The sequence below is a fragment of the Pipra filicauda genome, unplaced genomic scaffold (assembly GCF_003945595.2).
Source record: "Pipra filicauda isolate LSUMZ 115617 unplaced genomic scaffold, ASM394559v2 scaffold146_size1912638_pilon, whole genome shotgun sequence".
Classification (NCBI taxonomy): domain Eukaryota; kingdom Metazoa; phylum Chordata; class Aves; order Passeriformes; family Pipridae; genus Pipra; species Pipra filicauda.
In genome coordinates this window covers 13,482-81,612 of record NW_024103951.1, presented here as the reverse complement: position 1 = coordinate 81,612, position 68,131 = coordinate 13,482, and the positions used below count along the sequence as shown (strand labels likewise).

At 52.7% G+C, this 68,131-nt stretch overlaps 4 protein-coding genes across 10 annotated transcripts in view; 1 reads left to right on the top strand and 3 right to left on the bottom strand.

Moving 5' to 3' along the window:
- Positions 1 to 1,589, bottom strand: part of AMOTL2 (angiomotin like 2) — a 9,090-nt gene extending 7,501 nt beyond the window's left edge. For both annotated transcript variants that reach the window (XM_027729367.2, XM_027729368.2), the window contains exons 1-2: positions 1,552 to 1,589; positions 1 to 513 (exon numbers count right to left, since the gene is read on the bottom strand). The exon at positions 1 to 513 is cut by the window's left edge and continues 275 nt beyond it. In XM_027729367.2, the coding sequence (XP_027585168.2) occupies positions 1 to 513 (513 nt within the window). In that variant the 5' untranslated portion in view covers positions 1,552 to 1,589. The remainder of the gene's footprint in view (positions 514 to 1,551) is intronic.
- Positions 1,590 to 12,054: 10,465 nt separating this feature from the next.
- Positions 12,055 to 23,477, top strand: LOC113992247 (sentrin-specific protease 2-like). Its single transcript, XM_027729366.2, has 17 exons — positions 12,055 to 12,198; positions 13,732 to 13,787; positions 14,437 to 14,570; positions 14,793 to 14,865; positions 15,510 to 15,588; positions 16,177 to 16,318; positions 16,443 to 16,546; positions 16,991 to 17,085; positions 17,725 to 17,782; positions 19,423 to 19,486; positions 19,844 to 19,987; positions 20,140 to 20,271; positions 20,602 to 20,805; positions 20,914 to 20,993; positions 22,371 to 22,455; positions 22,674 to 22,769; positions 23,260 to 23,477. Exons 1-17 carry the CDS (start codon positions 12,089 to 12,091, stop codon positions 23,320 to 23,322), a joined length of 1,719 nt encoding a protein of 572 aa, XP_027585167.2. The 5' UTR covers positions 12,055 to 12,088; the 3' UTR covers positions 23,323 to 23,477.
- Positions 23,478 to 24,428: 951 nt separating this feature from the next.
- IGF2BP2 (insulin like growth factor 2 mRNA binding protein 2) lies at positions 24,429 to 48,788 on the bottom strand. 3 transcript variants are annotated; one of them, XM_027729357.2, is made up of 17 exons: positions 48,512 to 48,788; positions 47,980 to 48,040; positions 38,595 to 38,643; positions 38,213 to 38,264; positions 37,654 to 37,717; positions 35,406 to 35,678; positions 31,485 to 31,619; positions 31,215 to 31,337; positions 30,519 to 30,654; positions 30,201 to 30,329; positions 29,375 to 29,398; positions 28,217 to 28,285; positions 27,813 to 27,929; positions 27,488 to 27,562; positions 27,141 to 27,272; positions 26,762 to 26,875; positions 24,429 to 25,804 (listed from the first exon to the last, which is right to left on the bottom strand). In XM_027729357.2, the coding sequence occupies exons 1-17, from the start codon at positions 48,699 to 48,701 to the stop codon at positions 25,706 to 25,708; spliced, it is 1,842 nt and encodes a 613-aa protein (XP_027585158.1). In that variant the 5' UTR covers positions 48,702 to 48,788; the 3' UTR covers positions 24,429 to 25,705. The 3 variants fall into 3 exon arrangements, with proteins under 3 accessions (XP_027585158.1, XP_027585159.1, XP_027585160.1); XM_027729358.2 differs by having other exon boundaries at positions 29,375 to 29,395; XM_027729359.2 differs by lacking the exon at positions 48,512 to 48,788 and adding an exon at positions 48,252 to 48,288.
- A 5,744-nt stretch (positions 48,789 to 54,532) lies between these two features.
- The window catches only part of TRA2B (transformer 2 beta homolog), a 15,954-nt gene continuing 2,355 nt past the window's right edge, over positions 54,533 to 68,131 (bottom strand). Inside the window, exons 2-10 of one of the 4 annotated variants that reach the window (XM_027729321.2) lie at positions 64,341 to 64,618; positions 63,943 to 64,076; positions 60,560 to 60,722; positions 60,104 to 60,292; positions 59,163 to 59,278; positions 58,350 to 58,433; positions 55,954 to 56,016; positions 55,440 to 55,513; positions 54,533 to 54,936 (exon numbers count right to left, since the gene is read on the bottom strand). In XM_027729321.2, the coding sequence (XP_027585122.1) occupies positions 54,926 to 54,936; positions 55,440 to 55,513; positions 55,954 to 56,016; positions 58,350 to 58,433; positions 59,163 to 59,278; positions 60,104 to 60,292; positions 60,560 to 60,592 (570 nt within the window). In that variant the 5' untranslated portion in view covers positions 60,593 to 60,722; positions 63,943 to 64,076; positions 64,341 to 64,618 and the 3' untranslated portion in view covers positions 54,533 to 54,925. Of the gene's footprint in view, positions 54,937 to 55,439; positions 55,514 to 55,953; positions 56,017 to 58,349; positions 58,434 to 59,162; positions 59,279 to 60,103; positions 60,293 to 60,559; positions 60,723 to 63,942; positions 64,132 to 64,340; positions 65,156 to 68,131 lie in introns of those variants that run through there. The other 3 variants (XM_027729322.2, XM_039378760.1, XM_027729320.2) reach the window with 3 other exon arrangements.

Sequence of the window (68,131 nt, the reverse complement as noted above, 5' to 3'; positions counted from 1 at the left end):
CTTCAGGTCCTTCAGCCCCTCATCGGGGCGCCGGGCCCCGCTCTCGGCCCCGCGCGGGGGGTTTTCCCCCCGAATCCCGGCGCCGGCCGCTCCCCGCTGCGAGGCGTAGAACTGGGAATGCGCCTTGGCCTCCTCGTAGGTGGGGAGCTCCTCGCCCTTGGGCGGGCAGAGCCGATAGACGCTGTTCTCCAAGTAGACGTGGTCGGAGTGGTGCTCCTGGCCCTGCGGCTCCTGCCGCGTGGATTGCTGCACCATCTGGCTCTCCTCGGGGCTGAGGCTCTCCAGGGAGGAGCGGGGGCTCCCGGCCCCGCCGCCGCGCAGGGCCTGCTGCTGGATGGCCAGCAGCGTGCGGTTCTCCGTGAGGTTCCCATAGCGCAGCTGCTCCTGGATCAGCCGGTGCAGCACCGTCCCGTTCGAGTCCTCCGCCGTCCTCATGTCCGTCCGTGCCGGCGGCAGAGCCACGTTTCCACCCGACGGGGACGTCCCGGGGGACCTCAGCAGCAACTGGGACATCTGCGAGACGGAAAAACGGGGTTGTTGGGAAGCAGCAGGGGCAGGACACGGCGCGGATCGCGATGGACGTGGGATTGTTTGCCAGGAATCCGGCCGGGACGTGCTGAAGGGGTGGGAGCCCGTGGCGGCCGTGGGAGCGCGGAGCAGCCTCCGCGGTGGGGTGGCTGAGGACTGGTGCTCTCAGTGCTCCCATGGCCGGAGCTGGGACCGGGACTGGGACTGGGAATAGCTCTGAAGCTGGGGCCAGTTCGAGAGTCAGGGCTAACTCCGGGGCTGGATTCCCACGGATCTGGGACCAGCGCTGGCCCAGGAATGGGAGAAGTGGCCCCACGGGGCCACCGGGAGGGGGGGAGGACCCCCCAACATATCCCCTCCGGACACAGGACTTGGAGATCCTGGGCCTGCGAGGGGTGTCCCAGTCTCGGGCAGGGTCCTGGTCCTGGGGGTTCCTGGGATCCCCCCGGATCTCCCGGTGCCTGGGGCATCACGATGCCGAGGGGGGACCCCAGTGCTGGGGGGAATCCTTTTTCCGGGGGCTCTAGGGGGGTCCCGATCCCGAGTGAGGGGCTCTGGGTGCCGGCAGGGGTCTCGTCCCGGTTGGGGGAATCCTGGTCCAGGGGCAGAGTCCCGATCCCGGAGGGGGGGCTCCCGGTCCCAGGGGGTTGTTCCAGTCCCGGGGAGGACGGTCCCGGTACCGGGGGGCGTCCTTTTCCTGGGAGAGATCCTGGTCCCGGGGAGGATCCCAGCTGGGGGGTTCTCAGTGCCGGGGGGAGTCTCGGTCCCAGTTAGGGGAATCCCGGTGCCGGGGGGCTCCCCAGTCCAGGGGGGTCCCACTGCCGGTCGGGTGATTCCCGGTGCCAGGAGATCCCGCTCCCGACCGGGGGGGATCCCGGTCGGGGGGGGTGTCTCGATCCCGGCTGGGGGGTTCCCTGTGCCGTGGGGCGTCCTTTTCCTGGGGAGATCTCGGTCCCGGGAGGGGTCCCGATCCCGGGAAGGGGGTTCCCTATGCCGGAGGGGGGTCCCAGCGGCGGCACTCACCGGGGCATGGCGGAGCGGAGCGGAGCTGCGGCGGCTCTGGGCGTCCCGGGGCCGCGGGGGCCGGGCCGGGCGCTGCTATGCCCGGAATGCGGGGCCGGGCCCGCCCCGCTCCGCCCCGGGGCCGCCGCGGGCGCAGGGACCGGCCGGGCGCGGAGCGGCAGCTGCGGGGCGGGGGGGCGGCTCTGCCCGCCAGCTGTCCCGGGCCGTAAATCTGCCCCGGCCTTTGTCTGCGCGGCCGGGCAACCCCAAACCTGCTGCCCCATCTGCTCTGCCCCCTCCGCGGGTCCCCCCCTCCTCTGCCCCCCCCCCCCCCCGCGGGTCCCTCCTCCTCGCATTCTCCTCCCTCGTGTCCCTATCCTTACAGCCCCCCTCCTCGCATCCCCCCTCCTCACATCCCCCCTCCTCACATGCCCCCTCCTTGCGTCCCCCCTTCCTCACATCTCCCCTCCTTGCACTCCCTCTTCACATCCCCCTCCTCACATTCCTCCTCCTCACATCCCCCTCCTTGTGTCCCCCATCTTCACATCGCCTTCCTCATGTCCCCCTCTCACATTCCCCGTCCTCTCATCCCCCTTCTTCTGTTCACCTCTTCATATTTTCCCTCTTCATGTCCCCCTTCTCGCATCCTCCTCGTATCAATCCCCCTCACTCCCTCTACTCAGATCCTTCTTCTCACATTCCCTGTCCTCTTATCCCCTCTTCACATCCCCCTCCCCACATTCCTCCTCCTCACATCCCCCTCCTTGTGTCCCCCTCCTCACATCTCCCCTCCCCGTGTCCACTTCCTTGCATTCCCCTCCTCACATTTCCCCTTCTTGCATCCCCTCTTTACATCCCCCCGGCTGGGGGATGCCAGTTCCCTGTGGACCCATCCAACCATCCCTGCCAGCTCACGTCTGTCGTACTCGGCACCTTTGGGTACCCCCTGCCACTCTCCCAGCCTCAGATTCCCCTTTTGGCCTCGGCCACCCACAGGGGCACACAGGGATGGAGGAAACCATCAGGGACCAGACTCCTCTTCCCCTCTCAAAGGGCCCCAGCTCATCTTTGGGGGGACACTGAGCCCCCCCCACCCCAAAAGCAATGAAACACCAGCCCCATCTCTGCCCCCAGCTCCTGGTGCAGAGCCCAGAGGCCCCCAGACGGCAGATGGCCCGAGGGGAGGCGGCGCTGGAGAGGCAGGTGCAGGGGAAAATTGCTTATTAGCTCCGGGACATTAAGCTCCCATTCTTGTGAGGGAACTCGGAATCTTCCGACTGGCACGGAGCCGGGAGGCAGGTCTGGGGAGGGGGACACGGTGGCTTCCAGCCTCGGCTCCTTGTTTTGCTGCTCCATCCTACTCTGGTCTCACCCCTTGAAAGCCCCAGGGTGCAATAGCAGGCACAGAGCTGCAGGCACAGCTTGTTCCCCAAAAATGGGGGGGGGGGGGGGGAAATCTCCATCATGTAGCAGGAGAGCGTGGAGAGAAGGTGCACAAGGAGATGGAATTGGTGCTTGGAAGGACAAGGAGCTCCTGGAAGCTCAAAAAGCAAATTTTTAAGCCCAGTTTTACCAGTGACAAGTCAAATCTTCACAGATGGAAGTTCAGAGGTGGGGATTGGCACCAACCCCGTGGGTGTGGGGGATGTCCCGAAACCCCAGTGAGGGTCTAATCTTGTGTGGGGAGGAGAGCAGGGCACCTCTGTGTCCCCAAGAACATCCAGAATCTGGAAACACTGCTGGCCAAGGCCCAGCACCAGGAGGATGGATGGATGGATGGATGGATGGATGGATGGATGGATGGTGCACTGCTCTGACATACCAAGCCCAGCAGCAGCACCTCCAAAAAGGCCCAGCTGTGGCTCTGCCCTGCTCTTTCCCAAGAGGATGGGGCTCCCACCCCGAGCCCCAGCAAAGCCAGCCCTGTTCCCCCCCAGCCAGGGTTCCTCTCCCAGCTCATCCACTGGCCTTATCTATTCCTGCGTCATCCTACTTCCCTTCCTATCTTTACACTGCCCTATTTTCGGCAGCAGGAAACCCCTCCTGGGCTGATAACACCCTTTGGAAAGTGATCTGAAGAGTTTCCTCTTCTTCTTTCTAATGCTGGAGGTAAGAAAATCTTCAACCCTTTCATTTTCCCCTGAAGAAGGTGAAACACCAGCGGGACCCACAGAGAGCTGTGGGGGCTTGGGGGAGGCTGTCTGAGCAGACCCCCTGCCCGGGTGGGAGCATCCTGGGGGTGGCCCGGCTGGGCTGTGCCATGGGGCAGGGACTGGGGGCTCCGGCGGGAGCCAGGGAAGCGCAGGTGCCATGTCCCAGTGTCCCAGTGTCCCGGGCTCCGTGGGGTGACACACGGCTCGGCAATGCCAAACCCTCCCACTGACCTCAGCGCCTTATCGCCGAGGCGTTGGAGCGAGACAATGAGCCAAGAAAATACCCGTGGGATGAGATCACCTCGGCTGTCTCTGCGGCTCCCAAAATGCCTCGGCTGTGCCGAGCCTGGATAAGTGCGGCGTTACAGGCAGTGCCTGGGATGGAGGGGCTGTTTGCAGCCTCAGCGCAAGTGCCGGGGTGATGGCGACAGTGGTGACAGTGGTGACAGCGTCCCCTGACCACTGAGCCCCAAAACCTTTCCGTGGCAATCTTCCCAACAAAGCTCCCTCTGGGTGCCTGCTTCTGTCTCAAACTCTGGATTCAAAGTCCAACCAGCTGGGAAGGAGAGCTGGAGTTCAAGGAATCACACAAGTGCTGTTTCCGAGTGCCAGGATTCCCCAGGCTGCCCCCAAGGGGAGCAGGACACTGCATCCCCATGGGCAGGGAGCCAAGGCAGGGCCCCGGCCCTTCCTCTCCTCCCAGCATCCCAGCTAGAGGGATCCTTGTCCTCCTGGAGATGCCCCCCACAAGCTGCCAGGCCTGAGCCTGACTCCTCTTCCCTGTCCTCTGTCTGAAACCTGCATCATTTTGGGGTGTCCCAGGCCTGATCCCCCCCTGTAGGGTTGTGTGGGGTGCTGCTGTGCAACAGGGTGAACTCCATTCCCAAAACTCCAATGGGGAACACTCCTCAACGTGACTGGGGAGGGCATGGGTAGGATTGGGATGTTCCTGGTTGTGCTCAATCCCCTCCCTCTTGTTGGTGCTTCGTGAGCAGGTGACTGATACAGCTCTTCCTCAGTGGAGGAAGGAGGGGAAAGATCCCTCCCCATCCAGAGGGAAACCCAAGCAGCCTCTGTGAGGGCACAGCTGGAGCAATGGGAGGACCAGGACTGATCCCATCCCAAAGAGGCTGATGGGGACATTCCCATGGGCAGCCATCCCCAAGACATGACTCCACACTTTGTTCCATTGCTCCAGCCCCTCCATGCCTCAGACATCTGTCTCAGTCAGAGCCCTGAGATTCCCCTTTTTTGGAGGGTATGCTGGAGCTGACCCCGGCTGAGGGTCACAGAAGGTTGGGGTGCTCCTGCTCCTCCCCCTGCTCTCTGACACCTTATTCTCGGTTCTCTTCTGCAGCTGGGACATCCCATATCCAGCACCTGGATAACCCAGGACACATCCCCACTCCTGGCAACTTCTGCCACAGTTGTCCATCACTGTGACACCCCGGGAGGTGATGCCATCTGCACCTTCACACAGCCACTTCTTAGGAATTTGGGGAGGGAAAAAGCATGACTGAAAGCAGAGCCAGGACCCTCCTCTTTCTCACCTTCCCCACATTTTAACCCCCCTGAGTCATTTCCATTCCTGGATGTTAAATTGCCCTTCTCTGCTTTCCTTTATTTCCCGGTTTCCTGCAGGGGGCTCGTTGTTCCTGATCTGCCGGCGCCGGTGAGACCCAGCCCCGGCATCCGCCAAGCAGATGCCAGCGAGGACAAAGGTGGAGCTCAGCGAGATCCCAGGAGCCACCAGCCCTGCGGGACACACGGCTCCTCATTTCCATAGCAAAACCCCTCGCTGCCGTTTTGCCACATCTGAGGAATTTTCTCTCTTTCCAGAGAAATTCAAAGCGCCGGGTGCAATTTCCTGCCCACCTGGCAGGGAACCCCCCACGGCTCCGGGAGAGGGGCAGCTCTGTCTCCTGTCCCAGAGCCCGGTGGGAGTGTGGAGTGACACAGTTCCACACAGGAAAGTGCCACTGGCAGGTGGCCACAGGCAGCATCCCCTCACTGGCCACCTTTGCCCACTTGACTCTGGAGCACATCCAGGCTGATGGATGGATCCATGCCCCCTCCCCAAGGCCGTGTGGGGGATCAGTACCCTAATTTGGAGACACTACCTGCAAAAAAGGGGGGTAGAACCAGCCCCCCTGCTCCCCATGGCTCTTGGGTGATGAAGATAAGCATACACGCCTGGATCCCTAAGGAATTTCACATCTTCCTGGCTATGAGGATAACCTGCCAGGGCCAAATCAGCTGGGCCTTGTGCTCCCAAACACAGAGTGAGAACTATCCATGCTGGAAGAGCAGCCTTGGCCAACTCATATTGGAGTGGCTGAGGAGGAAGAAAAGGGCTGTTCACTCTTGTGCCTAATGATTTAGGCACAAGATTTTAAAGATTTTAGGCACAGATTTACAAATCCGTCTGTCTCCAAAGCATGGACAGGCTAAGTGGAATAAAAAAAGGAGAAGGAGAGCATTGGGTAGGGGTTGTTCTTCATCCCAGGATACCAAATGCAGCAGGAATTGTCACCTTCTTGCTGCTTCACCTCCCAACCCAACACTGCCTGGGAAGGATGGAATGTGGATGAACCCACGGGCTGGTCTCGCCTGTCAGGAGGATGCAGACAGGTGTGGAGAGATGGGCTCCAGGAGGTCCCTTTTTGATGTCCATCAGGATAAACAGAGGCAGGGCCTCAGGAGCAGTTTATCCAAGAGCAGGGAGGGGCTGGAGGGCTCTGCCCAGACTGTCACTGCTGTGGATGGCAGAAATGCTCTTTCATAGAATCCTGGAATGGTTTGGGTGGGGAGGGACCTTAAACCTCATCTCATCCCACCCGCTGCCACTGTCTCAGGTTGCACCAAGTCCTTCCAATTTGGCCTTGGACACTTCCAGGGATGGGGCAGCCACCACCTCTCTAGGCAACCTGTGCCACGTTTTTAACACCCTCATTGTAAAAAACTTCTTGATATATCTCACAGTATCATCTAAAATGCCGAATACTGAACTCTCCAGTGGCAAATCCCCACCAGACTCCCACATTGGAGGTCTCCTTGCTCACAGCAATGAGTTTGGGGCTGGCCCTGGGGCTGGCAGCCTGCAGCTCTGCCAGCTTTTTGTTCCCAACCTCCTCTGGGAACATGGAGGTTCCAGTTCCCAGGCTCAGTTGTCGGAACAGCAATAGCTGCATCAGTTGGGACAAATTAGAGCCCCTTGGTCAGGATGCTGGAGCAGTTTTTGTGACACCTGGAAGCCTCCAACGGGAATGTGAAGAAGCCCAGGTGAACTGACACGGTGGTCCTGGTTTTCTGAGCAGTTTCACCTTTTATGACATTCTGGGCTTGTGTCCTGGAGAAACCTTCATCTGTACATGGGGTACTTTCCCAGCCCAGCCAAGGTGGGAAGGCTTGGCTGGGGGTAAATATCCCCCTTCCCAGTCAGACAAGGTGGGAAGGTTTGGTTGGGATAAACTTCATCCTTTTCCACCCCAGCCAAGGTGACAAGGTTGAGTCAGGATAAACTTTATCCTTCCCCAGCCCAGCCAAGGTAGGAAGGTTTAGTTGGGATAAAGCTCCCCATTTCCCAGCTCAGCCAAGGTGGGAAGGTTTCCTTGGCCTCCAAGCGAACCCCCCCAAGCAGAGCCGCATGTTTTAGCTCGATGATACAATAGAAAATGCCTCCCAAGTCCTGGCCCTCTGGAGCATTTCCTTAGCTTGCTGGAATTTCCGCTCAGTCCTTCCTCTCCCAGGCTCTTACCAAAATCCTGTGTCACCACACGGCTCTGGAGAGCAGCCAGCTCTCGGAGTCCCCCTCCCAGGTCTCCCACCGATGTGCCGGGGATTTGCAAGGAGCAGCTCCTGGAGGGTGTCAGCTCCGTCGTGCCCCTTGATTAATCACCAAAGGCCACTCTGCCAATCAAGGAAAGATTTACAAGGCAGGCAGGAAGCCCTTGTTTTCACAGGAGTGCCTCAAACACACGCACACAGTAGGAAAAGCAAACATTCCAGGCATACCAAGGGATCCACGGGATCAAAATTCCCCAAACAGCCCAGATTAAGATACTTGGCTGCACATGGAAACACTAAAACCTGGACTCAAGGATTTAATTGTGTTGTTGAGCGGAGGGCCCTGTGGAACAACCTGAGCGGGCTGGGAACAGCCACCCCAGGGGGCAGGGAGAGGGTCAGCGGTGCTGCCCTCCCTACAATAAAGGTCAGGGCTGGCCCCCACCCCTCTCCCAGCTCCATATGGTCGCCAGAGCCTTCTGGCAGAGTTTAATGTGAGTTTTCCTTGGAAAAGCTCAGTCCTGCTCCTCAGCGAGTCAGGCAGAGTTGCTCTGAATCAACTCAGCACCAAATGCGAGCCTGTGGGAGCAGAGAGAACCCCTGAGACCCCCGGCCTGAGGGCAGTGCCTGTGCTGGGTCCATACCTGTTACCTCCCATCCTGCCCTACAGCCTCTGCAGTGAGTGGGAACACTCCCATCATCTCCAGACCCAGGAGATGCAGCCACATTGCTGTCTGACAGTGATCTTTTGTTTTATGGATTTTACAGGGACCACGAGAAAGACAGGAGGGAAACCCCCATGCCTGGAAGTGTTCAAGGCCAGGCTGGATGGGGCTCTGACAGCGTGGTCTGGTGGAAGGTGTCCCTGTGCCTGCAGGATGAGAAAGCAAGAGGCATCAGAAATTTTCCTGAGCTGGAAATATCCTCCCTCTGTTGCTGTATAAAGGCTCCTTTCCCGTCTTTCTGCAAACCACCCCACAGAGAGTGGAATTTGACCCCACCTGTTATGTGTGGCTTGTCCACTTCTGCTCCAAATCCAGCTGCCAGTGGCTTGTCCCAGCAGGATGTTCCAGCTCCCACTCACAGATTTCCCTGGAAGAACAGTGGAAGAGATTGATAAGGAAATAAGTCACCTGCTGGAAGTGAGAGTTAAAGGGAAGCATATGCTTGAGATCAAAGAATCACAGGATGGTTTGGGTTGGAAGGGAACTCCAATCTCCCTGTGGGAACTCCACCTGCCACTAGACCAGGTTGCTCCAAGCTCCATCCAACCTGCCTTTCTTTCCTGGAAGTCAGCACCTTCCCTTTCCAGGACTTATCCAGGTGCTCCCAGGCTTCTAGCTTGGCAATTCCCATCTGAAAAGTCACACCAAGAAGCCACCCTGAGGGAGATGATCACCACACACACCACTCAGGGATCAGACGGTCCCGAGATCCAGCAGCTGCTGAGAAAACAGGATAAAGAGTGGTGGTCTAGAAGGAAGTGGTCAAGTATAATCACTTGTTTGTCCTTCAGAGGGTGAGGGATAAAATCCCTGGAGCGTGTGGTCAGGAGACCTGGTATCAGGAGGACCATTGCTGTCACCCACCCCAGATGTTGGGCAGGCTGGAGGCCTCAGTTAAACACTCTGTCTGCACACCAAGAGTTCCCAAGGGCTCCCCCAGAGCCCTCCAGCATCAGGCTGCTCATCCTGGGCATCTGCTGCCTCCAGGGCCTGTTTTCTGGCCAGGAGGGGGTGGAAGTGAGAGGTGGGGAAATATAAGGGCAGGTGGAATCTGCCTATCCTGACCTCAGAATGGGGTTGGGAGCCCTGGCCAAGGTGCTTCAGGTGTCCTCTGTCCAGCCTTGCCTTTCTTTACTTTGTCTTCCCATCCCTTCCCTTTTCCTAGCTTTTCCTTACCATGCCCTCATTTCCCATCCCTTGCTTTGCCTTCCCATCACTCCCTTTCCTTCCTCTTCTTTTCCTTACCTTTCTGAGGGAAACCAAACAGGTGTTCAGGCTAGAGGCCCTTCCCATCCCGTGCCTTTTGATCCTTTCCCTTGCTTTTCTTTCCCTTCCCTTCTTTTTCTTCCCATCCCCTGCCTTCCCATCCCTTCCCTTGCTTTCCTTTCATTTCTCTTCCCATCCTGTGCCTTGTCTTTCCTTGCCGTGCCTTCGTATCCCTTGCCCTGCCTTCCCATCTCTTCCTTTCCCTTGCTTTCCCTTACCACACCTTCACTTCCCATCCCTTGCTTTGCCTTCCCATCCCTTCCCTTGTTTTTCTTCCCTTCTCTTCCCTTCCCTTCCCTTCCCACCCCTTCCCTTGCTTTCCCTTGTCTCACTTTCCCATCCCTTCCCTCCCGCCATCATCCTGCAGGCTGTTCCACATGAAATCCTGGACACAGGGATTTAAATGACAGATTATGTCTCCTTGGCTTTATATACTTAAATCAAGTGTGTACCTAAAATTACCCATAATTTCCCAAACTAATTACTCAGCGGAATTCCTTTGTTATCCCACTAATTTGAAACACCAGGTACTGGAACCCCATTGCTGTCACACAGAAGCTGCACTAAAGGTAGAGACTTTGGGCAAAGTGTAAATAATGAGCAATAAATAATAATTAATGATGGAAATTCTCTGTGCTCCCTCTGGGATTGGAGGTGGGACAGAGTAATTGGGGTGTATCGAACAGCCAGTGACTGGATTTTGGGTTACGTGCACCAAATATCATCATTTTGAGTCACACCACGTCAGTACCCCGAGCAAGGAGCTCAGAGGCAGAGTAAGGATGAAGTCATGGAGGGAACCAGCAGCTGCAAAAATACCAGGATTGGGAAACGCAGCTGATGCAAAACTGCTCTGGGAAGACACACCAGGAATTACAACACACAGCCCTTGTTGTTATGTGTTCCAGGGGAAAAAAAAAAAAAGAAGAAAAAGGGAAAATTTTGCTGTGAGGAAAACAGTGCAAGAAGAAAGTTTGCTCAGCCTGGTGGCATTAATGTAATTAAATCCTAATTTATTCATTTACTTGGTTATTGATGTTTCAGAGATGGCAAAAGTCTACACAACAACACCGCGTGAAATAGACCCAGCTCATGTAATCCCACGTTAATGATCCTGTGTTTGGGATAAACTCTTCCAGCTGCAGAGGTTACAGGGATTTGGATGAGCACCGGCGGCTCCCAACCCATGGACACAGCCAGGCACATTCCCGGCTCACACAAAATCAGATATTTAAATTTACTTAACAGCCCCAAATGCCCTTAGAATTCTACTGTCCTGTGAGGATGAGGAAGGGGAGTGAATGGGAGGCACGTGATCCCGGTGAGGATGAGGAAGGGGAGTGAACGGGAGGCACGTGATCCCGGTGAGGATGAGGAAGGGGGTGGAAGGAGGCTCTGCAGCTCCTGCGTGGCGCTGCCATGCCCTCTGCTGGGCTCTGCATCCAGGCTCAGCCTCCTTCCTTGAAGAGCCTGAAGTGTAGCGGACTGGGGATTAAGCTCCTAAAACAACCGGGAAAGTCGTTTTAATTAAACGAGATCCCACCACCCCTTGGATTTCCTTCGGGCAGGAATAGCCAGCGGGACCTGCTGCGGAAAAACCTGCTTTAATCTCCCCATTTTCCTCCCCGCTTTCCTTGCTTCCTCCCGCTCCCGTGGAAACGCTGGAGCCACGCTCCGGGATGCGGCTCCCGCTGCCCCTTCCCAGCCCGGAGCGAACGGTTGGGAAGTGATAGAGGAAAGCGTCCAGGAGCCCTTCTTTTAAAGGCGGAGCAGGCGCGGGAATCGCGGCGGGAATGCGGCCATTCCCGGGGATTCCAGGCGCGAGGAGCGGGCGAGCCACGCGGCACCACCGGGCTGCCCGAGCTCCGAGACGGCGCTCCAGAACCGGCGCTCGGTCAGTCGCGACAGCAGCAGCTGTGGAGACGCTGCCCCGTGAGCCGGGCACGGCTCGGTGAGCCCCGGGACGGGAATTCCGCACCCCGGGCCCGGACAGGGAGGGCGGGAAAACAGAGGGACATCCCTGCTTTTCCTGGGAGGCGGGGTGGGGCTTCTCCATCGCGGAGCCCCGGAGAACGGCAGGAGCCCCGAGGGAGGGCAGGAATCCCGGGGAAGGTAAGGAGCTCCAGTAAAGAGCAGGAATCCCAGGGAAAGGCAGGAACCCCAGGGAATGCCCAGCGACTCCCAACACCACACAGGGACGCCGGGCACTGATCCCCACCAGAGCCCAGCTCCCCCAGCGGGGAAATCTCCTCGCCCAGCTCGCGGGGCCGGCCGGGGGGGTCGGGACGGAGCCAGAAGGGGCGGAAACAGCCCCAATTTCGGCTTCAAAATATATTTTAAAGCGCGCGCGCCCCATCCACGCGCGGGGGGGGGGGCGGGGCGAGGCGGACGGGGGGCGTGGCCACCCGGCGCGCGTCGCGGGCGGGGCGGGCCCTGGTGCGCGGTGGGCGGGCCCTGGTGCGCGGTGGGCGGGCCCTGGTGCGCGGTGGGCGGGCCCTGGTGCGCGGTGGGCGGGCCCTGGTGCGCGGTGGGCGGGGCCGGGCGGCGCGGTGGGCGGGGCCGGGCGGCGCGGTGGGCGGGGCCGGGCGGCGCGCGGGGCGCACGCACTTCCTGCGCGGCGCGCGGCCCATGTACCAATGGCTGCTGGGGGCCCTCCGCGCCCTCCGCGCCGCCGCCAGACCCCAGCCGGCACCGCAGCCCGGCCCGGACCCGCGCAGCGCAAAGAGGCCGCTCCCCAGGTCAGCCCCCGCCGCCAAACACGGCGGTCCCCTGGTCCCGGCCCTTCTGCTGCTGCCCCGCCGCCCGGCGCCCCGCGTGGGTCCCTGATATTCCCCCGAAATCCATAAGAAAGCCCCGGGTGCCGCGGTGATCGTGGGTCCCAGGTGTCCCCGATGGATTCATTGGCAAACCCACGTGCCGCGGTGATTGTGGGTCCCAGATATTCCCGATAAATCCATAAAAAAAACCCCAGATGCTGAAGGGATTGTGGGTTCCGGGTATTCCCGATAAATCCCAGATGCTGAGGTGATTGTGGGTCCCAGATATCCCCGATAAATCCATTGGCAAACCCAGGTGCCGAGGTGATTTAGGGTCCCAGATATTCCCAGTAATTCCCAGATGCTTAAATGATTGTGGGTCCGGGATATTCCCGGTAAATCCCAGATGCTGAAGAGATCGTGAGTCCCAAATATTCCTGATAAATCCCAGATGCTGAAGTGATTGTGGGTCCCAAATATTCCAAACAAATCCCAGATGTTGAAGTGATTGTGGGTCCCAAATATTCCCGACAAATCCTAGATGCTGGGGTGATTGTGGGTCCTGGATATTCCCCATAAATCTATTGGCAAACCCGACCCCTCGTTTCCTTCCCGTCTGCACGGTGGGGGCTTGAAAAGGATCAAAGGGGTGTGGATCAAAGGATCAAAGCAGGTGTGCTGGAGGAGCAGGGAAGGGTATATGCTGGATGGAGGAAAGCCATGGAATATGGATGTGGCAGGATAAAAGGGGGCTGCCTTCCCAGGCATTGCCCAGGAGCTCCCAGTGCCGATGGCTGAACCATCTCATCTCCACCGCTGGGAACAGAGGGAATGTATCCATTCCATGCTGTGCTTTGGGCAGTGTGGTGGCTCCCTCTGGGAGGAACTTCCTTAGTGCCCCATTCCAGAGTGAATGAGGCAAGGGAATGCCTCTGGAAAGAGCCACGTGTTGCACAAGAAGTTTCCACCAAGGGGCAGCTCAGGAGGAATGAGCTCTTGGGAAGAAAAATAGGAACATCCTTTGCGCTGTGTTCCTAAAGGAAAAGGTTTTGCTGGACTTTATCAGGGTATCAACTGATAGAATCCTGGGATTTGGGCTTCTGAGAAAGGGTGAGGCTGGTAATTATTTCAAGGACTCGTTCCCAGGCACTGACTCAGCAGATTATTGAAGTTGTGGAAGTGGATGTAAGCAGGACTTGCTTTCCCACCTTTTATTTCCTGTCCTACTTAAACTTTCCTTTGCAACTCAATGTAGTGACATGAACCTGGATGGCTAAGTGACCTGGAATGCTGCTCTCCTTGAGGAAAGAGGAAAACTTTACACACTTAAGGAATTTTTTGGTGGTAGGAACACATGTAAAACATCAGGAAGCATTAACAGAAAGGAAAAAAAAAAGGCCTGATATGGTTTAGTGGGATGATCCCAGAGATCACGGGAGATCTTTGGGATATGTGAAGGGAAGTTGGGAGCTGAACTGTGGTTGCCAAACACTGTTGTGCCTCTTCTTTCCTCAGTGTTGCGTCACCTGTGGAAGATCCTGACAGTATTCCTGAAAAGAAGCAGAAAACAGGTATTGCACCTCACAGAAGGGGTTAATGTGCCTGGTTTTCCTTGGGTTTGAGGTGCCTTGGGTAACTCTGGATTTTGTACTTCACAATTGCTGCTGAAACTGTGGATTTCTGAGCCGTTTTTGTGGCTTGAGGGCGTCTCACAGGGCTGGGGCTACTGATGGTGTGTCCCAGTGTTCAAAATCCGTGTGGATTTGGCACTTGGGAACATGGCTAAAGGTGGCCTTGGCAGAGCTGGGACTTGATGATCTTAGAGGGCTCTTCCAGCCTGAGGGTTGGAGATTGTGGCCTCATGAAGGGAAAAGTAGGGAACAACTTTTTCCCTCCTGGGAATTCCGTGTATTTGCACCAAGGATAACTCCTGCCTGTGTGTGGTACAGGGATATCCCAGGTCTGTCTGGCACTGAGCCCCTGCAGGGCAGGACAAAGAGTGTTTTAAGTCAAAGCTGTGGCTGTCCCTCAGGGAATGCAGAGCTATTCCTGCTAATTCCTGCTTGGGAATGGTGCTGCCCCTGGTGTCGTGGGAGGGGCTGTTGGTGTGTTGTTGAAATGAGTTACCTGGGTCAGGTGGGATCGAGGAGTTGGGCTTTGATGCAAACAGAAACCCTAATTTTCCTTTTCTGGCCTGGTGGTGTGGGTTTTTTTTTTCAGAATGTCTCATCTGCGGGACTGACAAGAGACCCGAAGACGTTCCTGTGGCCGCCCAGTTGCCACCCAAGGCAACAAGTGGGTGCCAGGAGGCTTCGGGCGGCGATGCCACTTCTCTCCCTGAGCCTGGAAAAGGGGTGAGCAAAGATTTAGGGGAGAACTCAGGGATAAGCTTGTGCTGTGTCAATCCCTGCATGTGTGAGGTGATCCTGTCAGAGCTGCTGCTGCTGCAACCTGGACCAGCAAACCCTGGGCCCCGAGTCAGGGCAGAGCTGACTGGATTTTGGGAAGCCTGAGGTTTGCTTGGGTTCACATTCCGGTTGTACTCACTCTGGTACTTGTTTTTGTTTTTATTTCAGGCTCAGGCCACTTCTGACTCTTCATTTGAAAGAGCAGCAGACTCTGTGGCAGATGAGGACAGAGTAGAAGTTGGTAAGGCTGGACAGCAAGTTCTTCACTCGTTTCTGTGTGCTGCTGCCTTGTGCAGCTCCACCCCAGGCTTAGGGACTCATTAGTGAAGGCACAATGTCTGGGAATACTGGAATGTGAGCTCTGTTTCTTCCCTGCATCCTGGTATTGCTTCTGGATCGGGATCAGGGCTGGGAACAGACTCCCCAGGGCAGTGGTCACAGCCCCAAACCTGCCAGAGCTCCAGGAAGGTTTGGACAACGCCCTCAGGGACAGGGTGGGATTGTTGGGGTGTCCTGTGCAGGGCTGGGATTTGGACTGGATGATCCTTGGGGTCCCTTCCAGGGATATTCTGTGATTTATCCTGGCATCTCAGTTCGGGAGCTGCCCTGGATGCAGCTCTGTTGCCTTCAGTTGAGCCCACTGTTAGATTACCAGAAGGAAATTGTTTTAAGTGCTAAGTTTAGGTAGCAGAGCCTCATAACCCTCTTTTATCCAGGTTTAGGCTGGTAACATTCCATAGTTGCCGAGCTGAAGCAACATAACACAAATAATATAAGGACATAAGGGAGAAAATGAAAGTAATTTATCTTTGGTGAAGCTCTTTGAACTCCTGAAACTCCAGTTTGCTTGAACAGTTGCTGATGGTTTGCACTCTTCTCTTGCAGGTAAAATGCCTTGTGACACCAACACGTGCTTGGCTAGGGAGGCACTATCCCTTCCTTACAAGGGAGTTCCATATCTCAGGTAAAAATCCTTCTGTTTCCTTTCACTTCTTCCCCAAAGGGTTTTTTTTGTCTTTCACTTTCATCCTTGAACTTCCTCTGTGTTGCCCAACATTTGTATTTGTGTCCACAGAGCAGGATTTTTCCAAGGTGTTCTGTATTAAGGGAGGTCTCCAGCTGTTGGTTTTGTTTTTCTTTAACCAACTTTAAACTTGCTCTTTAAATCCAGATAGTTCATACACACAGGAGATCTGAGGAAGATGAACAAGTACAACACTTCCACCTCCTGTGGCTGGAGGAAGTGTTAAACTTGGCAAGAGGCTGAGACCAGAAGTGTAGAGAAAAACCCACAACCACAAAAAAACCCCACCCCTAAAAACCCCAGAGAATTCCATTGGGAAACACTTTTTTATTCTGAAGGTGGTCACCTAGAGAGGTGGTGGAGTCTCTGTCCATGGAGATGTTGGAAAACCTACCTGGACAAGGTCTTGGGCAGCCTGCTGTGGGTGCCCCTGCTTGAATCAGGAGGTGTTAATTAAAATCTAACTAATAAAATCAGGAGTGTTTGAGTGCTCTCTTCATACAGTTTCTTTTCTGTTGCTGTTTTTAGCCTGAACAAGAATAATCACCACATCCAACCAGCTCCAGACAGCCCTGTGACACCCAGGCCCCCCATCAAGGAGCTCCCCGTGCCAGGTCCCACCTCTCCAGGAGCCAATAGCGTGGGGAGGCCCCTGTGTGCTGCTGAGGAGGTAATCTGGGGAGAAGGGAATTCCTTTGGGATGAAACTGCTGCATAGTTCCTCCACAGTTAGACTGAGACGAGAGGAAGGGGTGGGAATTCCTGCTGAAGTTTTTTTTCCTTCCCCTCTCTTAGGATGTTCGTCGAGGAGAAAGCCAGAAATACAAAGAGATCTTGAAGCTGTTCAAGGAGAAATATTCTGGATGTCTTAATTCTCCCCAGCCAGCAAACTTCAACAAGTAATTATAAGCAAAACGTCCCTTAACTCTTGGGGGGGTGACTTTGTTGTACATGGAAGGGGAGGGGAATTAACCTTTTCTGCTCTCAGGGCTCTGGACAGAATCAAATGTCACAACTGATGAGTCTCTCTTGAAACAGTGGAGACAGAAAATGTGACTCTTTTGTATTCACTGAGTTGACAGTAGCCAAGCTTGTGGATGTAAACTCGTGGAAGTTAGTGTTTGGTCATGGAACCAGTGACAGGATTGTTCTGTTAAGGGATTAAACAGCCTAATTTTGCTTCATGTATTTCTATTGCTTTAACTGTGGCTTCCAGCTGTAATTGAGACAGTTGGGTACAAATCAACTGTGGCCTTTCTAATGAATTGTTGTGCACTGGTAACAAATCACTTGGGAAAACTGTGATTCTTCTCCATCTTTTTTTTTTTTATGCTACTCCAAAGGGTTCAGACCCACTCCAGGGAACCAGTGGTGACTGGGAGTCACCTGAAAGGACAAAAATCCAGGGGTGTCTATCCAGGTGTGACACAAAGGGCCAGTGAGTATCCCCAGGATTCAGGTCTGGTCTTTGTAGGTTGGCTTCCAACCAAAACAGGGCATTTCTTCCCCCCCCTCCCAAACCAGAGTTAGTTATTGGCTAAACTGGCTTTGTGAGGGTTTTACTGAAGGGGAAAAAATTGGTTTAAAATGGTGTTTGAGACATGGCTGTACCAGTGCTGTTTGTAGCTGCAGATGTGACCCCACTGCCCAGGGGGAAGGTTGTGGTACCTGAGTTTTTGTGCCAGGGGAGGAGAATATGTGACTGTGCACCCCCAGATGCTGTTTCTTAACTCAGAGCTGCTCTGAGTTAATCCAGTTTAATGCTAGACAGGCCTATTTCTATGATAGCAGAGCTTCCAAACCACATAAACTAATTGCATATATGTTTAATATTGTCCCTGGTGGTTTTTTCCACTGCTCATTATTTCAATATTGTTTCATCACTACTTCTTTTTACACATCTGGGCTTTTCTTTTGAAATCATAACGGGTTTGAAGGGATTTCTGAGCAGGTGCCAGAGTCTGAACTTCTAACCATACAGCCACCAGTCAAAGTTCTGGTGTTGTCACCCAGAAACCAAGAGCTGCTGGGGTGGAAAGTCACCTTCTTGTTGTCATTTTGCTGCTTTTCTGTGCAGGTGTCAAACATGGAGATGTTTTCAGCCCCCAGTTGCCTCAGAGAGGTGTCATGATCAGGTAGGAGTGTCCTTTAATCATGGTCCCTGTTTCTTTTGGCTCTGGGGGCATGAGTCTCTCAGCCTCAGAAGACAACTCCAGTTTATCATCTCAGTGTGGGGGGGAAAGGAGCAGCTGGTTTGTGGAACTGCTCAAAGCCAGTTGTCCCTCAAATCTGGCTCCCCTGTCAGAGCTGCTTCTTTCTGGGAGAAGGAAACCAGTGGGGGGGACAATGGTGGCTGCACCAGGTTGCCCTTGGGTTTGCAGAATCCCTTGTTGCTTGTCAGTGTCTTTGTGCCAAACCATTAATGAGCTGACATCACAATTCCTGTGGATCCTGAGCTGACATCACAACTCCTGTGGATCCTGAGCTGACATCACAACTCCTGTGGATCCTGAGCTGACATCACAACTCCTGTGGATCCTGAGCTGACATTGCAATTCCTGTGGATCCTGAGCTGACACTGCATTTCCTATGGATCTTAAGCCATAAGGTTTAGGGAGCTTGTAAAGCCTGGAGGGCCTGAGGCAGTTTTTGTGGCTGCAGGATGCCTTGAGTTTGAACAGAAGCCCAAAAAGGGAGTGTGCAGTCGGGTGGTCCCTCACCAGGGACCAGTGGGCTCCTTGGTGGCAGGACTGGCAGTGCTGGTGCCTTTGGGTTTTGGAGGCAAAGGGGCTTTTGGCTGCAGCTCCAGGGAGGGATTTTGGTTTGGCAATGTGATCTACTCATCTTCCTGCCCTTAGATGAGATAGGAGAAAGCACAGATGGGAGCAGGGAGACGTTCAGTCGTGGCAGTCCTGTTTATAGGTAGTTTTGTCCCTATTCTTCTCCCCCCTTAGACACAAGGACTATATTTAGCTGTGCAGCACCATCCTGTGTCAGATTGTCACTGCTTCCCCTAAGCTGGAGGGGAGAGAATGAAATAACTGGTACAAGTGTGATGGGTTTGAGTCGAAGGAACATTTTCTTGCCTTTTTTTTTTCAGATTTAGCCCCTAAATGAAGTCATTTGACAGGGCCTGTGATCTCTCTTACCATGTGCCTTTAAAGCACATGTGTAGGACACTATGAGAGTCGGTTCTAGGTCTCCCTCTTGGAAAAGGAGATTGTTTGGTGACAGTGGGACAGATATGGACAACTTTAATGTCTGTGTGTTTGTTTGCTCTTCAGAGCCTGCACGGTTTTAATGCTCATCCTCTCCACAGGGGGATAGTGCCTCTCTTGACTAGAGAAGGCAAGTAAACCCCCCGTAGCTGTCCCACTCCCCCCAGATTCCACGTGCTGCTCATAGTTCCCATAAGCCAACTGCACTTGGACAGGTGCAGATGTTCCTGTTCCACTGGCAGTGGAACTCCTGGCATATGGTGTTTGTCACCAGGAGGGCCCAAAACACTCGATAGAGGAAGTGCTGGTTGCTCCCCTGTTTTCCAAAGAATAAAACTGAGTTTGGCACCTGTAGGTGGAAGAAAGTTTGTAAAGCTTCCAGCTCTTCATCTATCCCAGAGTTGCTGCTGCAAAAGGAATGGGGCAGGAAACTGAGATGTTGTCGAATGTCAGATTCAGCCTTGAAAAAACACTTCTTATCCAGAAGGTGAATTCCTGGGGATTTCATGGGATAGGATGGATATCCAACTCACTTGCCTCTCTTTCTCTCTCCTCAGCTACTACACACCACCAGAAGACTCCCATGGACAGGGAATACCAGGGAAACAAGCTGTTGCAGTGGTAAGCCTCAGTTAGTCATTATTTCACTTTTTTTAAGGAAAATATAACTCATCTCTGGTCAGGATCCAAAACAAAATTTGTAGTGTGGAAATCAGAAATATTAGTCCTGATCTCAGCTTGGTACCTTGGAGGCTTTGCTGGTGCTCTGATTGTTGGTCCAAGCCAAGGGATCTTCCTGCCTCTCTCTCTGGCCTCTGTTCTGAGGGCACAGTCACCACTCAAAAGTGACCTTGGAGTTTGCTGCTTGGCTGTATCTACAAAAACACTCCCAGCTTGATACACAGGCAGGATTTTCTGCACTGTGCCACCCAGAACTCCTGTGCTTGCTCTGTAACTTCATGTCCTTTTGTCTAACAGGGCCGGGGTGGAGCTGAAGTGTCCCAAGGGATGTTATTCCAGTTCCATGTGACACCTGTTCTGTCCAAAGACTTCTTTTTTGTGGACAGAGAGCCACTCCCATGCTCAGAAAAGCCAGCAGAAGACTTTGCTCCACTCACAGAGGTACCTGTGCTCAAACCAGTGCTGTTGCTGGTGTAGCAAATCCCTGCAATGCCTGTTGCTGTGGCACCTGAGCTGAATTTAGGGGTTGTTTGATGTTGCTGTGCTCCATGTCCTGTTTCACAAGTCCTTCCCCACTGAATTGTCCATTCCAGGCCATGGAGAGGGAGGTCTCTGCTGCCTTTGGCAAAGGGGAGCCTGGTGAGATCCTGAGCAGTGCCTTCAAGCTCAAGGTCACTCGTGAGGACATCTGCACCCTGCAGCAGCTGTGCTGGCTCAACGACGAGGTGAGAGGAGCTGCAGCACAGAGGGATGCTCTAACCCAGCACTTGTGCAGGAGCACCCCTTCTCTGGGTGCTTACGGCTCTGCTGTTTCTGGAGGTTCCTTTCCTTGGGTTGTGCAGCTCCCAGGGGTCAGGCTGGGTTGCTGGAGTGGCTGCAGGTGCTTTTATCCAACAGCACAAGTCACCAAGGGCAACATTCCCAGAGCCAAAGCTGCCAGCTGGGCTTGTCTCAGTTGGGTACTCAAGGGTGGCCAGCAGAGACATGTTGGTGCCTTTTTCATTTGCCAAGTTACTGCCTTCTCTTACATCTCAACTTTGCTCTCTCTGGCCCAGGTCATTAATTTCTACATGAACCTTCTGGTGGAGAGAAGTAAGAAGGAAGGCTATCCAGCACTCCATGCTTTTAGTACCTTCTTCTACCCCAAACTGTGTTCTGGAGGCTACAAAGCAGTGAGGAGGTGGACCAGAGGTGTGGATCTCTTCAAGCAGGATCTCATCCTGGTGCCCATTCACCTCAGAGTGCACTGGACGCTGCTGGTGAGTCAAACTGGCCTTTTATTTAGGGGATGGGAGGAACAAAACTAGCAAGAAAAGTCTTTTAGGGTTTGGGATGTGCTTTGTCCAACATTCACCTTTTAATCTCAGGTCATAGATGTCAGAAAGAAAACTATCAAGTACTTTGATTCCTTGGGACAGAAGGGAGACAACATTTGTAAAACCCTGCTGTGAGTAGCTACATTTTTCTCCTTTTGATTGTTTTGAGGCCTTTTTCCTTCCCCACTTGGAGTGGTCCTGCCCTGGCACAGGCTGCTCCTCACTTTGTCCCTCTTCTGTTCTGCTCAGTGTTTTAAATCACCTGGAGTGTAACTGGGGTAGGTTTTCATGTGTTCTGGACATCCTTACGTGTCTTTGCCAGTAAAAATCCTTAATCCAGCAGCTTTTTAGAGTGAGAGCAGCCCCACAGAGACAACCCACAGAATCCCAGAATCCCTGAGGTTGGAAAAGCCCTCCCAGCCCATGGAGTCCCCCCTGTGCCCCATCCCCACCTTGTCCCCCAGCCCAGAGCACTCAGTGCCACGTCCAGTCCTTCCTTGGACACCTTCAGAGATGGGGACTCCAAACCTCCCTGGGCAGCCCCTGCCAAGGACTGACAGCCCTTTCCAGGGAGAAATTCCTCCTGATGTCCAACCTGAACCTCCCCTGGCACAGCCTGAGGCCGTTTCCCCTTGTCCTGTCCCTTGTTCCCTGGGAGCAGAGCCCGACCCCCCCCCCCGGCTCCCTCCTCCTGTCAGGGAGTTGCAGAGCCAGAAGGTCCCCCCTGAGCCTCCTTTTCTCCAGGCTGAGCCCCCCCAGCTCCCTCAACCTCTCCTGCTGCTCCAGCCCCTTCCCAGCTCCATTCCCTTCCCTGCACACGCTCCAGCCCCTCCATGTCCCTCCTGAACTGAGGGGCCCAGAACTGGACACAGCCCTGGAGGGGCCTCAGCGGTGCCAGCACAGGGGGACAATCCCTGCCCTTGTCCTGTGCCCACTCTGGGTGTGACACAGCCCAGGTGCCCTTGGCCTCCTGCCCACCTGGGCACACCTGGGCTCGTGTCCAGCCGCTGTCACCAGCACTCCCAGGGCCTTTCCCAGCTTTCCAGCCCCTCCACCCCAGCCTGGAGGTTTCCAGGGAGTTGTTGTGACCCAAGGGCAGGACCTGGCACTTGGCCCTGTTGACCCTCACACCGTTGCCCTCAGCCCATGGATCCAGCCTGTCCTGATCCCCCTGTAGAGCCTTCCTGCCCTCAGCTCATCCACATCCCACCCAGCTTGGTGTCATCTGTGAACTGACTGAGGGTGCCCTTGATCCCTTCATCCAGATCATGGATAAATATATTAAACAGGACTGGCCAATACTGAGCCTTGGGGAACCCCACTTGCAGCCTCTCACCATGCCTCTAAATTTAAGATTGGGATTTTTCCTCCACATTCCTTAAATCCGCTGCTGTGAGGATCTTCTGACATTTCCCTGCCACTCATCTTCCTGTCACTCTCCAGCAGCTTTTTTTTTTTGTTGCCCTAAACTGGGGAGATGAAAAGTGATTTTGTGTTGTTTTAAACAGACAATACCTGCAAGAGGAAAGCAGGGAAAAAAGAAAGCTGGAATTGACTGCTTCCGAGTGGACTCTTCGCAGCCTGAGCCCGGAGGTCTGTGAGCAGTGCCTGGATTTGGGATGTGAGGGAGGGTATAACACTTTCCAGGGAAGCAAAAGGGATTACTTGGGACTATTCCTTGGGTTTGGGAGCAGGAAATGGGTTCTGGAAGTAGGTTTTCAGTTGTTGTTGGTGTGGGTAATGTGTGCTATGAACAAATTGCTGCTCCTTTAAGGCAGATAAAAATTCTCCATCTTTTTTGTGTTCCTCAGGAAATCCCTCAACAAACTAATGGAAGTGACTGCGGGGTTTTTGTTTGCAAATTTGCTGATTCCATCTCCAGAGACAAACCCATCACCTTCACACAGGTGAGGGAAGTGAGAAACGGCCCCAGCCTTTCCCACATGGATACAAGAGCCAGGGCAGGGGCTGTGAGGGCTTGTTCCTCATGTCTGGTGTCTGCTTCTTGGCAAGATCGTGGAATCATGGAGTCCCAGAGTGGTTTGGGTTGGAAGGGACCTTAAAACCCAACCTGTTCCAACCACAGGATGCTGCAGCCAGTGGTTTCTAATATCTGGCCTTTGTATCTCTTGGAAAACAGGTTTCCCCCTTGGAGCAGTTCAGACACTGGTTATTTTCCAGCGTGGTGGCCTTTAATAAACATCCTTCAGAGCAAACGTGGCTTTGTTGGGTGGTTGTGTGTCACCCTTGTGTGAAACCCACCTTGTACCCAAATGGCAGGTGCTGACAGCTCTGAAGAGCAACTTCCATTCAAGAATTCCCTGGGTGTTTATGGAGATTTTCTGCCTCTTTCTCCCCTGCCTTCCTGTTTAATGGATTTTTCCCTTTCCTTTCCAGGAGCACATGCCTTACTTCCGCCGGAAGATGGTGTGGGAAATAATTCATCAGCAGCTGCTGTGAGACATGCACTGTTAGCAAAACACTGTTCTGTAAAAAAAGAGAGGTATTTATTTCTTACTGTTAAGATAAATATTTAATTTATGTAAGAGCCTTATTGTAAGGGAACTTTACTTGTTAATAAATTAGAGTAATTTATTTTTTAATTGAAAACTGGTTTGGTGTCTCCACGTGGTTTTTTTTAACTTGCTCACAATTCCTGAGGAAGAGGAGGGGGTGTCTCCTCTCCTGGGCTCTGGGGGATATCCCTGTGCTGTTCCTTGCCTGGAGATCCTCTCATGGAAGAAGATCCAAGCTCTGAATGTTTTAGGTGTCCTTTCCCCTTCCCTTCAGTTCTCCCTGTTCAGGGCTGCAGGTTTGAGGATGAATTGTTCCTTTTTTGGGGGCAAACACAAAAGGATGCCTGCAGAGGTGTTTGGGGTGGGGGCTTGGTGCTCTGAGGTTTTTTAGGGTGACACCAGAGCCTGCCCTTTCCAAGACAGTGCCCCTGGTGCTGGAGGGGTGGGAGGGAAGAGCCCAGAGGGGGGTTCTCTCACTGTGGCCCCCTCAGCCCAGCCAGCCCTACCCCTGCCACCCAGGGACATCCCAGCCCCATCTGGAACCTTTCCCCGTTGGATATTCCACCGTTCTGGCTTTGCCAAGGATGTGCAGGGATGCAGAGGTGGTTCCATGCTGGCAACTCCCACGTGGCAATGCCTACACCCACCCCCCTCCCCAAAATCCCACCGCACCCACCCCTTCCCTCCCCACCTGCAGGGAAATGGGGCATCCCCGGGGGAACCCCCAGCGGTGCCCAACGCGAGGGATCCCAAAGAAATCACGGAGTGCAGGCTCAGGCTCTGGTTAGCTGGATATATTTCTCTTTTTTTTCTGTCGGTGTCTCGGGTTGGTTTTCACACAACACTTTGCAGCAGAGGAAAACACGGATTCGCAGCCCCCGGCACCTCGGCTCCCATCCCTCCTCCTGCCTGGTGCTTCCGCTGCTTCCACCCGTTGCTTGCATTTGCTTAAACCCTTTTTTTTTTTTTTTAATTTTACTTTTTATGTTTGGCTTTTTCTTTTTTTCCCTTTTGTTTTTTTTTTTTTTTTCCTTTCGAACAGTTTCTCAGCTTGCAGGAGAGCACGGGAGAGGGGGGTGGGTGGGTGGTTTCCTTCTCCCACCTCGCAGCTGACTTGGTCGAGATCATTTTTCCAACTCAGTTTTTTTTTTTTTTATTACAAAAAAAAAAAAAAAAAAAAAAAATGCTCCAACTCTCAAGTTTTACAAGGCATACAAAAATCTCTAAAAGGGCAACAAGCGCAAGGTGCTGAGGTACGAAAACCTGAGGTAGTTTTTTTGTGTGTGTGTCTGTGTGTGTGTGTGTGTGTGTGTGTGTTGGGGGGATCGTTGGGGATATTTTTAATTTTAAAAATATTTTTAAAAAATTTTTTCAAAAAATTAATTTTGCTGGTTGGTTTTTCCAGCCCCTGGGCTGGCAACCTCTTTTGTAAATCCACTTTTTTTTTTCTCCACCCATTTCCCCCTCCTCTCCCTGCAACAAGGACATTTCCCAGCCCAAAGCGGGCAGGGCTGGTGCTGCCCATAGTTTTTCAGGGATGTCAGTGCCGGGCAGTGATGGAGAGAGGACAGACAGACAGAAAGGGGGGACAGAACGGATGCAACCCCCACTTTTGGAGTCTGTAAAGCAAAGAGGAAAGGGTGGGTGAGGGAAAGATTCCTCTTGCAGGAGGCAAGGGGAATCCTGTTGACTCCTACAGGCCCTGCTCTTCTCAAAGCCCTTCAGAAATCGTTTTTTAACACTTATTTAATAATTTCTTTCCCTGCTGGCAATCCTACAGCTCTGCTGCTCTACGGTGCATTAGAGAACCAATGGACCAGCTCCTGCCCTTAGACCTCTAGAAAAGCCTGCTTTTGCTAAAAACAAAGAGCCCCCTCCCCCTGAAAATTAAAAAAAAAAAAAAGAAAAAAAAATAATTAAAAAAAAAACCAAAATAAAACCTTACAAAACTTAAAAATGGGGCGTTAGTTTCGTTACCGATATATTAATTCTAAAATTAACGAGCGCCGTGGGCCCCCCCAGGCCGGGCCAGCCCCTCCTGGGTGAAACGGGGTGGGGGGAAAACTCCAAACAAATCCCAAACAAATTCCCAAAAATTCCAAAATCCAAATCCCCTCTCTCTGCCTGTGTTAGTCCACCCGGAGGGAGAGCGTTGGCGGGGGAGGCGATGGAATAAGGCAGAGGCTGCGGGGTGGAGGGAGCCCTCCCCGTGCCCCTCCCGGCTGACAGCTGGGGGGCCCGGGGGGGTCTTTGGTTTGTGCCCTGCCCTGCTGGGGGTCCGGGGGCGCCGGGGGGGTTACATTCGTCGGGCGGTGCTGGCGGGAGCCTCACTTGCTGTGCTGCTGCGAGGCCGCGGCTCCCTGAGCGTGTTTGTGCTCCTGCTGCTTCACCTGCTGCACGATTTCCCTGATCTTGCGCTGGGCGGTCTGGGGGGAGGCAGAAATGGGGGTCAGGGGGCACCACCGGCAGCTCTGCCCCCCTCCCCGAGCCATGACAGCATCACAACCTGCCAGCTTTTAACCCCAGGACAAGCCCAGCTGTAATTAAAGCTGGGGTTTAGCTTGTTCTTCCATTGCTCCATGGCTTTAATTTTGGGGTGTCACCCCCCAGCAGTCAGGAGCCAAGGGTGTGGCATGTGCACCCAGGTGGGATGGGGGAGCCCATTCCCACCCAGTGTGCAAGACAGATTTTGGTTAAATTGAGGAAAACTTTAATTTTAAAGCAGCCAAACCTCCTTTATAATTTCTGGCCTCATAAACAAGCTGCTCATAGACTCACAGGATTACTGAGTTGGAAGGGACCCACAAGGGTCATCCAGTCCAACCCTCAGCCCTGCACAGGCCCAGCCCCAAGAGTCACCCCCTGTGCCCCAGAGGATCATCTGAACTCTCCTGGAGCTCTGGCAGCCTTGGGGCTGTGCCCACTGCCCTGGGGAGCCTGGGCAGTGCCCAACCACCCTCTGGGGGAAGAACCTTTGCCTGAGATCCAACCTGAGCCTGCCCTGACACAGCTCCAGCCATTCCCTGGATGCTGTCCCTGGTCCCCCCAGAGCAGAGCTCAGTCCCTGCCCCTCCTCTGCCCCTGCCCAGGCAGTTGGAACTGCAGTGAGGTCTCCCCTCAGTCTCCTCTGCTCCAGCTGAACACACCAAGTGCCCTCAGTGTCCTCACACGTCTCCAAATCAAGGCCCTTCCCCATCCTCGCTGCCTCCTTTGGACACTCTCCAATGGCTTCAGATCCTTCTTACACTGCAGTGACCAAAACTGCCCAGAAACCTCCCAGATCAGGGCAGCAGGATGCTCGGGGAACGAATGCTGTGCTTGGTGGCTTTCCTTAACCTGGCTGGGAATGCCAGAAAAGCCACGGCCACGTGGCCAAACCTCACCTGACTGGCAAAGAAATGCCCGATGATTTTGACGACGACCTCGTCGTTCTCGTCCGGGGTTTGGTCCCGCGGCACAATCACTTCTGCACTCGTTAAATTCTGCAGCTCATTCACCTGGAGAAAAGGACACAGATCCAGGTTTTGCCGTGGAAGAGCCAAAATCCTCCGTTGCCGGTGCCACCCCCAGCTCCAAGCCGGCACATGGCACTGGGAATGCCGTGGGTCACACCCCGTCCCCCTCAGCCACCACGAAGAGCCACCTCCAGGGACTGAGACATTGCTGGGATCATGGAGCACCCGGACAGGGTGATGGGACATGGGGGATGCCCAACTCTGCCCCACTGGGGCAGGTGGGAGCACCCCTGCACCCCCCACCTACCGTCTTGCCGCCTTTGCCGATGACGCGGCCGGCGGCGAAGGAAGGCACCTTGATGTGGGCTTCGAGCTTCACCTCCTCCTTCGGGTTAAAGAAGTTTTCCTCTTTCAGCTTCCCGAATATTCGTCCCTGGGCCTGCAGAGGGGACAGAAGAAGGGAAGTAAAACCAGCAGTGCCTGCCGTGCCCTCCATCCCCACGGGTGCCCATGTCCACTAGCACCAAAGTCGTGGTCCCAAGCCATGAGCCCCCCTGGCACTCAGAGGGTGGCAGCACAGTAGGGACTTCAGGGATGCCCTCGCTGTGTCCCTGCCCATGTCCTCACCCAGCACCCACTCCACAGCCAGCACACCTTGAACTGAGCCTCGGGTGGCCCCGTGATGATCACCATCCGCTCGCTGGCGTCCGGACCTTCTGCTGGGGCAATCTGGGAGGGAGTGGAAAGGAGTGTGAGTGGGATCCCCTCCTCGGGCAAGACCTCCCCTAAATGGGATGTCCCCCCATGCAAGGACATCCCCCCATCCCTGCAGGAGTGACAACCAGGCTTGCGGGACTGGGTTTCTACTAATTTGGGGAGTAAAACCACCCCCCAAGGGCTCCCATTCTCTGCCCTCAATAGCAGGAAGGGGAAACTGAGGCATGAAGGCCCTGGGCAACCCCTGCAGAGCCCTGCTCACCTTGATGGAGGCACCAGCAAACCGTGCCAGCTGCTTGATGTGCTGCCCCTTCTTGCCGATGATGGCCCCCACCGCCTGCGTCGGGATGAACAAGTTCACCACCTCCTGCTCCGGCAGCTGGAAGGGGCACAGAGGAGCCAGAGGGTCAGGGGATCAGATGGATCAGGGGGTGGCCTCCCCACCCCAGCATGCCAGGGTTGAGGAGGAGCTGGGTTGGGCTGGGTTGGTGCGGGTTGAGTTGGTTCTGGGAGTTGGGTTGGTTTGGGTCGAGGTGCTGGCACCCACCTTGTTTTTTTGCCTGCCCTGGCCACACAACCCCCCCCCTCCCAAGGTGCTCAAGTGAAGACCTCATGGAGGGAGGTGCTGGGGCACTTTTGGGGTGCTGATGGAGGAGAGGAACTTACAGGGTGCTGGTGGGGGAAGGCGCCAGCCGGAGAGGCTCCGTAGAGACCTGACACGTAGGCTGAGGAGCCCTGTGGTGGGAGAGGAAACAGGGTCAGTGACATCAGTGACGTCCCCAAGGTGCCAGCCCCTTCCCAGCCCCATCCCAGCCACCCCTAGTACGAGTGAGAAGAGCAGTGTGCCACCACCATGAGCCTGGTGGGGACTCAGGGACCAACTCTCACCCCCTGAGACCCCTCTGAGACCGTGGGTGCACCCAAGGGTGTAAAAGGGTGAGCTACAGCCTGGATGCTGTGCTTCTGGCCCAGCACAAAGGGGCTGGGAGGCGGTGGGAGCTCCCACTTAACCCCAGTTCTTTCCCACTGCTGGTTTTTCGGCCGTGTCCTGCTGATGGAGCAGCCACAACCCTGGAAAGCCTCCTGGTTGTGCTGCAACCACCACTGGTCTCCTGTGGAGAAGGTGGGGGCTGGGGAGAACTGAGCAAAACGTCTCCTTTGGCTCTGATTTCCATCCCCATTGTCCCTCTCCAGTTCCAAGAGAGGGAAAAGCAAAGGCTGAAGATGTTCTCCCAATACCCAGGCTGGGAGTAGAGAGAAAGCAGAGGGCCTCTCCATGGCCAGAAGGAAGGACTGTGTGCCAGCACCCCAACCCAACCCACCCCAACCCAACTCAACCTCTTCTGTGTCTCAAATCCATCAGACATTTCTCCTGTCAACAGACACAACTCCCTCCCACTCTGGGGGACATCAACAGGTCATCTCCCACCCAGCCAGGGTGGCCCCCACTTCTCAGCCTCCCCCATTCACTGTGAAGCTCCTTTCTCATCCTCCATCCTTGCCCAGTCTCTAGACCTCCACATTTTTGTCTTACTATAAATAAACATGGGCGATTTCCAAGAGGAAATTGCTCCTCTTGGCCTCACCAGGGGGACTTAAAACAGGACATGCAAAGCTTTGGGGTGAAGGACCCCACACCAAACGCTGCCCTTCAGAAGCCTGCCCAGACCCTCCCCATCACACCCACAAATACTTCCCACAAGCTGACGTCTCCCAACATACAGGGAGAGCATCCTCCCCTCCATGGGCTGGCACAGACACACCAATTGACCCTCCTGGTGCCCTCCAGAGCCACCACCCCCCCTCACCCTCCCTGGCACTCACCGTCCTCCTGCGCCCACTCTGCTGCTGCCATCGCCAGGGAGAGAAAACAGCACAAGTCAATTAACCCACAGCTTGGAATAAACTCTTCAGAGACTAACAGAGACAGCCCACAGCACCTGGGGGGCCCAAGGGTGCTCTGCAGATGCTGCTGGAGGGACTTTCTCAGCACTTTGGCCACCGTGGTCTCTGGGCACTGGACCATTGCTGCCCACGCGAGACCTCAGGGGTTTTGAAGATCCTTCCCCAGGTCTCAGCACCCCAAGAACAAGGAAAATGCCTCCCTATGAGGTGGGGTGGAGACTGGCTCCCTGCAAGCACAACCCCTGCGTGCCAGGGCAGGGATCCAAGGTGATCCTTTGTTGGTGGATGCACAGGGTGGGCTGCTCGTCCCCTGCACATCCTGTGACCACACCAGGGGACTCAGGTGGCCACCAAGACCAGAGCCACAGGGCACAACCCAGCCCACACCAACCCAGTGGTGGGCTTGGAGTCAGGACTGAAGAGCACCCGCAAGGTTCTTCCATGCTCTCTTCAGACACTGACCCCCGAGACACAGCTAGTCCTTAAACACGTGAAACCAAGCTCAGCACAACACAGGGATCTTCCCAGGAGCTGAATCCAAGGAAGGACAAGCCACCTTCATTCCCTGCCCTCTCCACTCTGCTGCCAAGACAGCATCCTCCCCAAATGGCCAAGAGTCAGAGCTCCCACTCAAGGCTCCTGCAGTTCCAGTGACCACCCAAAGCCAACAGATCCAGCAGGACACTCCACACACCAGTCTGCCCCCAGGAACACCCTCCCACACCCCAAAGCCTCCCACACTTACTGCAAAGGGGTGGTAGGGGGTGGCAGCTGCAGCCCCTCTGGCCCCTGGGGCGGATGGGAGCATGGACAGCCCTGTGGAGAAGATGCCCAAGGCGTTGAGGTTCAGTCCTGGGATCAGGTTGGCTTGTTGCTGGGAAAACAAAGAGGTGGAGAGAGGTGTGAAAGGCAGAGTGGGGGTTTTGGGCTTCTCACCCCTCTGTGGGTGCGATGGGTGAGGGCCAACCAACCCTTGTCATAACATATTGACACTCTCCCCTCCAGTTTTCTTCTGGCCACCTCAGTGGAGCGGGAGCATCCCAGGGGGAAGGCTGGAGCTTACATTGACAGCCACCACGTCGTTCTCGTAGGCCTCTCTCAGCTTCTTCATGATCTCCACCTCGGCATGGGAACAGGCCTCCGTGCTGCCCTTCACCGTGATGGTCCGCTCGGGGTTGTAAATGGTCAAATCCTGCAAACTGCCCGCAGGGAAACCCGGACATGCTGTTACATTCCTCCTCCGGGGCAAGAAAAGCCCCAGGAAAACTCAAATCAAAGCTGAGGGTTCCTCCCCAAGACAGATTCCACACATCCCCCCCTCTCCTGGCCCAGCACCACCATCCACCTGGGCTGAGGAACGTCCACCTGGGATGGGAATGCACACGGAAGGGCACAACTGCTCTGTTTTCTGGCTCTAGCACAGCCCATCCCATGCTGGATGGAAGGAGGGGGCTTGGGGTTCACCAGGACTTCACTGAATCATGGAATTCCAGAACAGTTTGGGTTAGAAGGGACCTTAAAGCCCATCCAGTTCCACCCCCTGCCATGGGCAGGGACACCTCCCACTAGCCCAGGTTGCTCTGAGCCCTGTCCAACCTGGCCTTGAACACTTCCTGGGATGGGGCAGCCACAGCTTCTCTGGGCAACCTGTGCCAGGGCCTCCCCACCCTCACAGCGAAGAACTCCTTCCCAATATCCCATCTATCCCTGCCCTCTGGTAGTGGGAAGCCATTGCCCTTGTCCTGTCACAGGAACTTACGGGGAGATGGTGATCTTCGTGCCCGTGTCCTGCTCAATCTTCTTGAGGTTGCGGCCCTCCTTGCCAATCAACCTCCCCACCAGGCTGTTGTGTGCCAGGATTTTCAAGGGAATCTCTTCTGCTCTAAAACGGATTCAAAAATAAAATCCAAAGGTCCGTCCGGCCAGGAAACCCATTTCCAGGCAGGGGCACTACGGACGCGGTGGAGGGAGCAGAAGAACCACCACCGTTTCAAACCACCACCCGTCTGGCTGAGCCCGCAGCACTCACGATTTAGTTTCATCAGCCTCCTTCTGCATGATATCCAGGATCATGCGACAGGCTTCGGAGCAGCCCTCCGGCGTGGCGTGGATGGTGATGGGCTTTTCGGCGGCGCCGGCGTTCTCCTTCCGGTGGATGTCGACCCTACGGAGAAACAACCGGCAGAGAGGAGCCCCCTGAGATGGGTCTGGTGGCACACAGAGGTTTTCGAGAGCTCAGGAGCTGAGAAAAACTCGTTTCAACACTTGCTCAAGCTTTGGGGTGAACCTGGGTCTCAGGTGCATCTGCCACCACCTGGCTCATGCAAGCCCAGGTCGTGTTTGGTTTCGGGTGCTTTGGACCAGACCTGGGCTAGGTTTGCCTTTAGGACACGAGGTCCCCGGGAGCTGAGGGGCGTCACAACGTCAACCAATGCATCGAGGAGGCAGAACAAACCCTCAACAGCTCAAAGCCCTGAGCCACCTGCCTATCCTCTCTGATGCCAGTCCCACTCGGAGCCGGAGACCGGGTCAGGGGTCTCCAGAGGTCCCTTCGACCTCCTCCTCTCTCTGCACAACACCCGAGGCTGTCCAGCGACCATGTCCTTCGGGACAGAGAGAACTTACCCGTGGGCAGCGTCTGTCCCGACACGGAGGCAACACGTCAACAAGAGCGCTGGTACTCACGCCCTCCCTCGGGAGAGCAGCAGCCCCTCCCGTGCGCCCGGCGGGACCTGCTCTCCTCCTCTGGTCCTCCCTCAGCTCATGGCAGGGAGGCAGAACGCGCCTCCAGCTCGCTCCTCACGCTCAACCGTACCTGGCAAAGGCCCTGAGAGAGAGGGAGAGAGGAAAGCAGGGTAGGAGACTCCCGCACTTCAACCACGCGTCCTGGAGAGCAGGGGGAAGCGACCTCTCCGTCTTCTCCGCGCGAGGCCGCGCGCTCTTCCCGCCGCAGAATGACGGACGCCATGCAGCTGTCCTGCCACGGGCCACCACCGTGTGTCCCTGTCACTGCCGCAGCCAGGGCCACATCTTCTGAGCAGGGGCGGCAGTGGCTGCTCAGCCCCTCGGTGAATCCCACCGGTGCTCGGCTCCGACGCGGCAGAGCCTCCGGCCACGTCTCCGAGGTCTCCGTCCCGACCTGGTGTCGCTGTGTGTGCCAGGCCAAGGCCTGTGGGGCAGAGTCACCCCCATCCGTGGGGGAATGGTGTGGGGTCCCGGTGGGTTTGCACAGGTCAACTCTTCCATGAGCTCCTGAGCCAGCGTGTTGGAACGTGAGCAGTGGAGGGTGAGCCAGGTAAGGCTGGGGGAGCTGAGATAAGGGCAGAGCCAACTCCACCAGCTCCAAAGGGACCTCAGAGTGGTTCCATCCAAGCGCTGAGTAGGGAGTGAAAACAGAGTGTGATCCCCTTTGTAGGCTCCATCTCTCTGGATCTCCCACGGCTTCAGCCAGAGCTGCTCGGGCAGGAGGCTGGGCCCGAGTGGACTGTGCAAGGAGGTGATGGGGACAGTGGCACCGCTGAGCTCTCCCCACCCTTGGTCACATCTACAGCCCGTGGTGACCCTGCTGTGTGCTGTGTGACACCCCTGAGGCGCTCCCAGCCGTGCAGCTCTGTCAGGTTGGTTTGCAGGATCTGTTCCCAGCAGGCACAGGGACACCCTGTCTCCCCCTTCGCTGGGGACAGGGCAAGAACATCACAAGGGGCCACACAAAGCGATGACAGACCAGGCTGATGCTCCCAGTAAGGGGGAACCCATGAGGATCCCAACAAACCCCACACAAAGGAGCCAGGCAGCTCCTTGAACCCACGAGCAGCTGAGGCTGGTGGAGGTGAGGACACAGCTGAGCCTCCACCCTGGAGAAGGACCAAGCACCAGGGAAGGGCTCAATGGAGGCACTGAGGTGATGAGGACCTTGGACAATCCTCAGAGAGAGGCACAAGCCAAGTTTCTGGCTGACCAAGCCATCCCACACCTGGGTGTGAGGCATGAGTTCCCTTTGCAGAGGGAAGATGTGACGCCAGGAAGGGGCTGCCGTGTTCAAGGCATATCCCACCCTAAAGGGCTGGAGAAGGGAGAGCTCTGGACTTCCCAGCACATCCCAGTGCCACTGCTGCACAGCTCCATTCCAATGGGAGGATGGGGAAGGGGACCCTCAGCACCCTCACCCCATCACCAGGAGCTGCAGGAAGGGGCGACCAGGGATGGTGGGACACGGACAGGGCAGGTTTGCCCATGGTGTAGCAGGAAAAGCCTCCAAGACACATCACAGGGGTCTGGGAATGCTTCAGGGAGCGGTGGCCATGAGAGACAGCCTTCTCCAGCTGGACAATACGGTGTTCATGCAGGGCTATCCTGGTAGCCATGGTCCTCTCCTCACTGAGTTCCAGGGGCTGTGGAAGGTCATCTGGTGGGGTGGGCTCTTGGCCTGGGCTTCTTCGTGGGAGAAGATGGCTCAGCTGGGGGACAGTTTTGTCCCCTGGAGCTCAGGAGCATCTCTGGGATCACTGTGTGTGCAGCCGGGGGGCGAAGTCCGATGTGACCAGAAGAATCCAGAACCCAAGGTCGCTTTGGGTAGGAGCAGGGGCTGGACATCACTCAGGGTGGCCTGAGCAAGGACACAGCTGTGGGATGACACCCCAAACTGAAGGAAAGGGTCTCCTGAGACTGCCCAGGACGGGTGCTTGAGGTCCTCTTTGCCCAAGGCTGGAGTGGAAGTGGTGGCACCTGGTCTCTGTGGGTAGGTCAGGAGAGGGGGCAAGCACAGAGCACGGCCTTCCTCCAGGGCACTGGGTCTTCAGGGCAGGTACAGGAAGCTAATCCATAAGGAAGGATAATTTCATGGCAGGAACTGCCCCAGGCAGCAGCGTTTGGCCTCGTGGTCAGGAGAAACCAGCACCTTCCCACTCTTCACCAGGCTCAGGGCTTGGAAAGGGCAACTTGCAGTCTTGGGTGGTGGGGACACAGCTACCCCCGCTGCTCATCCACCAGGACTCACCTGGAGAAGGGCTTGTGGCCAACAGGGACCAGCTCACAGCCACCAGGCAGCCCTGCCTGAGGGCCAGCCGGGCTCCAAGAGCTCCTCTCTCCCTACTCATCTCCCCCTTTCCATACAAACCTCTTCCTGCCAACCCAACGCCGGGGTCTGGATCGTCTTCCTACCTCCGGCCACACTACTACCAAATAATTTGCCTCTAAAAGCTCCTCTGAGAACTAGGATGTTGTTATGGGACAGGAGTCCTACGTCCCATGGGATCACTGGGTTTGGGATGATGAGCATGGGAGAAGGCAGCTTTGGGTTAGACACAAACACACCTGGGCAGGAACAAACCATGCAGGAAAACCATGCAGAGGATCAGCGGTGAAATCAAGGAGGACAGCGACAAGAGAAACATGGAAAACTTTGGCAAGACAAATCCCCCTTATTGTTCTTTCCTTCTTTTTTTCGAAAACAGAAATGTTAAAAAAAAAACATTAATTGCTAAAAAAAGGCTTCCAACAGTTACAAAGCCTGTCCTTCTCATGGCAGTGCTCCCACGGTGTCCCCTTTCCCCCTACAACAGCTCTAGCCCATATGGGATGCTCATCCCATATGATTATGATCCCATTGATGAGCAAGTCCCGAGGGCAAAGACCACTGCACTGAGGATTCCCCTCCGGGATTTTAACCCCAAACTTGCCATTTTTCCCTAAAGCCTCATCCCCAGCTGCTTTCATGAGGCTTTAGGAACTCATTCCTGGCCTTTTCCAACTTGCATCCCCCTCCTGCCGCACCGAGACCACCCTGGCCAGCAGGAATGGTTCAGGATTTGAGCTCTGCCACCATCCCCTGAAGGCTGCACCCCAAGGAATCGGCACTGGCCGGCACTCCAGAGCCCCGAGTGCAGGGAGGACCCCAAGCTGGGACCTGCAGCACCCTACAGAAGGAAACAAAACCATTGGAAGTACTTACTTGGACTGGGTTTGCTTAGTAAGGTTCTTTATGGTCAAGCCCTCCTTTCCTATGATCGCACCAACAAACTGCGTGGGCACCAGCATCCGCAGTGGGAACTCGAGCTGTTTGGGCTGCGAGGAGCCCCCCGGGGAGGAGCCCCGCTCCCTGGAAGAGTGGCCCCCGCGGCGGGATCGCTGGGGGGGCGGAGGGGAGCTCACCTCTTCATCCGGGATGTAGGAAATCTTGAAGGAATAGTTCTCAAACTGGTGGTCGCTCAGCTTCTCTATGGCTCTGCAAGGCAGGGACGCGTGCAGGGTGCTGAGGGGCTCCCCGGGGACGGGCACCCCACCAGCACCCCCAGAGCCTGGTAGTCCATGGCCCCTCCCCCAGTCCTCAGCTTCTCCCTCCCCGGTCTGGAGAAGGTGGCCATGGGAAGCCAGAGCCCCTCCCTTTTCCCGTGAGGAGCAAGTCCCGTAGCGCGGTGGGACATCATCCCCTCCCACGTGGCTGATGCTGGAGCTGGCACACAGCTCATCTCCCCAGCAGAGGTGGGATGGCAGCCTGTGGACCTGCCCCTTCACCTGGGAACCTACTCCCGGGCAAAGTACTTCCCAGAAACAGCCTCACAGGCTTTTTGGACACGGAAAAGGTGATGGAGCAGCTCTGAGCAACCACCACAGCTCCAGGGAGAGGGATGTAGCACGTGGTGCCCCTTTTTAGGAAACCCCAACTCCCTTCCTTGCAGGACAAGGCTGGGGGTAGCACCTGGACTCTCCATGCCCCAGCCCCTCCTCAGTGATGCTCAGCTGTGCCCGGTGTCTGCCATGACCCCACAAAGTGGTGGTGGCTCCAACCATACTCCTTCCCTCCCTCTACCACACCCCACTTTGGCTGTGGATGGACCACAACAAGTGGCTCCTTGCCAGGCCTGAAATCCACGTCCACTGAGGACTTCTGCAGCTTCACCATCCAAAAATGCCTCTTATCCCGAAGTACCAAGCACTGCTGTCTTGGGGAAACTCTTCTGTCTTCCTTTTTTTGCCACACATCCCAAGGCCATGCTGGGATTTTTGGGGCTGTCCAATGCAGGGTCAGGAGCTGGACTAGATGATCATTGTGGGTCCCTCCCAGCTCAGGAGATTCTATGATTCTAAGACATTCATCTGTGCTCCATGGCACCTCCAGCCAAGGCTGGAGGCACAAGGAGGACTCTGCTCTGCCCTCCTGGACCAGGAGATCACTCTCCCCATCTCTCCTTGCTTATCCAACATCACGATGGGTCAGCACAGATGAGAAATTGGTGGAACCTCCATCAACAAATGGACTCACAAAGGCTCTTAGTTGCCTGGGATCTGCCTGGCTCTCGGTCCTACCAAAAACACCCCAGCCACTAATTAAGGAATATCTCACTGTTTACTCGTAGCTTACACAGAGCTGGTCTCCACAAGCCTGGACCAAAGCATTTTGCTTGAAATAGTCCTTCCACTTCAGAAATAACTCCTAATTTGTATTTTTTCCTCTCTGCTGGCTATGATAAACCTTTCATCATGTCTCCACACGGCCTCCTCGGGTCCTGCCGGCCTCCTGAAGCTGTTCCTGGTGGGGGACATTTTTCTGAGACTCCTTGGCACAACAGGCAGGTGATTCACCCTCAGCTGCTCCCCCGCTCCTGCAGACACCAATCATAGGCCTCCTGGATCCCTCTCACCTCCTCCACCCCTCTCTTGTCCATGGCAGAAGCCAACCGGGTGGTTCCTCTTGACAGGAGGTGACAGTCTCTGCGTATTTTGGTTTCCAGCTCGGCTTTTCTCACTCTCCCATCACCACCACATTTCTTCACCATCTCTGCCACCTCCTTCACCACCTTCAGCAGCTCTAACTGGGTGGTCACACCGGTGATTAATCTGGTGCATTCCCTGTTTTGGCCTGGATTTCCAACCTGGGAAGACGAACTGCTTATCTGACCTGACCCTCAGCTTTCCACTTTGCTGCCTGAAGACAAGGCCACTGAGCCATGGCAGAGAACCCTGCAGGAAGGACAGTGTCCAAAGGGAATTGCACGTCCAGGAGACAAGGAGAGAAGGCCCCTTGAAGGGACAAGCACAGGGCTGATGGCCACAGGAAACCCCATCTCCCATCAGGGGAGAAGGCAGGAGACAGCCCAGCAGTGGGACAACTTAGACAGAAGACAAGATATGCCTGGGATTCCTCAGGAAAAGTCTGGGTGGTGTGAAATTATGGACAAAGCGAAACAAAGCCCACTCACACTTTTGCCTCTTCCTTGGTCGCGTAGGTCACGTTGACAACGGCTGTTTCTGTGTCTGTGTTCACTGGGGGAGCAAGAGGAGGACAGTTAGAGCAGGGAGGGAGAGAGGTCACTGCTGCTCCTAAGCACACTCCAGAGGGGGGACACAGCTGGGGACAGTGGGATGGGGATGCCTGGCACTGCTGTACTTCCCCCCAGCACAAGGACAGGGCTGGAACAAGACCAGAAGGTGCCAAAGCTGGATCCAAGCAGGACACCTGGCTGGACATCCCCACTGGACATCAGTGGACCCCAAACGACAGTCAGCTCGTTTTTACAGGCCAGGGACCAGGAGAATCCCTGGGGATGGAGGATGGATGGCCCATGCCATCCCACCATGGGATGGGTGGCCCCACGTCTGCCAGCAGGGCTTGGGTCCAAAAGGAAAACCAGTTCAGCCCAGTACTACTGGGATAATCAGGTTTCACCCCAGTGGGTTTCCTTTTCCTGTGGTGTGGGCAAAGCCAGGGAGCAGCGCTGGGAATTTTGCAGGGCTGAGGACCATGCTGGGCCATCTTACCTTGCTCTACGTTCTCCACCGTCCCGTACTGAGCTAACAGGCCATCCAGCACCTGGGGAGAGCAGCAAACCGGGCAGGTGAGGCCCCAGACAGGCAGGGGAAGAGCCCACTCCCCCCACAAACACCCTCTAACATCACCCAACTGCTTAAATGCCTTCACCCACCTGCATCCCACCATCCCAAAGATGCCCCGCCACTCAAAACTGCCCCACAACTCTGTGACCCACAGCCAGGCAGGAGCTGGGGCCCAGTTCATGCTCCCTCCTGGGGTTACTGGGAGGGTAAAGGGTGGCCCACGGGCAGACCACGTGCTCCAACGGCACAGCTCATGCTGATGCAGGGGGAGATGAACGGGATGTTTTTAGGATCGGCCACTTCTTACCTCCCACTGCAGGTGGGGGGGGATATTTCGGATCTGGATCTTCCTGCTCCTGCAAAGACAAAGCCCTGGGTTAGGGTCTGCAGGTGCCCCACAGCAGAGGGAACAGCCTCTCTGGGAATCACAGGGCAGCTGGGGAGAGTTTTCCAACGCATCCCACTTCCCCACGCCGAGCCAGGGCAGCTCATCCCCAGGGAAAGAGCTTCTCCCAGCTTTGCCCCGGTCACCCTGCCGGGGCTGGAGCTGTCTCCAGAATGCTCCCTTCTCATGCTGGCTGTCAGGTTTCCAAGGAAACCTCCTGAAAGGAGCCTCTGCAGAGCCATGGCCGCACAGGGAGGCTGGGATGCATGGACACCCCTGACCACGCTGCCCTGGGCTGGGGGCTGGGTGGGGACAGGACCCCAGGCCCCACCACAGCCAGCCCTGCTATCCCTTGAGGGGGCTCTCCAAACACGTATCCTGCTATGTCCACCACTTCCCAGCAACGTGGGCCTGCTTTCCTTGGGGAAACCTAAATAAATATTCTTGGAGCTGGCCAACATAGCCGACCTTCCAACCTGACATGATTGTGTTCCCAATCTGGCCATGGCTGCATTCCCAACCTGGCCGTGGTTGCACTCCAAACGTGGCTGTGGCTGCATTCCCAACTTGGCTGTGACAGCATTCCCTATCTCATGACTGTGCTCCCAACCTGGCCATGGTTACACTCCCAAGCTCATCACGGAGCAGCCTTGGGGAATGGATGCACAGGAACCACTGCCAAGGCTTCCCATGGCACAATAGCCACCAAACACCTCCCCAGCCTGGCTGTGCTTGGGCAGTGGGGAGTTTTAAGACAGTCCAATCCATGGAGGATCCAACCAAGCCATGAGCTCATCCATGGGCCACCCAGATCAGCATTCCCAATCCTGCTTGTAGTCAGTCAGCTCTGACCAAAGAGCTATGTTAGCTCTCCCAATACCCGGGATGAGCTTCCTGACAGCTCCCACACACACACAGCCAGGTTTTGGGAGCTGATCAGCAGCTGGAAGCTGATTTTATGAAGTTTTCCCCTTCCTTGGGATGAGCTCAAGGAGGATGCTTGGAAGGACAGGCACCACCAGCCTCAACACTACGTGGGGACAGGGAAGCAGCTCCAGCTGATGGTCACCAACACCCAGAGACTTTGGGCCAAATCCTGCAGGACCAGGAAGCAGAAGGAGATGGAAGAAGACATCAACACCCTGATTCCACCAGCAATCTTCAACACCTGGAAAATGAGACCTTCCAGCTGTGGTCTCTGCTCTCACAGCTCACGGCACAGGCGCACCTCGAGCTCCTGCAAACCATTCTGGTTCTTTGGGTAGTTTGGGGCCAGACACGGCGAGGGAAAGGCAGGAAAAAGGATGTTTCTTGAGATGTGGGCTGCGAGGGTAGGACAAAACCCACAGCTGGTCCCACAAGGACCACGGTCAAGCAAAGAGGGAGGAGGAGGCTCGTATCTCCTGGGGCTGCTCACACAGGGATGGTCAGTGGGACAGCAAACCCTGCACTGGCAGCCAGCTGAGGAGGAGTGCTCAGGAAAAGGGGTTTGACAGGCTCCTGTCCCCAGATGCCACCAGGGATTTCATGGCTGGGAATGCACATGTAAGATCCCTGAGAGGGAAGGAGCAGGATTCATCCCATCCCATCCCCAGCCATCTCCACCCCATGCCATGAAGGAGGACCTGGGAGGGTCCCAGGAAGGGAGACCATGGCAATGATGGGTTCACCAAGAGCCTGAATCTTTCTTCCTGTCCTTGTCACCTGCCCATGGCTGACACTGCTCCCAGTACAAACACTGTGGGGACCATTCCAGTAAACTGGACAGGTTTCATTTTTAAACCCTCCCAGCACTTCCCAGAGGGGCTATTTTAAGACGTCCAAGTCCAGGCCAGATGTTCAGCTCCAGGGGGACCACTCCTGCCTGCTCCAAGGGATGCATCCCATTCCCAATATGCCTGGTGACAGGCTGTGAGGCCGCTGTGCCTGAGCAAATCCCAGTGAGCCTCAAACCACTGGAGAGAGCTGGACACGCTGCCTGGTTACTCCCACCACCTTCCAAGCCCCAAACAATGGGTGGAACCTTCACTGGCCTTATCCCAAGGTGCCACACTCGGCTGCAAGCCAAAGCATCACCACAACCAGCCTCCTCCTGCAGCTTGGGAACCATCAGGATGCCACAGGCTGGACCAGGGAGGAGCTGCTCTCCCTTTGGGGTTCAGCTGGCTCAGCTCACCCACCACCAAAGCCCAGCACAGAGGGTACTTTGAGGGAGCTCATCCAAGAGAAACCAGCACAGCAGCTGCACACAGTCCCCTGGCCACTCCTGGGAAGCCTGTGCCTTGAACTGAATTGCTCCAAGGCTGTAATTTCCCTACATGTCTCCCAAGGGAGATGCCACGAGAGATGCCAAGGGAGATGCCAGAGCAGCCCAGTCTCCTGAGGTGGTGCTCACCCCTCGTGCCTGCCACCCACCTCCCCAAACACCCAAACAGAAGGATCACAGCAACCCCACTTCCCAAAAGGACACTACAACATTCCCACTTCCAATGTCCATCCAAGCTCGTGCAGAGCACCTAAAGAAACTCAAATGGTGCTCCAAGGTTCCCCCCCACCCCCAGGCAGGATTCCCAGCAGCTCATCATCACCACTGACCATTTAAAATAAAACCATTCCCATAGGGTGTATTTTTTATGGCTCTTGTAATTCTCCACCTGGCTGGAGCAGTGCTGGACCACACACAGTCATCACTGATGGAGCGATGGATGTGTGATTCCCAGGGCTGGGGCAGGGACCACCCTCATCCAACATCACTCCCAGGAGGATCTGGAGGCAGAAACCCCCTTTATTTTTATTTTAGTTTCATTTTCCTCGCTCCCCCCGAAACCTGGGGACTGATTTCCAGGGACAGGACCCCAGCACAGGAGCTCATGACCAGAGGCAGCAGCCACGTTTCACCCAACCAGTTTTGCAGCAGGCTGGTGGGGATTTAAAAAACATAACAAATGTAACAACCACTTCGGGGAAAAACACTTAAATGTGTGATGCAACTGCCACAGCGAGCTGTCCTTGGATAACCTGGAGAGCTGATCCTCCTGTATCACCCTTTGGCTCTGCCCTACCTGCACACCCACCTCGTGCCCAGACCAGGACAAAGTGCCCTGTGGGAACAGAGCACCGGCTTCAAGAGCTAAAGAAATCAGGTTCACCTGCTTTTTTTCCCTTCTAAATTCAACCCAAACAGGTCCTGCTTGGCAGCAGCTCCAGGAGGGAGCATCTCCTTCATCCCAGCACCGGCAGCACGGGTGAGACCGAGGAGGGAGCGAGGCTGTGGGGTGGGCTCAGGAGCTAATCCAGCTGTGTGTCATTTCCTGCATCCATCAGAGCAAAATCATGGGGCTGACATCACAATCCTGAAGGGAAAGGGGATGGAAACCCAGGAAAACCTGCCAGCATCACCCCATGCCACGTGCCCGGGGTCTGCACTTGCTGAAATCAAGCAATAAAACAGAAAATGCCTTAAAACTTGTGGTGGGTTCCCCAGAATCAGGAGGATTGAGGGTTTTTCAGCACATCTCCCTCTTTTCCAGTGTGGCTTCCTGCCCTCCCATAGCTGCCAGGGAAACAGTGGGTAACAACCCCCTCCAAAATCCAGGGACACTGAAGGAGAATAAAAAAGATGAGACGAAGGTGTGAAATGAAAACGAGCCACCAGCTCCCTGCTCAACCTCCACAGGTCCTCCCTGGATCCTCCTATGGATCACTCAGCCATCCCCTGCTCTCCTGCTCCAGAGGGTCTTCACATCCCAAAGTATTTGGGAAGCAGAAACTCAATTTCACTGAGCTGGCTTAAACATAAGCCATGTAATAATACTACAATAATAAAAATATAGTAATATAACAACATGATAATACAATAACATGAAAAATCATATATAATGGTATATAATTAATATTATGGAATATAATATTCACCAATCTCTGTCCTAAAAAAAGCAGAATTTTTTTCTACTCAAGCTTTAGTATCTTAACTGCATTAAAGCCACAAAGGGATTTTATCACCTTCCACCTTGGATCGGTGCTGGGGGCAGACAAAACACGGTCTGGCACCTCCTGCCTTCCTGAAAAATCAGTTTTCAAGAGAACTGGGGGGAAAAACCGGAGGGAAAACATGCTGGAAATCCAACAGGAGCCCTGCCTGCTTTATGAAATATTTGTCCCAGGGAAGAAAACATCTACAAAAAAAGATTCCCATCATCAGGCACGGACCAAATTCCATCCCAGCTGAATTTTCCAGACCCAGCCACACTGACCAGGCAGGGAAGGAAGTGGTTGTTGGGTTTGTGTCTGCCATTATATATATATAAATATTTTAAGTCTATCAGGGTCATCCTGGACAAGTTTTGCTGCCTCCTAACCCCATCCAGCAGCGGATCTTCCCGAGTTGCTCCATCAGTGCCAGGCTGGATGAGCATTAAAGGGCTGCCCCAGTTTCAACCAGTTGCCAAGAGCATCGAGGCTGCTCCAGTTCCCTCCCAGCCCAGGCTTTGCCCTGACGCTCTTAAGGAATTAAAATCCGTTGTTGTTAAAGCCCAGCAACCTGCCGAGGGTCGGGAGCACGGGATGGACGCAGCCCCGGGAGCTGGGATGTATTAACAATAGGGATGGACGGGAATAACGGCCCATCTGTCACGGCCCGGCCACGGGAAGGGGGGGAGGAAACAAAAGAGGGTGGGGGAAGAGGAGGGAGGGAAATGAGAAGGTAAAGAAAAAAGAAAGGGGGGGAAAAAAGGAGGGGAAAAAAGAAAAAAGGAGGAGAAACTGAAAGAAGGGGGGAAAGAAAGAAAGGGGGGAAGAAAGAAGGGGAAAAAAGAAGGAAGGGGGGAAAGAGAGACAAGGGAGAAACGAAAGAAGGGGGGAAAGAAGGTGGGGAAAAAGAAAGGGGGAAAAAGAAAGGGGGGGAAAGAAAGGGGGGGAAAGAAAGGGGGGGAAAGAAAGGGGGGGAAAGAAAGGGGGGGAAAGAAAGGGGGGGAAAGAAAGGGGGGGAAAGAAAGGGGGGGGAAAGAAGGGGGGGGGGGGGGGGGAAAGGGGGGGGAAAGAAAAGGGGGGGAAAGAAAAGGGGGGAAAGGGGGGGAAAGAAAAGGGGGGGAAAGAAAAGGGGGGGAAAGAAAAGGGGGGGAAGAAAGGGGGGAAAAGAAAGGGGGGGGAAAGAAAGGGGGGAAAAGAAAGGAAAGGAAAAGAAAGAAAGAGGGAATGAGAAGAGGAAAAAAAGTGGGAGAAAGAAAGGGGAAAAGGAAGGAGGAAAAAGAAGAAGGTGAGAGAAAGGAGGAAAAAGAAGAGGGGGAAAAGGAGGCAAAAAAGGAGAGAAAAGAGGGAGGAAAAGAAGGGGTGGGGGGAAATGAGAAGAAAACAAAGGCAGGGGGGAAAGAAGGGACAAAAAAATCATTTATTCTTTTCCTTTCAGCTTTGGTCTCTCCCTGTGCCTCCAGACCCAGGCTGGCTTCCCACAGTACCAAGAAAAACCCCAGGATCCTACGGCATGGCCGGCATGGCCTCTGTCCCCTCCCTGCACCCCTGCTCCCATCCCTGCATTCCCACTCCCATCCTCGTATTCCCAGCGGGAAGCAGAGACCCAAGAGAAAAGAAAGCCAAACCCACTCCAACGCCAGCAGCTCCCAGTTCAACCACACCAGAAAACAGATAAAATAAAATAAAACGGTGTCACCCTGAGCCAGAGCCAGCGCTGGAGCCTGGGAAAGGACCAGCTCCAAGGGGATTCTCCTGGCCAGCTCCATAGGGAACAGCTTCCAAGACCTATGGGAAACTGGGTACACATCCAACAGGCAGCAGGAGGGGGTTTCCCATCCCTGACCTGACCAGCATCACCCTGGCAACATCATATGTACGTCTGTCTCTCTCTCTCTCAAAATATATATATATATATAAAGTCTATTTTAAAAAATATAAATATGTCTTGTAAAAAATTTTATATATTCTATAGCAATGTTTCGTGTGCTTTATATAATTTCATATATTTATTTAAGTATCTTATATAAATATAGAATCACAGAATAGTTTGGGTTGGAAGGGATTGTTAAAGCTCATCTAGTGCACATCCCTCACATAAAAATACATATTAGGAGTGTATTTTTATACATATAAAACAGACATTTGAGGTATGTTTTTATATGTATAAAATATAAATAAAAAGTGCCTTTTATATAGTGTCTTTATACAAGCAGTATCTTTTATTTGTACCTACATAAAAGACACTAAATATTTTAAATACACAACCATAAATTATTAACTTATATTACTATAAAAGGCACCGAAAGTTAAAATATATATCCAGTTTAGGATGCAGGACTAGGACTGAGAGCAGCCTCACTCTGAGCACCCCAAATTCAATTTTCTGCTCCCCACGTGCATTCCCAGGCACGCGTGGAGAGGTTCCAGGGGCTTTTCCCGGCAAAGCAACTGGTGTGCACGGGAATTCCACTCCCCTAATTAAACATCTCATTAAAGCAATTAATAATAAGGCATCCTGATCTTTAACATCACCAGCGTTTTGGGCTGGAAAACAAAGGGCTGGGTGGAAAATAAGCAAATAATCAATAAAGCAAAAACACGCTGAAACAAGAACTGAACTGCTGCTCAAGAGAGAATTATGTAAGGGTAATTCCTTTGGAAATAGGAGGAAATGCCATAAAATCACCCCCAGCAAAGCCCCTGGGGAGGCACCGGCATCGCTCCCCCTCCAGCAACTTTTAACCCGAGTTTTATACATATTTTATAGATATATTTAATATTACAGTGATTTCCAGGCTCCCCCTCTTCACATCCCCCTCGTGCTTTCCTTTCCCATTTCTGAAAATTAGGGCAGAAGCAGAAATTAAAAGGCACCTTTGCAACCAGAACCCCCAAAATCTCCTTGATTTGGGGATAATAAATGGAGTTTTGCTACTTATCGAACTCCTCATTTTTATCCGATCCTTGTCTAAAAGTCAGTGCTGGGGTGGCTGAGTTTTACTTCCCATTCCCCACAGAAAGCCTATTTTTTAAAAATATTCTTTCTTTATATCTTCATATAGTCTTTCTTTTCTATCTTTCTTTCCCATTAATAGGAATTTTAAAGATTTTTGGGATATAAACCCAATCTTTAAGGGGGAAGATGCTTCTTCTTCCCTCACCACCATGCTCTGGATACAAAATACTCTTGGAGTGGGATTGCTTCGAGCAAATAAAAGTATTCCCTGCTCCTGCTGAGTATCAAAATCAATTTTAAAAATAATTTTAAAATTTTAAATGTTGATTAAAAAAGAAAAATTACTTTTTCGTTAATTTCCCAAGTCACAATCCAACATAAACAAGGGGGAAAAAAACAACTGTGAGGCTGCTGGATCCTTCCTAGAGGAGCCCAAATTATTGGGATGGCAGCAGAAGGGCTGGTTTTAAACTCGTGGGAAGGGAATTGATGGACTGGGCAGGATCCAGGCTCCTTCCCACCACTGTCACATTTAATTCCTGCCTTCGGAGAAACAGAAACAACCCCCCTGCCAGCACCTCCTGTCGAGGAATTCCCTTCCCTGCTTCCCCTGGGGAGATGTCCCAGGCTTTTCCAGCCTGTTCCTTATCCAACTGTATTTACATGCATATAAATATATTGATAATATAGATCTATATTACATTTTAATGGAAAAAGCAAGCATTCCAGGTGAAGATGGGCGTGGAGGGAAGCACCTCCTCACATCCCTGTGACGCAGGAAGGCCGAGGGATCAGAGCCAAGGGGGACTCAGGTTCCCTGACCCAAATAAACCCCAAATTCATTTAAATAACCAGGGGGGGATTTTTACCATTTAACTCCCTGAAATCCCAGAATCTCTCCAAGACTCGACCACGACTATAAAAACTGGATTTAAACTGGGGGGGGGGGGGGGGGGGGGAATAAACACAACCACGTGAGGCCCCGTTCCCTGCCAAAAATCACATTATAAAAAGAAAATCTATAATCTCCCCAGTCAAGGCACAGCCCCCCAAACTGGGTATATTAATATAAAGCAAAATAGACTTTTTGGGGGCCAGGAATAAAAAGATATCATCTCAAATTAGATCTTGATAATAGGAGGAAACTTGGGAATAGAAAACTTGGAGCCAGCTGAAAACAGAGCGATGTAAAATAAACCTGTATTTATTTCTGGGCTGGTTAAATGGTTTTGTTTGTTTGTTTGTTTGTTTTTAATTTGAAAACTTAGAAGGAAGAGCAGAAGCCCCCGAGCTCCGACTGAGGATTTAAAGATGAATTCCTTGTTTACATCCCCTGCGTACATGGTAAAGGTCGAGCCCCGGCTCCGTACTATGGCCCCAAACTCCCAATTCCTGGCTCCATCCCTCTTCCAAAGTCACCAGCAGCCCAACCTGAGGCTGCAGTAGAGGTTTTAGCTTAGGAATATCACACCTGGGAATTTCCTGGGGGCTCGTTCGGGCGGTGTTTGGAAGGTGGAGAGCGTGTGATCCCTGCTGAAGACGAAATCCCACTCCGGCACACGTGATGCCGGGCACGAGCCGTTCCCCCCCCTAAGCCTCAATTACACAACAGCATTTCCAACCCCCCCGTCATTCCCAAATTAATACCCCACCAGCAATCCCGGGCCAAATTCAGACCCCACCACCTCCCATCCCAGGCCAAACCCGCGCCGAGCGGCGGCAAATTATCCGCCCGGACCAGCCCCTGGGGTGTTTTTTCCTTCCTTTTATCCCTACACATGACGGGAGGGAGGGGAGGGGGAGAATAAACCTCGGGATGAGGCTACGCAGCACAGTCCCGGGGTTTATTTTCCCTGGGAAACACATGTGCCCATCGCCCCGGCCTCGGGCACCTGATGGAAATAAGAGGGCGCGCTCCGACACGATGGATTAAATACGGGAATGCTTTGGGCTCGGAGGTTCTCCGGCTGGATAACGGGGGGACGAGGTGTTTGCAAAGGGGAATTTGATTAATTACCTACTAAAATAATACCCCTAAGGGCGCGGATGGCTCCGCTGCTGGGAAAACCTCCATCCGCGCCGCGAAAAGTGCGGGGAAAAGGGGCATTTTTTTGGTGTTTTCCTGCTAAATAAGGGGCTGTTTTCCATGGGAGCGGTGGGGAGCGTGGGGTGGGGGACACCCGCGGGGGTTCCCGGCCGTGGGAACGCGGGCCGGGAGCTCCTTGCCCCCCTCCCCGCGCTGCGCTCCGGAGCGAAAGTAAAACCGACGGGGCTCCCCCCCCATCCCCCGCACCCCTGTTCCCGGAGCTCCCGGCGCGCCCCCTGTCCCGCTGGGACGGAGGACGGGACGGAGGGGTCCGGAGGGTGACGACGCGGGGTTACCTGAGCTTTTTGGGCACCGAATAATCCACTTCCATCACTTTGCCGTGCAGCTCCACTTTCCCTGCGGAGACAGCGGGGTGCTCAGCATCCCCCCGGGATGGGGGAGGGCGGCATCCCCCCCCCGCCAAATCCCAGCCCTCCCCATCCCACCCCACCGCATCCCGCCGCATCCCGCCCCCCCGCGCCCCCCGGGATCTCCTGTCGCCCCCCGCCCCCCCCGGCCCCCCCCGGGCCCCCCCGCTCGGCGCCCCCGGGGAGTTGGGCTTGGGCACCTCGTACGCGGGTCCCCGGGGGGCTGCGGGGGCCGGGGGGGCGGCGGGGCCGGGGGCGCCGCGCCCGGGGGGCTCCCAATAAAATCGGACAAAAAAATCAGCGAAAAATAGAGGCGAGGTTGGGAAGAGCCGGGGCGGGAGGAGGGAGGGAAGGAGGGAAAGGAGGGAGGGAAGGGGGGACCGGGGGATGCCCGGGGAGGGGGCGGCGAGGCGGGGGGACGCGGGGGGGATGCGAGGGGCGCGGGGGGGTGGTCGCTCACCCGAGAGGGTCTCGATGGCCCGGATGGCCCAGTTTTGGTCCGGGTAATCCACGAAGGCGTAGCCGGACTTGAGGAGGACCTGGCCGGGCAGGGGCAGCTGCCGCTCCCCGAAGAGCTGCCGGAGGTCCTGGGCGGTGGCGGCGGGGCTCAGGTTGCCGATGTACAGCTGGTTCATCCTCCGGCGCCTCATCGGGAGCCCCCCGGGCTCCTCCCCGGGAGCCCCCCCGGCTCCTCCCCTGCCGGGAGCGGGACAGACGCGGGCACGGGAGGGTCCCGCTCTGCGCCACCGGCCCCGGCCCGGCGGAGCCTCCGAGAGCGGCGGGCGGAGCCCGGCCCGGCCCGGCCCCGGGGCCGCCCCGCGGGGGGGCAGGTGGGCAGGGGGGGCCCGAGGGAACTCGGCCCTGTGCCCCCACAGCCCTTCTGTCCCGGAACCCACCGCACCGCAGCACCCCCAAACCACCGCACCCCGTGAGCCCGACCCACCTCAGTCCGTCACCCCCAAACCCTCCCCTGCCCCAGAACTCACCACGCCCCCAAACCCCCAAACCGCCGCACCCTGTCACCCCCAAACCCTCCCCTGCCCCGGAACCCACCACACTCCAGCACCCCCTGACCCCTCTGCCCCAGAACCCACCACACCCCAGCGCCCCCAACCCCTCTGCCCCAGAACCCACCACACCCTGTCATCACCTCAAACCCTCTGCCGTGCATCCCACCGCCCCCATCACCCCGACCCCATTACCTCCAAACCCTCTGCCCTGGAACTCACCACACCCCAAGACCTCTCCTTGGATCCCACCACACCCCATCACCCCGACCCCTCTGTCCCTGAACCCATTGCAGCCCATCACCCCCAAAACCTCCTCTGCCCTGGCACCCACCACATCCCAGCATCCCCAACTCCCTCACCCCCCAACTCTCCTCTGCCCTGGAACCTGGTGACATCCCAGCACCCCCAACCCTCTGCACCTCATCACCCCTGACCCTTCAGGAGTTCCTTCAGGGACAGGAGGGACAGGGAAACTGTTTTGCTCGGGAATCAAGGAAAAAATAAATAAGAAATAAATTCTAATATATATATAAAAAAATAAAATGTAATAAATTAATAAATAGAAGATATCATTAAAAATTAATTTTTTAAAAAGTAAATAAATACTCTTTTTAGGAAAAGTAGAGTGTGCAAACCCTTCCCAACCCAGATTCGACCGGGCATCGCTGTGTGTGAGCCCATTGTCCGAAAGGCTCCAGGAGACACCAAACCAGTGCCAGACACTGGAGCACCGAGCTGGGCACGTTCTCAGCCCGCTGGGAAACAGCTCCTGCGGCCTCTGGGGTATGTGGCTCTGCTGGAGGGTGTCCTCAGGTGACCAGGAGCTGCTGTCACCACCTGCCAGCAGGTTAAATGACATTTTCCTCTCTCCTTTTTAGAACAAAAGCCAAATCCCTATGGAAGCGCATCCGAGCTGTGATCGGAGACTGGGATAAGGTGCATGATAACACTGGCTGGGGGGGTGACAAGTGGCCTCGTGTCCCAGGGACAGTCATCCCTTGCTGGGGCGGGGGGGGGGGGGAAGGGCAGCAACCTGAATTCCCTGGATTTTAAGGCAATTAAAGGACAATTAAACCATCCCTCTGCCACTCTTCCCCTGGCACAGGGAGATGGATGGAGTAGGAATAGCGGTGACGGGAGCTCGATGCCATGCCTACAGCAAAAATAGATGTGGTTGGGCTGTGATGATGCAAAGCCAGAAGAATCCTTCTCCTCCGATTTCCCTGGCTTTGCTTTCAGGCGGCTCCTGCCTGGCTGTCATTTGTCACCGGCGCCAGGGGCTCCCCCAGCCCCAGCACGTTTTTGGGGTGATTTTAGGCTGAAATGGGTCATTAATGCCCTTTTCAAAGATCTGACCCTCAATCAGGTCATTCCTTGCTCCTCAGGGATGAGCTATCGACAGGAACGGGGCAGGGAGCTGCCGGTTCATCGCGTGAGGTCACTGCCACTGGGAAGCAGCAGGAGAAACACGAGGCTTCAGGATTAATTAGTGCTCACGGGATCCAATACCTACTTCTGACTCCTCACTCCAGCTTCTGGAGCTGGATGTATCAGAGGAGTCTCCTGCAGGCACCAGCATGAGCTCATCCCCCCTGCCCCCGAGTTTTGGCTGTGCAGAAAGAGCTCAACAACCTTCCCCAGAGGTTTTCCCAAACCTACGGAGCTGGTGCTCTCTTCCCCAGAGTTTTGGGGGATCGCTCTTGCTCTGATTGTGATGCTCAAGGGGAGTTTGTGCTTTGGGGAGGAAGATTTCAGAGCACTGCTACAAAATAGTTGGAGAGGCAGTAAATGGTCCTAAAAGCAGTGCAGGATCCAGCAGGAAAGGGAAAGGCATCTTCTGAGGGCAGCCCTGCAGGAGAGATCATTCCTCTCTGGAAAGGGACGCTGGCATGGAACGAGTCCGGAATGTGGCAGCGAGACCGATAAAATGGGCAGAAAAACACAAGAGGTTGAAGGAGGATTTGTTTAGTCTGGAGAAGGGCAGGATAACCTGGTCCCTGTGAAGGGCTGCCTTGAAAACAGAGAAACTAGGAAAAAAACGGAGTGTTTGGTTGATTGAACACGGGAAGAGAAGGAGGTGCCGTTCATCGGCTGGAGGTTGGACGAACATCTGGGACTCCCACATCCACCCCGGGGCTGCCCCGAGGGGTTCCTGAGTCTCCTCCAAGCTCTGGCTGGCCCACAGCTCCATTTTATCCCAAGCCTTTGGAAAGCCTGTCTCAGAGCAAGCAGGTTGGGATCCATGAGGTTTCATCCCCCTTTTCTGGTGGACTGGTCTTACTGGGATGCACACTCAGGGCATTGGTTGGGCTCCTTTGATTTTGGGGAGGTCCTGGCTGGGGCACCTGTGTTGGATCCCTCCATGGATCCCACATCCACAGAGGATGTTGGGAACAGGACAGAGAAGGGTCAGAGTGGGGAGGGAGGATCCTGGCTGGAGCCAGCAGGAAGGATGTCATGGCTCCAGAAGTTACCCCAGAAGGCTGTGGTTATCCAGCAGGAAAAGCTCAGCAGGAAAAGCTCCTGGCTCAGGAGGAACCCGCCTCAGCTCTCTGATCTATTTTCCCTGAATCCTTAAGGATATTTTTCACTCATTCATCACACAGAGAATCTCAGGAGAGCTTCATCCCACCCGTGTCCTGTCAGGATTGGGAACAAGGTGGGATACAGCTGCTCATTGCTCCATGGGGCTGCAGAGACTACGCAGGACAGGCAATGCCTAAAAAAACTCCCAATAAACCCTGTCCTAAAAATTAACCCTTTTCAGTTCCAAAAGGGCTTGGTTTGTTTTCCCAAGTGTGTTCCATGACACGGAGTGGGAGCAGAGCGTGGTGCTGGGGTGGCTCCTACCTGCCCTTCACCACCCTGGGCAAGGCATGAGGCAGATCCCAAATTCCCACTAATCTGGTGTGCATGAACTTTCTGGAATGTGTGTTTTGGCTTTTGGAAACCTTGCAGCTGCTGCAGAGGTGAGGGAAGAGCATCAAGGACTGGGCTGGAACCAGCCCACTTCGGCAGGTGGGGTTATCCCTCAGGAACAGCAGAGCTGGGAAAACAATTCACAATTTGGTTGGAAAACACATCCATGATTTTCAAGCCCTTTGGGAATCGTTTTACTCACCCTTTGCTGGGACACGAGTGAAAATCTTCCAACTACTCACTGGATTTTGGAAGCTTCCAGGTCTGTAACAGTCGGGAATGCTGAGGTGGAGGCACTGCCGTGGCCGGGTCATTAAATTAAGGACTGGGACTGTGTTAATTACACCTGCACAGGGGCCGAGTGTGAGCGAGACAGAACTATGGGAATGATGGACCAGGAGCTCCTTCCCAACAGGCTCCAAGTTGTGCTGACTCACTCAAGGGGACCTGCAAGGTATGGATGTGTGGGACCGAGGTGGTGGAGCGAAGGCCAGAGATGGATACCTAGGAATGAATGCCCTGTGGAGCTGGACTCTGTATCCGAGCAGGAAAATTAAAGGATCAGCTTCTCGCAGCTCCAAAGCAGCTCTGGTGGGATGGGAGCATTTGCCTTGCGTGTGATGGATTTGCTGGAGCCAAAACATGAGCTGCAAAATAAATCCCTTGAACCCAAACGAAGGAGCTGCAAGGAAAAATGGGATTTTTAGACCCACAACTGCCCTGATGCTCCGCAGCTCCCTCAAGCTGCACGATCCCAACAGGGATCCTCATGTCCAGGGCAAGTGAGGAGGTGCCACAGGGCTGCACAGGGACAGGAGCATCCCCCGTGCTGGGAGAGGCCCAAACTGCTCCAGAGGAAATTCCACCTGCACCTGTGGAGAGAGACCAGTGGCACAAACATCTCCTGGTTTCCTTTTTCCCCTCCACGTGCTCCGAAGGTTTGTATTTGTCCTGCTCCTGACGGGAAAGCGGGTCAGGAAAGGGCAGAGCCTGTCACATCCAGCCAGCAGATGCTGCTCTGGCAGAGGACTCCTCCCTGCCCCGGGGAGATCCAGGCTGGGGGTCAGGATACACTTACCCCCTTCCCCATGGATAATTCCTGCCTGGCTCCTGGCGGAGCCCCAGCCGTGGTTTCCAGCTCATCACATACCACAGCAGCCTGTCAGCCGCGTCACGGGGCAACACTACACCCAGGAGCGGCTGAGCGGGGCTCACCCTGCACACGGAGCCCTCGGAATGATTCAGCAGCAGGAAGCACTGCACAAAAGGCTCTGCTGTGGCCGGGCTGCAGCAGCTGCTTCCCAAAGCCCAGGAACAGCTTTAACGTGGATTTTGGGGGGCACCTCGGCACTGCCTCCCATGGACACAACCACGAGTTCTTCTGGCTTGTCTGCATCCAGATCCAAGCCTTCCCTGGCCTTTATGACAAGGACACTGAGGGGCTGGAGCGTGCCCAGAGAAGGGGTTGGAGCAGCAGGAGGGGCTGAGGGAGCTGGGGGGGCTCAGGGGGGACCTTCTCATTCTCCCCAACTCCCTGGCAGGAGGGGGGAGCTGGGGGGGTTCAGGCTCTGCTCTCAGGGAACAAGGGACAGGACAAGGGGAAACGGCCTCAGGCTGTGCCAGGGGAAGGTCAGGTTGGACAGCAGGAGGAATTTCTTCCTGGAAAGGGCTGTCAAGTATTGGCACAGCTGCCCAGGGCAGTGGTGGAGTCCCCATCCCTGGAGGGATTTAAGCCATGTGGCACTTGGGGACACGGGTCAGTGTGGCCTTGGCAGTGCTGGGGATGGCTGGACTCGATGGTCTTAAGAGAGCTTTTCCAACCTAAATGATTCCATGATCCATAGAGCACCATGGCCTGCAATGCTCACATCGAGTGGGGATCTGGCACCCAGATTTGGGACACTCTCAGCACAGGAACCATGTGACACATTCCAAGGAATGTGTCAACAGGAGCGACAACTCAGTCCTGGATGGGCCGTTATTGCTTAGACAGTTAAAAATAATCACTGCCCTGATCCCATTGTCCACTCAGGACAAGTAAAGACAGGGAAGTTTTTAGAAATACCTTGATAATTTGTAAATCCCTGGCACCTGGTGTGCTGTTGTTGGTCACCTCCTCTCCAGGCAGCTGCAGCAGGCAGGGCCTATTCCTTCAGTCCCCTGCTCCACGTGATTTATCAAACTCCTCGTGAGAGCAAACAGGAAAAGGATTTTTCTACCCTACATCCACAGGGAGCATCATTTTTGAGTCCAGAAATGACTATAGTGTTATTTCTAGACAATAACCCCACATTCTCACAATGAACCAGTGTGGAAAGCTCCTCCAACACAAGATTAAAAAGTAATTAGCTCACGGATCCAACTGCACAGATTCCCAAGTGAGGGATTCAAGGCTGATTTTAGAAGTGAGAAATGGACTTGAGAAGCACTTTAAGTACAATTTTTTTTGTGGGACACCAAAGGACTAGCTGATCCTGAAAGGAATGGACAGCACCTGCCCTGGGATTACCTGAAGGATTTTGGTTTTTTGGCAAAAATAAATAGGAAAAGAAAAAAAAACAACTTGTTTTTGTTTTATTTGTCACTTTCGGAAAGCATTTTACACAGGTTTGGATCTTGGGAGTAACTTGGAATCAGTAGAAAAAACTAACTGCACAGTTTTTGTCTTTACAATAGAAACCCTTCAGGAGTCAAAATGGAGACTAAAAAAATACATGCAAAACATACTCCTTTCAAAACACAAGTGAAAACAAAGCACCAACTACACAAATACGCAGGATGAAACAGCACTGAACACCACAGAAGTCGTCCTCATAAAAGGTGTCAAAGTCACCTAATTCACTAGGCACTGTCACTTGGTTAAACAGAAGAGACAATAAAAAAATATTGTCCACAAACTTGCAATTTCAACTCAAAGGCTGTAGCTAGAAATTCCATGTCATGCTTTAATAGCGACCTGGAAGAGAAAACAAACACAGTAAAACACACTGTCAGACTTCAAGGATTGAGAGTTTTGGAACTAAAGCTCACTGCCCCCCTTCAAACCTGCATCAAATTCCAGAGCCTCATGTCCTGGAGGTAACCAAACTCCTGCTTTAAGAGAGTTCAGGAGGAAGGAACAGGACCTCAGCTTCAAAACAAGTACTGTTATCTTGTTTATTTTCTCCAAACTAAATATCTGCTCTGTGCTCAAGGTTGCCTGTTGCTCAGTTCCTTCAAAAGGAACTGTGGTTCAATTAAGAAACCACGCTGAAGTCAATCCTTATGGACACAAAAGCTCAAAAGACCTGCAGGGAAGGGGGAAATCTGCTTTTGAGATGTGAACTCTGAGATTAGGCCAGGCCAGTTTGGACAGGGCTTGGAGTCTATGGAGGGTGTCCCTGCCCATGGCAGGGGGAACAAGATGAGCTTTAGGGTCCCTTCCAACCCAACCCACTGCAGGATTCCACGAGTACTTACGAGGTGAGTAGGACCGGGATCTGGACCGGGATCTGTAGCCCCCTCGGCTGTAGTATGGGGACGGTGACCTCCTCCTGGGACAGGGGGGACACAAACAATCCCTTTGTTAAACCCAGCTTTATGTGGATACCTCTAACCCCACCCTGGGCTTGGGAATGCACTTGGGAAAACTAATGAGCACAGGAAGAGCTGATCAACATTTCCAGTGGGTAACACAGTGAAGATGTGAATTTTCTAATACCAGGTCTAATATTATTTTTGACTCTTACAACAAATACAACCTCTTGCACTCACAATTTGCCCACATGCCACTTTAGTTTCAAGTCAGGAGCATCCTAAACAAGAAGGGCAAGACAAATAAATCCACCTTAGCTTTTAATCTGAATTATTTGTCCAAGATGAAGATTTATTTGACTTGCAGTCGCTGCTACAGCCAACCCACCCCAAACCCCTCCAATCCAGGCACTCCCAAGTTTTGGGTTTCCTTGCCCAGTTCCACTAATCCAGTAAATACCTGTAAAACTGATCCCTGTCCTGAACAGCTCTCCAGCCTCCTCCTCCACCGCCGCCTCCTCCTCTGTGAAAACAAAAGCAGAACGACTTTTAAGGATTTAAAAAATAAACAAGAAGTTCATTGTACAAGCAAAAAACATCATCAAGGGTAAGCAAATGATGTCAAGACAAGAAAACATTGGTTCCTACACCGGATGATGCTGAATTACTTCGCTGTGTTCATTTTTACCCATTTAAGGCAGGCCCTTTTAGTTAATAATTTGTTTTACAGTAGCAAGATCAACTCACTACCCTGAGGACAAATGTTGATTCCAAGGTGGAGGCAGGAAAAAACCCCACACTCCAATATTTTCACACTTCAGTCACATTTAAACAAGAGCTGAGGTACAATTTCTCCTTGTATAGAACAGAAACAACTTATTATTGCATTTAATATTAAGTGGTTGGACTGGTACCTCCTCAGACTTAGATCAGCAAAGCGTTACCAGAAGGAGACTAAATCAAGTTTAAAGTCTTCTCCAGTTGTGGTTTGGTGACTGGTTTTAAGGTTAGTCATTAGCTTACAGATACTTTCCCAGGCAAAATTAAGCCTCCCATGGAAATGAGGAGAAGTTAAAGTTTTAACAGGACAATTCCCATCTGACACTGTATTTCCCTTAAGGCTTTATTTTCACAGAGGGCAGGGAAGGCAAAGGAATTGTTACTAATTGAATTTTTTGGGTGGGGTATGCTATGCTTCACTGCATCTTCAACAATTCCAAGCCTCCCTTCCTCAGGGAAGCACTCACGACACCCCAACATTTCTCTCTCCCTCACACAACCAGGAAGAGAAAGCAGCAGATCCTGATATTTTTAAAGCAGCCACACATGAGGTGTTTGTGGCTCCATATTCCTGGAATCATGGAATGGTTTGGGCTGGAAGGGACCTTAAAGGCCACTTTGTTCCACCCGCTGCCATGGGCAGGGACACCTTCCACAGAGCAGGTCACTGTCCTGGGCTGCAGCTCCTGACCCGGTGACGGCTTCTGCTGACACCTCACAAACACCTGACCACTGGTCAGGAATGAAAAGGAACCCCTTCAGCACTGAACATCTGGGCTCCTGCCACATCTAACCAAGGAATAAATGACACTTGAAGAGCACACAAGCAACAGATCTCAAGGACAACCAGCACACCCCGACTGACCCTTCCTGAGACAATGAGGAAATCTGAGCTCGGAAGAAGTGCAAGACAGATGGTGCAAAACTCTCACCAACCACTGCAGAGCCACATCTTTTGCTGTCCTTAGGCGTCTTTATTATGATATTCACATCAGAATGCCATACAAAACCAAGGGAAGTGGGAGAAGCAAGCTGGAAGCACCATTTAACAGCCTGTGTAGCACCAGACTATGCTGTACATCCCTCCTGTGCCCCAAGACCCTCGTGAGCTGCTCCAGTACTTTGGTTAATTACTTTTAGCACATTAAGTGACGTGAAGTTTTAACTATCCCAAGCAAGCTCCTGCACCTCGTGCTCCAAAACAAACTAGATGATTGATCCAAGAGCCTTCTACCACATCTGAAAGCTACACACCAATGGTGGCAAAGAATCCAGCTATTTCCATGAATACATGGCTGCCATCAGGGAACAATCCTAAATCCACCTATTGCAGAGGCATTAAAGCTTTGCAAACCACTGGGAAGCACTACTACACAATTCTGCAATTACAGGAATGCTTGCTGATTGCAGGCAGAAAAAACAAACTCTTGAATTTGTGTCCAGCTTAAGAGCGTCCCAGAAATTGTGAGGATTCCACAGGGAACATTCTGGAAAATGCAGAGGACAAACTTCTCCATCACTAGCACCAATTACACCCCAAACTTGTTTACACACATATCCAACCTGAAGAGGTATGTTAAAAAAGTTTTTTAAATGCAAATGTCCAGGAGAGAACAGGTCTGTTACAATCCCCAACTCCTTATTTTTGGCAACATTTGAGGTACCATAATTATCAGTGGGAGATACTGGGGAGCACTGCGATTTCTTTTTGTGTACTACGCTGTGCTCAATATCTAAGCTGGCACTGTAATCCCAACTCAAATATCAGATCTGCACCATCTCAGTGCTAACAGATGAACCAACCGAAGATTCTTCTAAAATCAGAGTACAGAAAACACACTTAATGCAGACCCAGAAGACATTAAGGACTAAATCACGGCACGAGTTAAACACCACAAAGTATTTCTCAGTGTGACCGACGTGATTTGTCATTTTGGTGACGATTTCACAGGAAGGTTTGACAGTGAGTGCAAAACTCTTTTGTCATACTTACGTAGGATGAACTGCCTGATGCCTGTGCAGGTAGCTGAGAAAGCAGAAGTTTCTAAAGCAGTGAAATCCCCCAGAGCCCCTCACCTGTATGACCTGCTGTAATAGTCCCTGTCGTCGTACCCTCGGTCGTACCCTCTGTCATAGTAATCTCGTCGTCGGGAGCTGCCACTGAGGAGGGAGAGAGGGTTGTATTTTATCAGATATTAAACGTTCACATGGTTTGCAGTCAGCTAAGTTCATATTATTTAAACTGGGTTATGTTATTACCTCCCACCCTCACAGCTGAAAAGACCAATGTAGGTAGGAACAGAACTACTTAAACAATTGCTTTTTAAACGCTTGAACTTTCAGCCAGGTCCTTTCCTCTCTGGCCTGCAACCTCTTAACCTTTTGGTATCACAGGCACAGGAGGAATTCCATTCTGTGACTGCTCTTCATTCACTCTGAGTAAACTCCTTTTGAATGAACTTTCTGATTACAAAAATAACCTGCAGTCTCAACACTACATCAACATAACCACCAGTGAGCTGAAAGTCTTGGGAAATCAACTGGGGAATGACTTGGGAAAACAATTTACATTCTTGGCAACTGGAAGTCAAAAGTGTACTGTGTGGACAGGGCGAACTGCTAATCCCAAATATTAATGGAGCCACACAGCTGCTCCACCAGCATTTGCTCATTCACTCTTGAAAACCTGAGCTTACAAAGCTTAAAATAATTTAGAAATTAAAAAGAGATGGAAAGAGATGCAGTAGTGATGGCTGAGGCAGAAGACTGATAAACCAAAAAAACCCCACTCAGAACCAGGTGTCTTAAAGGGGAAACAGAACAATTCCTATAAAACACAAGGCAATTAATCCTGGTTTGCAAAAAAAAATCCCCACACAGGTCACTTACTAAGTGGGTCTTCCCATGTAGATTCCAGGGGTAGGCGTGTGAGGTCTTTTTGTTATGGAGAAGTCTACCCGGATCCTTCTTCCATCCAGCTCCATTCCATTGGCACGTTCCTTTGCCTAAGGAATGATAAAATACCATCAGCTGTGGGCATGAACTTTGGTACCAACAGAGATTTCTAACCATTGCTCTAAGTGTTAAAGTAAGTCCTAAAAAGACTCAGTTTGGAGCCAGGTCTGACTCACGCTTTCTGTATAACACTGAACATAAGCCATAAGACCATCTGGACTTAAACATCAGTAACCACTGAAAATGTAATTTATAAGCCATTAAAAGCCTGAAAGGAACATAATTTAACAAGTGTTGCAGTGCCTCTTAATAAGATTAAGAGGAATCTTTGAACATGCTGATGTAGGGAGATGCAACTACTCCAGTACACAAGAAGCAGCAAATAATTCAGCAGTTAACAAAGAGCACTGTTATGTTGATTTAAGTGTTTTCTCTCCTCCAATACACCCCTAAAAATAACCATAACCATGAATATAATGATATCAGAGTCATAAGTAAATCTGAATTGAAGAACTCAAAACAATTGTGGTTTGGGTTTTTTTCTGCCAAGTAGCAGGACCCACATCCAAAGCATCCACGTGGAAGCCTTCATGCCAGATGTGGAACAGAAGACACTGGAGAGTTTCAGGAGTGGGATTTATGCAGAATATAAGCCTGGTTCCAGCCCATAAGCACACAGCTCTGCAAGGCTGGCACCGGTGTAGGATTCTACACTGGGTGAGTACAGAATTCCCTGTTCATTCTGTAGCACTCACAAGCCCAAATTCCATGATTCTGAGATGCCAAGCATTTTTCAGGCCCTGAGCTTGCCCAGGTGACAGAATAAAGACCTGTGCAAGTGAGAGCCCACAAACATTCCCCGGCCCCCAACCTACTTCCTTGGCATCCTCCACGTTCTCGAAGTACACGAAGGCGAATCCCCTGGACCGCCGGGACTGCTGATCGTACACGATGGAGACATCGGCAATGGGCCCGTACTTGGAGAACACTTCTCTCAGATCCCTTTCTGTGGTGTAGAGGCTCAGCCCAAACACCCCGAGACAACAGTTTGGGTCAGGATTTGCCTAAAGGGAGGGACAGACAGAGATCAGAATGAAAGAGGTTGTATTTGCAGTGCAGGTTGTGACTGTCAGGGTTTCAAGATAAAACAAAGACGGGGCTGAGATCTGGGCTGGGTCACCTGCTAATGGAGACACCGTCACATCAAAGCCAGAGGAACACAAACCTCCTTTCACAGAAACCCTTTGTGTTCTCGGGGTACAGCACAAACCAGCAGGCTGGGGGACTGCAGGCTGTGCCCAGCACTGGGAGTCACTCCTGAGCACACATACCCTGTTTCCAATGTGACGCCTCCGAGTCGACATGGGGGAGTGGCTGTGGCTGTGCCGGCGCCGATAGTCCCGACTGTACGACCTGCTCCTGGATCTCCTGTGGGAGCGGGACCGGGAGCGGGACCGCGTGTAGTGTCTGCGGGAACTCCTCCTCGATCTAGATCTGAGGGGACAAAGGTACAGTGTTGGCTTGGTTTGGGGGTTTTAACCCTCCAAAAATACATCAGAGTCACAAACAGCTCGTTTTCCAAAGTCCTGCAGCCCCACACGCTTCACTTATAATCAATTTAGTCACTACTCACAAGGACTGTTAAATATTCACTGTTAAGATTCCTGCAGGAGCCTCTCCTTGATTTTACTCAGCTTTTAACTTCCTTTAACAAGGCTCTCTTGGTTTGACACAGTATTGCTTAGAATATTCAGAGTTTAGTTAAAAACAGGTGAGGTGGTTGTCTTTTAAAACTTATCAGATAAAGGGAACAGGAGTATGGTTTAACATTAAGCCTGCACCACTGCAGAGGGGGCACTGAAAAATAAATGCACCTTTAAAGTCTGGCAAACAGCCCTGAAACAGAGCTCAACACAATCTGCAGGAATTAAGCTGCAGTAGCTCCTTTACCTGCTGGTATTTCAGCAGTTATTTAACACTAGTTGTTCATCAATGTTGACACGTTCACACTCCAAGTGTCTTTAGACAAAGGTGCAACTGCTCACTAATTTTTTCCCCTCCCCAAGAATGTTTTCTGACAGTATAAGCTCTGTGGACATGAGGTTCTGGAACACTTCCATTCCTTCTCCCAGACCCTCAGCCCTCCCAAAACAGCCCATCCTAGGGGAAAAGCTGGGCAGGCACTTCCACTGGGATACTCTGCCTGCCCTTGCCCTGTGATGGCTGCACTGAATAACCTGCATTCCACACCACTCCCAAGAAAAACCCCTGCAAGGCTAAGAAGTGCAGTTAACAGTTTAACAGCCAATGGATCTAAGTCATAAATTGTTGATTTTTAGGCTCTTGTGTCTTAGATGTCCTTCCTCCAGTTCCACAGCACCACCACGCTGGCACGAATGAAGCTCTGAACCTGAACTGGTTTCTACTCCTGAGCATTTAACAGCTTCTTCACAGCCAGGATTTCTCCCCACTTGTCACCAGACAGCCAAACTGCAGGACAGATCTCCTGAAAAAACACCTCCAACCTCACCAGCAGTGAGCCAGATAAGCTCAACTTGAAATATATATCCATGCCCAGGAGAAATTACTGCAGCATATCCCATTACAGCACTTCTAACTATGTATTTAGAACGAAAATATTATTTTTGGCAACAGAAAGTTTACAAAAAAAAAAAAAGAGAACTTCCCTGAAGCTAGAAGGCAGTAAAAAAAAAGACTGAAATAGTAATAATAATAAATGAAGTTGCACACATGCACACAGCCACGTTTCAGCCAGATATAGGAAAAAAAATAATTAAGGCAAACACAGAGTTGATATTCCAGGTACCAGAACGGTCCAGCCAAAGATAACAAGCTGCACACTTCAATAAAAGCAGATTTTTAAATCAGATAGATCCACACCCCAACTGATAAAAACACCAGGACACAGGTTGGTTCCCAAATCAAAGTTTAATTTACCAAGCTGGTAACTCAAAAATACATTTGCAACAGAAACTACCAAGAAATATGAAAGTTCTCACAGGGTTATTTCTCTGGGGAGAGCCAGATTTAAATGAGGTGCCCCTGACCACATCCCAAGGTGTGACAGCACTGAAGAGAGATTAAAATACAATGTTTCTAAATATGCGCCTTGACACAATTCCACCCAAACCTGCTAAAGAACACTAACCCTGCTCTACAATTCCAGTATTTCCAGCCATAGGCATCTTCAAGACAGCTGTTAAATGCTCAGGAGGCCATAGTAGTCATAAACTGCTACTTTTGGTCATCAGAAATTATAAAGTCAGCTGCCAGGGTATTAAAGACTGATTTCTCGTAAAACTAAATGATTTGCCAGGTCTCTTGTGAATTCTAGATCTTGTATTTGCTTCTCCAGAATTTTATACAATTTGTGATTGCACTCTTACTCAGTATGATGGTTACTCTGCAAGTGGGAAACATGGGTATGGAACCCCTGGGGTCACGGATTAAGGGGCACAAGGACATGCTGGGTGGGCTCCTGACTTTATTGTAAAATCAGAAGGTTCCCCAGGCGTGTTTTGCAGCCTCCACCCCCTGAGGTTTTCAAACCCCAGCTGGACAAAGGCCTGAGAGCACAGTCTGAGCCCAGAGCTGACTCTGCCTTGGGCAGGATCTGGGACTAGACCCTTCCTGACCTGCCCTACCCCTCTCTCACTGCTGGCACTTCCAGAGGTCCCTCCAATTCCACCCTCTCCAACGGTGCTACTCCACCAAGTGTTTATTAATTTAATTTGACACATTTGTTCCTGCACTCCAGGGACTGCCAAGTGCATGATTTCACATTTGTGACTGTGCCTGAATTGGACAATAAACCTCGTTCTTCTGCTGTCAAAACCTCCCAGCCATTTTCCTTCTCACAAAAGCCTTTCACTTTGATCTTGCAAGATCTAACACAGTATTTGTGATTGCTAATAGCACAAAATCTCCCAGTGTCACCATCCTTCCCCCAGGCTTTGGCAATTCCCTGCTTGTTCACATAAAAACAGTAAGTTGTGAACAGCTCAAGTGGAACCCCCTCTGCTAAACCCCACTTTATTTAACCTGAATGCCTACAAATGAGTAAAAAAACCATCAACACCTTCATTTCTGCAGTCAGCACTCAACCATCAGCTCTTTTAGGAGGAACTCTGCCCCTGCACCCCGGTGAGTGCAAGGAGAGGTGATACAGTGTAAAAGGCACTTTCACAGGGTGTGTTTGTGCTGCCACGTAACAAATACAATGAGCAGGTTACTTTCTCTGCAACTCTTTTTGGGAGCTTGGAAAGCTGTCTAATAGTTAAAGCTCCCTAGCCTGTTAATTTTCATGTTAAATTAATGTATTTAAAAGGTCAGACTTATCTCTGCAACTGCTTTTCATTACCCACTCCAGGAACACCATGAGAAAACCTAATGTGACCTAAACTGGGCAATTCTAAAAAGTTCCTACCACTCCCTGCTCAGAAACAATATTCCAAGAGGCACTTCCAAAGTGGGTCAGAAGGGATACAAACCTACAGAGCTGACTACCTCCTGCGTAGCTGACTCTTGGAAAAAGCTGCAAAAATACCAACCCTGAGACCACTGATGCCCCTCCGCATTCCACGGCCACAGATCCCTGGTAACTGTGGGAGCAGAACCGGCTGAGTTGGACGTCACCTCGGACATGACCACCTGAGTTGTGAAGAGGAGGAAGAGGTAAAAGAAGCCAACTCACCTGGATTCAGACCTGGATCTAGATTTTGACCTGGAGCGCCTGGAATCCTCCTTAGAGCGAGATCTTGCAGGGGTGTGTCTCCCCGACTTGCCAGACCCATGAGCACTTCCGCTTCTGGAAGCAGAGCGGGATTCCTGCACGCAGATATTGAAAGCCTAATTTGGACACAATTCCTCGTTTACCTACGGGCTGCAAACAAGCTCCAGTGAAATCAATGGAAATATTCATTGCTACGTGTCCGGGCAGTTGGATTAGCACTGCCTAGATTGTTAAGGAGGTTTTTTTTTTTTTTTCCCTGGTAGACACTTCTTTACCCTGCATGTACTTTTGCTATTAAACAGATAATGCATGCATGTTTAGCAAAATATACAGGGACACATAAACAGACTAGTAATTACTTAGCGTAGTGCTTTCAGATTCCAGATTACTTCTTATCTTAACTTCATTTTTATTCCTTTTCTTCATTCTTCCGTTTCAAATTCTGACTTCTTTCATCTTCCCCACTTCACACAAATTGCTCAATATTCTACAAGTGGGACTTCTGGTCTGATAATTAGCATGCATTCACTTTCTTTTTTTTCAAATTTCAGCTTCACTTATTCCTGAGCTTCAAATAATTCTCATTTATAAAACTTGTCAAATGGCGACTTCCGCATTTTCCTTCTTCAACATTAACCTTAATAGAAAAAGAACAGGATGAAGAATATTTAAGAACTCCAGGATAAAATCTAGTGCCAAAACTGAAACTAGAAAAAAAAAATGTGCTGTGGACTTTTACTATAAATGCAGTTTAAGGATTGAATCTACCAAAGCCCTACGATTTTATCAACAGGTTCAGTCAACTCAGTTTAACTTAACACTAAGCAACTGAATTTGCTATTTATGCCTGTATTTAATATAGCAAGTGCAACTGGATCAGCTGAGTACCTCCTAAGGAATTGTAGCACCAGGAAACTCAAAACAGTTTGCACTATCAGCCACATACTGAGACAAACTCCACAAGAAGTGAGTGCAGGAAGGTCCTGCTGCCCACCGTGCTTTGGAATGCAGAAAGCACAGCGTGGTTGGGCCTTCAGTGAGCTACAGCTGCCTGAACTCGGGGCCATCCTGCAGCGGAGGGGAAGGTTTGTGAGCACACACCCCCCCAGCTGCCTGCACAGCGGGGTCACACACCCGGGGGGTCACACACCCGGGGGGGCACACACCCGGGGGGGCACACACCCGGGGGGGTCACACACCCGGGGGGGTCACACACCCGGGGGGGCACACACCCGGGGGGGTCACACACCCGGGGGGGTCACACACCTGAGGGGCACACACCCGGGGGGGGGCACACACCCGGGGGGGGCACACACCTGAGGGGCACACACCTGAGGGGCACACACCTGAGGGGCACACACCCGGGGGGGGCACACACCTGAGGGGCACACATCCAGGCTTTGTGCTTCCACGGGAATCAGCGTTTTCCACCACCCAAAAACGCCCCACACTCCAACAGTGCTCTGGAACCACACCCCACCTGCTCTGTTATCTACTGGTAATCTTCTTTGGTACTGAGATAACCTAATTAGCAGTTTCAACTTATATATTTTTATCTTTAGATCAGTGTAATGCTTAGCTTCAGTCACATGCCTTGAGCACTTGAGCACACTAGGAGGTATTCTTAATTTCAAGGCATTGGAGAAAATTTAAAATTCAGCAAAAATTCTATTTCTTCCTAAAAAATAATTCTACATTTAGAGTAAATTGTGATGAAGAACGATCATTAATGACACCACAGTATCAGATTTTTGTTAAAAATCCCTTTTTTTAGCTGTGCAACATCTCAAACTTGAACACTAATTTAACAGGAATCCTGGACTGAGCATTCAAAAATTCATTTGCTAACTCAAAATTAATCAGGCTTAAACCACTTCCATACAACTTAACCCAAATTTTAGCTCTTTACAATTCCCAACCATACAATATGGGGGGAGGGGGGGGAGTGACTTAGAGGATAAAGTAGATTTTCAATTAATTCCAAGAGCAACAGAAATTACCCAAAGTTGTCAAGGCCATACTCTTTGTTGAAATTTTTAAGGTTTTGTTCTAAACTACAGCTGCCCCATATACTGACCTGCAAAGGGCAAGGCAAACACTGAGAAGTAATTAAAGTTACAATTTGCAGATTTAACCTGAATTCGTTACTACCTTCAAAAGGAAACATTCCACAGAGATGAGTTCTGAGTTAATGTATTAATTTAGCCACAAGAAGCCATAACTCCTAAAAAGTTAGACAAAGCAAGATTCAAGAAGGGTTAAACCCCAAAACTAAGCAGTTCTTCCTGTGAGGAAAAATACTTCAATTCACAAAAGGTAATCTGGGCAAGACAGAAGGAGCCATGTCCAAATACAGGGGCACTGAGGCTGGAAAGGACAGGAGAAATGCAGGATGAGAGGGAAGCAGGGAGCAGTTTGCCCACAAATACACCCCAAACCCTTTGCAGAACTTTTAGAAGTCAAAAGCTTTGAAGAATCAGGAGAGAATTGGTGAATCTTCATTTATTTGGTAGGTTTTTCAGGCAATATTTGCTGTATTATGTTAACATTGATGTGGTATCTGGACAGGGCAGCAGAAACTTGGAAAGAAAAATCCTTAGGACAACTATCTCTCAAATCAGAAAACTGAACTGCTGGCTTATTTTCATCCAGTTCCTTTGGACTTCACAGCATTTCACAGTTTTTAAACATCCACATTTGGTTTCTAGACTATCCCCAATCCACCACATTTTACAGGATTATGCCACTTCTTTATTCCAGCCTCGAAGGAATTCGTTGCACCTCACCTGCTCCGGACATCACTAGGACCAGTAAAACCCCCCAAAATTTCCCCAGTCGTCACCCTTCCCACCTCCAAACCCCAGGAAATCCTCCCTACCCAAAATTCCATGAACCAGGAGTGTGCAGCACTCCAAACTTAGTTTACACCCCGTTACCCCTGAGGGTTCACACCAGTCACTCCCACAGCTCACTAAAATTGGAGTTTTGTTGTCCTTTATATTTTCTTTTCCTACTTTTTGCTCTCTCCCTCTGTGAACTTTAAGTTATTTAAAAATGCCAAATTGTCTCCTGTGATGCCATCTGAAAGAGGGAAGAAAGATCCTTCTTTATCCTGCCTATATTCCAGCACTGCTGGTCAGCAGATTGAGACTGGTGCCACTACTAAATGATCTTTTTTTTTTTTTTTCTAACCTCAAGTCTGTCCAGTGTGAATTTAAAATCCCACCAAATCCCTTGATCTTTACCAACAGTTCTTCCCCTTCCTCAGGCATTACTGGAATTCAGGTGGAAGCCCTGAAGTCCAGGCTTGTGGTTTCCAAGTGATTCTTTCCAGACTTTAGGCACATTAAAACCAAAGTGTGATACTGCAGGGATGGTATTTTGAGCAGCTCTAAGGACATTCATAAAGAATGTTACAGTGCTCCAGGAGCAGGATAATTTGGGGGGCAGGAGGTAGGAAAGGTTTCCATGGGCAGAAGCAGCTGGAAGGCCTGTGATGGCCATGAGTTCTTTGCACTTCTCAGATCCAGTTTTTCCTCACAGGGACGCAAGGTACAGATTTCAGTCAATAATATAAGGTAGAGAAATAAAAGTATTAGGGCTTTTATAATCAAAGATTCCTATAAACTTATGTATTTCCACTTTCCTAGAGAAAGGTGCAGCCTCACATGTCACATCAGATCTGCAGCCCATTTCTCCAAGGTGTGTCTGGGCTGACTTCACATTCCTCAACCTCTGCACTATGGAATTTAGCAACTGAGCCAACAAAAAAACAACAGCTTTTGCCTCTCTTGCAAAATCAAGGTAGAGCTTCCTCCCACCACCTGTGCTGACCCTGGGGGCTCCTTCAGTGCCCCAGGCTGGCAGGGAATTAACCCAGCAGCAAACCCCAAATGATTTTCTGACAGCTTTGGGTACTGAACCAGCCCCCCAAGAGGTCAGATCAAGTGCCAGCTGGCGAAGGAGGAACACAGGGAATGATCCATCCTTTTGGAGGCATGGAGCTATCAGCTTGTCTCTAACTTTCTCAAACTGCCTCCCCAGACCTCCCTCTTCCACAATTTAGTAATAAAAGTCACCGTTTTTTAAAATACATGATTTAAATACCTTCTAAGTTATCTGTAAATCGAGCATCTACACCATGCAAGTC

Bases quoted from the DNA above. Each gene is read 5' to 3' on its own strand.
- LOC113992247 (XM_027729366.2), top strand. From the start codon at position 12,089: ATGTACCAATGGCTGCTGGGGGCCCTCCGCGCCCTCCGCGCCGCCGCC. The intron at 12,199-13,731 runs GTCAGCCCCCGC...TTCTTTCCTCAG, and splicing joins GCAAAGAGGCCGCTCCCCAG to TGTTGCGTCACCTGTGGAAG. The intron at 17,783-19,422 runs GTAGGAGTGTCC...CTCTCTCCTCAG, and splicing joins CAGAGAGGTGTCATGATCAG to CTACTACACACCACCAGAAG.
- IGF2BP2 (XM_027729357.2), bottom strand. From the start codon at position 48,701: ATGAGGCGCCGGAGGATGAACCAGCTGTACATCGGCAACCTGAGCCCC. The intron at 48,041-48,511 runs GTGAGCGACCAC...CTGTCTCCGCAG, and splicing joins GGCCATCGAGACCCTCTCGG to GGAAAGTGGAGCTGCACGGC. The intron at 38,265-38,594 runs GTAAGAAGTGGC...TGCTCTCCCCAG, and splicing joins CCCCCCACCTGCAGTGGGAG to GTGCTGGATGGCCTGTTAGC.